A 71,681-nucleotide genomic window follows, 5' to 3' on the forward strand; every position below is an offset into this window, starting at 1 on the left:
CCCCACGCGATCAATGGCGCCTCCACAGGAGGCTCCGTGCAGGGTCCACGTTGCCTTCCCCGGGGGCTCTGTGACCCCACGCGCTCCCCCACGTGATCCATGGGGGCTCCGTGCAGGGCCTACGGTGGCTCCACCGGGGGCTCCAGGACCCCACGCGCTCCCCCACGTGATCCATGGGGGCTACGTGCAGGGCCTACGGTGCCTCCACCGGGGGCTCCAGGACCCCACGCGTTCCCCTACGCGATCCATGGGGGCGCCCCGTGCAGGGCCTACGGTGCCTCCACCGGGGGCTCCAGGACCCCACGCGCTCCCCCACGCGATCCATGGGGGCCCCGTGCAGGGCCTACGGTGCCTCCACTGGGGGCTCCAGGACCCCACGCGATCCATGGGGGCCCCGTGCAGGGCCTACGGTGCCTCCACCGGGGGCTCCAGGACCCCACGCGCTCCCCCACGCGATCCATGGGGGCCCCGTGCAGGGCCTACGGTGCCTCCACCGAGGGCTCCAGGACCCCACGCGCTCCCCCACGCGATCCATGGTGCCACCACTGGGGGCTCCGTGCAGGGCCTGCGGTGCCTCCACCGGGGGCTCCGTGACCCCACGCGCTCCCCCACGTGATCAATGGCGCCTCCACAGGGGGCTCCGTGCTGGGTCCACGGTGCCTCCACCGGGGGTTCCGTGACCCCACGCGCTCCCCCACGTGATCCATGGGGGCTCCGTGCAGGGCCTACGGTGCCTCCACCGGGGGCTCCTGGACCCCACGCGCTCCACCACGTGATCCATGGTGCCACCACTGGGCGCTCCGTGCAGGGTCCACGGTGCCACCCAATGGGGGCTCCGTGACCCCACGCTCTCACCCCACGTGATCAATGGCGCCTCCACAGAGGGCTCCGTGACCTCACGTTCTCACTAGATATGATGTGAACTGCTACTTGTGAATTACTCGTGATTCGATCACGTTCGTTCTCAATCACGGTCATTTTTCAGAGTGATTCGTGATTTCTCGTGATCGTTTCTGATTGGTGGAGAAACCTAACAGTTCTTTACACGCGACACATAATCTGTATATTTTATATTTTATATTAACGACATCGAAACAAAAATTCGAGTTATATTGTATAAAGTGAAAGAATAATTAGAAACAATGAAGAATAATGAATAAATTAATGATTATAAATTATAATCTACATGTTACCTAGCAAATCATTCTTTTAGAATTTCTTGTTTTTTCTACTGATTTTTACAAACACAGTAATGTAATTCATCGTAAAATCATATTGAATACGTTTTTCTGTTTAAAGATTAATGACTTACGATTGCAGTGAGCAAATTCACTCAAGATAAAAAAATCGCAATCACGGTCGTGAATGAAGTTAAATCACGACCGTGATCGTGATTCTGCGATCACTGTGATAAATCACCGTTAGTGATTTTGCACGCCATCTCTACACTTTATAAATGTAATTCTTTTTAGGGTGTTTTACTTGAAACAGTGGCGCAACTGGACTTAAACGCAAAAATCGCGGGACGAGTATCTGTTGGTTGATTGAAATTTACGTATCCGTTGGGAAAAGTGTGCTTTGACGAAAGTATGCAAGCCTTTTTAAAAACAGGCAAATTGGGACCGGGTGAACCAAAAAAGCCTTCAACTTCTCGCGCAAAAAGAGAACGCAATACTCCTGCGCCACCATGGGTTGAGAAATAGTGAGCAATATTTTAGTATAGCCTTTATTATCAGCATATTTTTAACTTGGCACCGAATCATAAGGTTTGTGTACTTTTACAGCCGACCAAGAACCGTGGAAGATGTAGTTGAGCAGGGTGAGGTGGTCGAAGTATTGAAGCAATGTCTAATGGGTAGTGATTTTCCAAATCTCTTATTTTATGGACCTCCTGGAACTGGTAAAACCAGTACCATATTGGCAGCAGCCAGGCAATTGTTTGGTAGCCTTTACAAAGAGAGAATATTAGAATTAAATGCTTCTGATGAAAGAGGTATCCAAGTTGTCAGGGATAAGATTAAATCTTTTGCTCAGCTTACTGCTGGTGGTATGAGGGATGAGTATGTTTATTTTTACGTAACTTTTACTCAACTGTGAAAGTAATGTCTCTTTATCAATTATGTTATTAATCATATGAACAACATCCCCAATTATAATGTCGTTCATAAAGAGACATTGAATGCTAATATTAGTTTGTAAAAAGCCAATGATGTTTAGTAAAAGGTTTGAGATTCACGGTAAAGCTAAGCAGAAAGGTTGTTTGTAGAATATAGTTGTTATCAGGAGTTGTAATGAAGTTCTTTAATGACTCTTATTGCCAACTAAAAAACAAAGTGCTTTGGGCAGATTGTTCCAAAAGTACAATAAAGTTTTAAACTTTTGGATTTGCTTCAGGAGCAGACAAATGAAGTACATGTTATTCTACATCAATCTTATGTTGTGCTCGTGTGATTTCTATGATAAAGGCACAATCTGAGGCAAATAAAACAGCAGTTGTGATTAAGGTTGAAAAAACATTTATTGAAATGATTATTTGTTTTTTTTTCAGTGGAAAAAGGTGTCCATCTTTTAAAATTATTATCCTTGATGAAGCAGATAGTATGACCAGGCCAGCACAAGCTGCACTTCGTCGTACCATGGAGAAGGAATCACACAGTACCCGTTTCTGTTTGATTTGTAACTATGTCTCAAGGATTATAGAGCCACTGACTTCTCGTTGTACAAAGTTTAGATTTAAACCACTTGGAGAAGAGAAAATTGTTGAAAGACTAGAGTACATATGCAAGGAAGAGGACTTGAAGGCTGAAAAGCCAGTTCTGTTGAAGATTGTGGAAGCTTCAGGAGGAGATTTACGACGTGCCATAACATGTCTACAATCTATTACAAGGTTAAAGGGTAAAGGCATTGAAATCACTGTTAATGATGTTCTTGAAATTATTGGGGTAATTTCTACTTCCGTGTTTCTAAATTATATCTAAGTTATAGTGTTTGTATTTTAATGTAATAAAATTTAAAAAATTATAGATTGTACCTGATAAATGGTTGGAAGAATTGATGGAAGTTTGCAAGACAAAAGACTATAGCAAGGCTGAAGCATTTATTGATAATTTTATGCTAGAAGCATATGCCACATCTCAAGTGAGTACTTCAAGCTTATGTAGGGATTTAAATATCACAACAGTGTTTTGAACTCTAATTACGATTGCAGGTGATTGAGCAACTCAGTGAAAGAATGATATATTCTAATGAATTGACAGATAAACAGAAAGCTATGATAGCAGATAGACTTGGAGTAAGGATTTCTAATTACTGTCATGGTAGAAATATATGCATTATTATTCTCGTATTATTCATTCTGTTTTCTGTTATAGGAATGCAACTATAGGCTGTTAGATGGTGGAAGTGAATATATACAACTCATAAATCTTTGTTGTGGTATTATGAAAGCTTATGAATCAGTTTAGGTGTAAAGTTAGTCAGTATTCTATTTTGTTATATTTATCACCCTTTTGTATATTAATAAATATCTATTATAGAAATCATCACATATTGTTTATTGTAGTTTTCCGAAGTGTAGATAGCAGTTGTTAATTATTAGGTAGATATAACAACTACAATATGCAAACGCTGAATTCGGCAATTACATTCAACCAAACAGCCACTCGTGTAGGCAATCTTCTACAATATTGCCGAGTCGAGAGTATGTAACATTCTCCAATTATAAAAACAAGACTATCCCAATGCTTTGGAACATTAAATACATATCGACTAAATAATGTAATTCTAAATGTGTATAAGTTGGGTTCCCCCCTAGATACTTCGTTTTCCCTAGCATTCGTGTTTTACGTAATCTAGGAAAATATATATTCTATCGAAGTAAATTTTATACATTTAAAATGTTGCTTCGCGATAAATTTATTCGTTCTCAATGCAGTGTGCGTAAGCAAATTAGAATCTTTGATGAAAGAACTTAAGTAATAAATAAAGAGTCGAAATAAGGCAATACGTCCCAGAGAAAAATTGATTCTCCAGATCTCTTCCCCGTAGGAACTGCTAGGGACACCCGTCTAGTGACAAAGCCACTCCATTGAGAGGCATTGCCCGACACGATGTGCCTACCGTTTGAGAGCCGCTGGGATCGGCGTGTAGGGGCGTCGTTGCTGCGTGCAATGTGTATCGTGTAGGCGTTGGCGAGGAGGAGATAAGTACGGGGATGTGTCCGTAAAAAAAGCTGCGGTTTCTGCGTACTCTGCCGCACGTGCACGCTCGAAATCGTGTTCCGCGAACGACGGATTCCCCACGGGATCGCGGACGGTCTGCGTTTACGTGCTCAGTCGGGGCTGTTCCGCGTATGGGCCTAACGATCACGGGGGCTAGGAATAAAAAGTGCGGTCGGTGTTCCTTCTTCGTTTCTCGCGGAGGCCACGTATTGTTCGTGCGTGCGTGCGTGCGTGCGTACGTACGTATCTCGGCCGGCCTTGTCACGGGGACGTTGCTCGAGCCAGTAAGGGGGGAACTCTGGCCTCGACGGGGAGAGACACGGTGCACGGAAACGACGCCCGTACCAGGATGCTAGGACGTCTCCATCGTAGGGCGATTGAGACGGTCAGTGCTGCTCGTGCGTGTTAATTCCGAGCTCTGTTGAACGGAACGGTGCCGTATCCACGCTCTCCCGTGAAACCTCGCTACACGGATACTCCGAACTCCGTGGACTGGGACAGGGAGGAGAGACCCGACGGCGCGCGCGTGTCCGTCTCTTCTGTGTTGCAGGAGATGTTCGGAATCTCGAGAAGAGATCCTGGTGCGGGAGGATTTGCTTATCAACGACTACGATCAAACGTATCGTTGCACGTCCGATTCTCGAGCGTATGAGACACTTGCTCGGCTCGTGCTCCGTGTTTGTCCTGAGTGAGAAGAGATCCCGTACAGTGTTTACTAGACACGCGGAAACTTTATTGTCGCCACGCCAGTCTTGTTGTACGCCGAGAGGATTTATCGAACGCGTCACCTACTCCGCGTGAGTCAGTTTCCTATCGTACGCGAGGAATTTGTCGACTGGCGAGAAAGGATACGGGGACCCGAGCTGAGATTCCCAGTGGCTCTCTTCCTTCCTATTGTTTGCGTCGGAGAGACGACCGCTTGCTCGATGATAGTGACGCGGCGGTTGACAGCGCGACTGTTCTATCAGCGTGTGTTTTTTAGGAGAGGATCACCACGTCGATTCTAGAGTCCGTGAACGGTGGGCAGGGTGAATGTTACCGCGAGAAGCATTCATCGTTCGGGACACATCTTATAAGAAATTCGAGGATCCATCGCCGGCTACTGCGTCGCGCGTCAACGCTTCTTGGAATGTGACGGGGGACTCCCGGCGTGAGAAATATCGTAGAAAAGGTAAGCGATTTGAATGTGGCGACGAGTCGACGCTATCGACTCCGCGATACGATACGAACTGTCACTGGCACCGTCCTCCGGATTAACAGTACTTGTTTTCTAACCTGTAAACATGGTTAATACGATATCTGTAGCGATGGTAGTAGTAGTAGTAGTAGTAGGAGCGATAGTATTGGGAAGCGTAAATACGAAAGCATCTACAAAGTCTACAATCTACCAAATTTCACGTCAAGACTAACAGTTATATTTTAGATATAAGAAAGAAGTACAACCATTTGCTCCATGGCAATTCGAAGAATCATCTGGTTAAATTCTTTTGGATTCCGTCCCACTCGGGAATCTGGCGCAATGAGGTGGTTGATGGCATGGTTGATGGCGTGGTTGATTGCAAATGCAATCTTAACAATGATACTCTTAACCATGTTTTGTGACAATACAATTTATATACTGTTCGAATCGAGGTAGAATTAACATCGACGTAGTATCGATTGATTCACGGAAACGAGTTGTCATTGATTGAGTAACTTCGAACTCTGACATGTGCAGAACCTACTGTTAATTACCAGTTGAAAAATAGTATTACCTTCGAGATGTATTATCTGTTACATCATCATGCAGTCATCGATAAATGACAGTGGTGTATTGGAGTTACAGAGGATCGAGAGGAACATCGATACAATCGATGGACAGGTGGCAGATAGGGAATACCAAGAATCTGCTGACCGGGAGCGTTGTTCACTATTGTTTTCTAGGTTTGACTGGCGCAGTTTCAGCTCGATGGTTCGTCATTCGAAATAAAATTTTGGGTGGCAACCGTCGGGTGTGCACTTGTTACCGTTATACAATGGCATTTGTTGCGCAGTCGGTGGCTTTGTTTTGATTTTGGAGCGTACACGATACTCGACGCGACCGCGCGCGTTCTTCGCACGCTTGCCAACTTGATTCAAAGCATTCATCATACGAGTTTTTGAAATAACTAACATTCTAAATAACATCGGTAACTCACAGATTCCATAAAAACGCACGGTTTAGCGCATCGGAAACAATACGAAACTCTCGTGTTGTATATTTTATCAAAGAATAGATCCGAAGCTCTTCGAATATCGAATGACTATCGATTGGACAAAAGGGCGCGTAAATATCACTGTTTCGAAGTCTGTTTCGATCGTCTCGAACGATGAACGATAAACATGTTTTTCAGGTATTCATTTTCGGCGTATGTAGATGCAAAACTCTACGACGGTACGAAAACTCATAACGAGAGCTTATAAAACGAGGTACACCGCGTGAGTTGCTCCTTCCTGTGCGAGGTTGCACTCAGGATGCATCTCGCCACGGCCCGACACTCCCGTCGCAGTTCGTATCCGGCGAGATAAGGAGCAACTTATGCCATTCTGGACTATACATGTATACATATATGTATGCATGCGTGCGCCTGTGTTTGTGTGCCAGACTCCGCGGGTACTTTTCGTTGGAGATAAAGTTAACAAATAACAGACGCGGTTAAGTCTACGCGACTGGGGGGAAAGAATAATGAGAAGTAAAAACGGCGGGAACAAGTACATGCTTTCGTAACAGAAAAGAGAAGAGTTACCATTATACCGTAGCAGAAATAAACGATAAATATTCCGAAAGAGATCTAATCGTTAGAAATAAAACGACACATTGACAATAATTTCGAAATACGATTGGCATGGCAATACTTATGGGAACACACGTAATCAGAGGTTGTCTTTGTCTATGGATCACGGATTCGTCGGTACCACAGTGGCAAACGAGGATAATCTATCAGCTACCGTGGACATTGAGAAACCACAAGCTTGCTTACGCGAGATCCGTCTCTATTTTCCTAAGCAATCACGCGACGAGAAATCAACTTCGAACGCTTCGGCTAGCATTCTTTTTTGCGCGCAACGCGATTACAACTGGTAACAAACAATTCCACCGGCACAGATGACCGAATTAATGGGACAGCAGCAGAACTAGTGAACAGTATGGATACTGCTGGAGCATTGCTTTCTTCTTACAGACACCTCTCGATTATCGTCCGGCTTGTTCTACACGATTATTGTCCAGGCGTTATCCCCACCACCTCGTGGGTGTACCTATGTAAATAATTCGCGGTTCTTGGCGCGCCAGCGGACACACCAGACGGGCAGGAAGAACAGAAAAAAATGGAGAAAAGTATCCGGCGATCGTTTTACGGGATAAAGTCCATTTAATTCGCAATCGAATGTGGTCGCGGTTCAACAATGCTTTGAATCGACATACATGTATACGCTCGGCGTGTTCCCTTTGGCTGTTGGCGGCGGGCGGCGGCTCTCAATAGATCCGACCAGCAGCCTGTTATATGCAGCGCTTAGAGCTGACCGAAACGGTGACGGCTCGTGATTGTTCACCGCGGAAATGACGTTGTCAGTGTCACGTGGTGTCCCCCGATACCCCAATTCTCCGTTGGTCGGTTATTAAATCGATGACTTATCGGCGTTCGACCCGCCGCGGCGAGATATCGTCTCTCTCATTTACGCTTTTCGAGCGGTGAAGAAAAATTGTTTGGTCACCCGATGGCCTGGAGCGTAATGGAGAGATGAACACCACAGTCTCCCCCTTCCCCCATCTAACTCGAAAAAGAGTCCGTGCAAAATGGGGGCGCACGTTCGAGGGGTTAATCGCGACGGGCTGCGCGGCTCTGGTCGATTTTGATCTCGACCTAAGTTCAATCGAGGCATTGTCGAGGCTCTCCTTCGGTCACGCTTGATTCATGGGATCGATACTGTCTATTGATACTCCAAGCTTCCGGGAGAGGGGTTGGGGGGTGAGGTGGGGTGTAGGTCTCCTTTTCGAGTGGCATTCGGACAATTCACCGTTGCTGCGGGCTTTATCGGCCGCTTTAATGACTCACACCGATGCTTAACCGCTTACATTCTGACCTATTGGCCGGTAGATGTTGCCTTTTAATCGATCGGTTCAATTAGAAAACCGGGAGCAACATACGCGGTGTTTCAGACGGATATGAGGGATCTATCCTACTTTACCGATAAACCATTATGCTGACTGATGTATGTTCGTTATACTTACGGCGTGTCTCTAAGTACTACGATAAAGTATCGTGAAACTGAACCGCGACTCAACTCGGATTCTTCTGTTGTCATTTGTAAAACGAATCGAGTTGTATTCGTAACGGAATAAACTGTTCGATTCGTCGAAGAGGATTTGGAAGAAGAAAGTCTTCGACGGGGAAGGGTAACGGAACATAAAATCTATGGTTCGATGGTCGAGCTTCGGATGACAATTTTCTGAAGGAATCGATAAGTCCCGTCACGAAGAATTTTATCTGTATCATCGTCGTTCCGAGGATTACTCAACGGAAAAAGAAAAGTCGGAGCTGGGTGTATTAGCCGATGAGTAAGAGGTTCCCAGCGTTCCGATTGATAAGTGAAAGATAATTGCCGCGGTGTGTATCGATCCAATAATATCGCTGGGATCACGAATACGGAGTAACCGAAAACACGTAGTAAAAATCGGATTGATTCGCCCGTGAAATAACGATCGTAACATGTTTGGCCATGGAAATTCTAATGACGCAGCGGTTCGTCGACACTGATCGTCATCGAATTCCTTTCCTATTACCATTCCCCGGTTTTATAAACGCGCCGCTGGAAAACCGTCCCTGATCCTCAATCCTGTAGAATAAAAAGTTGTGAAATTTGATTGTAGCTACAAAGATTCTTCTTTTGAAACTTTCCTTGCAACGGGGATTCGAGAAAAACGATACATTAATATTTCCATACGTATATCGTAAACATTCGTTCGTAAGATTAACAGTGGCCTTCCGAAAAATCGAGATCGTTATGGAAAGTTTCGGAGTTCCGTTCGAAATTCGGGTCGATCTATTTCGATTTTCGAGGCCTCTTGAACGCTCACGATAGTCGTTTCTTGTTTCTCCGCGAGCATGGAGAATTAATCGTTCGCCGATTAAATCTTGATCGAGCGCGCAGACGGACGGCGCGCGGTGTAGTAGCTATATACGCGCTCGCGCGCCTCCTGTTTGTCCGCTAGTAATGACCGAGTGTATAATTTACGAAAAGAACGACGGAAGAAGCTCGACCAGGCACGACGGCCATTCAGCTGAATAAAACCGTCAGTGGTCCCACGGGGACAGGGAGTCGGAAGCGAATTCCATAAATTCTTTAAGAGTCCCTCCTTCGGATAGAATGGGACACGATTATCGTCTGCTGTGTCCATCGGGGACAATGAGGCTCGTTATTGTTTAAAATCTTGACGGGGTCGTCTGTATCCGTATTTTATATACCGGCCGACGATGCGTCCCCCTAAACAACCAGTTCAGACGACACGGTTTATCGACGATACGATTTGGTATTTTTGTCGAATCAATAATACAGTAAATCATCGATGAATGTTCGATGGATCCTCGACACTGAACATATTTCATAAATTCATGGCTAAACAAATATTGACTTCAGAATTCAGCTGGAGATCTCTCCTTGTCAGTGGCCGAGAGGAGTCTTCGAACACTCATCGGATGATTTACCGTGAAGCAGCATTCATACGATTCCGTATTTTCACCGACAATCCAAGTCTCTTGCCTGTATGCTTAATTCCTTTGTTCGTGTGAATGCTGCTTTCGGCTCCAACGTTTCGCGTTTAATCACCTTCCAGTCGAGAACAATAGTATAATGATTTTACAAATACAGTATTTCCTCCTTACAAGCACATCTTGTCGATCTTCTTGTAACGAGCGCGAGTGAAGGCTATTCTCTGTAAGCTTGTAGTCGCTCGCTAAGCAACGTGATTGTAGAGAAAGAGAATATTTTATTTCTTGATTCTGCTGTGGGGTAATAGCAGCTATCAATCTCGATCCTCAACTTGGATTTAAACTCGATTCGCGGTTAAATCCAACCCGGTGTACTCTGTATAGTATTGGAAGATTTCCGTACAGCCGTAAATTGTGTGTCGGTAGGACGATTAATATCGAGGAGAACCGTTTCCATAAATCTACCATCAAGCATCCCGGTCTCTTTCGTCGCGGTTCCCTTGGAAAGCATCGCCCGTGAGAAAAGAGCTTCGTTTTACAGGTATTCTTTCGTCCTTTTTTTTTCTGTTTTTTTTTTCTTAACACCAACGGAGCCACGGTGTAATTCCTGCGCGCGCGCGTCGGTAATTAGATCAGAGCCGGCCGGTGTGCTTTTAATGAAACCACACAGCCGCGAATAGCTCACGGTTACTTTTCCCGTTGCCGTTTCCACGCTTCGGATCCCCCTTTTGCTTCTCGAAGTCGCGTCGGTGCTGCTTATTAACAGGATGAAAACGATTCCGTCGACAAAGGAAATGATCGTGCGCGCGGGAATCCCAAGCATCTCTGTTTCTGTCTCTATCTCTATATGTATAATATAAGCGCGCTGTTCGGCCCGCGCTTACGTAGGTTAAAATCGACACTATTTTTCTAAGAATAAAGATAACTTTACACTTTCTTATGTACTCTATCTCATAAAAATATGAGAAGTACTAGACTTTCGGTATTGGAGTTTTTAACTTATATTTTGGCTTGTGGGAACTAAGAGGGCGAAAGCATCACCGCAGCATTCAACGGACTGTACTGTCTGGTTTCCGAACGGGCTTCAACCCCCCGAAGGGCGTGAAAGAAGAACACTCGGAGGACGACGAACTTCTCAAACGTTTCGCAAGTTTATTCGCGACTTTGATCGTTCGAGCAACAGTCGTCGGGACTCTGGCGTCTCGGGAACCATGACAAGTCGCGCGTGTGTCCACCGTACGGCCAGTGATTCCGAATGCAACCAAAGACGAGGGGGAGGAGGAAGAGGAGTCCGGGACTCAGGGGCTGGAAACTTAAATTAGGCGTCTCGTGGGGAGCAACGTAACGCGCGACGCTAATTAGACGCCACGGATTTACCGCGACTGAGGCGCGGCGGCCACCGAGTGGTTGAACTACTTTCGGAGAGGCCGAAAAAATGGCCGAGTTCCGTTCGTTCGCCGCGCGGTTCGAGTTACCACACGGGATTCGTTTAACGCTGTGCCTCGATTAACACTAGAACTACCAAACCAGTCAAAATAACTGGTCAATACACTTACAACGACGAGTAAAATGTTGCGACAATACATTTTATGATATGAGAGTGAAGAGATTAGTCAATTTATAAATTTTCAAAAGTTTATCCAGCGATCGCAGCAAATATGCGTTTATTCTCGGTAGTTCTAGTGTTAAATTGTCACCGAATTCGATTGTCGTATTGCCCCTCGCGGATACGATTCACGAAGAAAATAACCCGTTGTCACCGTTGTTTTCGGTTTAATACAGATCGTTTAATTACCAGGAAGCCTGTAGAAGACATCGTCGGACTCCTTCCAGTGCCTTTCCGACCGAGTCGATCGTCTCGGTTATCTTCCGCGTGAAAATTTTCCGATGGACGACGTAGGCAAACTGTTCGAATGATTCCAATCGCTCTTATCGCGAGGTGGTTGTCTGAAATAATAACGGAATAGAGCGGAAATGTTCGGCAGAGATCGACAATGACACGAAACATTGGATCGGAGCCTAAAAGGATCGTGCCCCGGTGAAATTGCATCATTAGCCTCGATGACTTTACGACAAGGATTTTGACCGCGTCCTCCCCCCCTTGGGCCTCGATTAAATTGCTACCCAACGTGGATCGGCTCTAATTTCGCAAACAATACTACCTGCTTCGTGAAATTCCAGCCGGACTGATTCGGTAACCCAGCGGGGGCCGAGTGTGCCTGCTGCATCGCCTCCTTTCCCGTTAATTTATCGCAGTGCTAATTCACCATTAGCTCCGTGTACGCGCGCGATAAATCAGGTTCAATTAATTCGCGGGAATATGATCCGGAAGAACGGAACTCCGCTGCTTTCGACGCTTTCAATTAACGTCCAGCTCGCGCGCGCGCGGTTGTGCGCCTCGCCTCGTTGGTCCGCCGACGAAACGGGAGGTCCAGACACGCGGAAAACTAGGTGGAAGAGTGACTGAAAAAAAATAGAAACCATCGATCAAAAATCCGTATCTAAAAAAAAAGAAGAAAAATAACACGTATATCGACCATGGGGCTCGTAAGATCCCCCAAATCCTGCTGTCTAGTTGAAACGCGCGATCCCCCGTCCCCTTTTCGTATATCCGTCCTCTGAGACTGCTCTGTCTCACAACCAACGATAATACCGCGGGCAGAGGAACGAAAGAAAGGGAGGGCGGGGAGATAAAAAGAGGGAAAAAGGAACGAGACGTATCGCGCGCGATCGTCGGCAGAGGGCTCGAGGGAGGGGAGCAGCAGGAGAGCATTTGTACAGAAATTTCTGCGGCGTGCGCGCCGCCGAGAGCGGCACAGAGGGAAATGCGTTGTACGCCTCGTATTATCGTACACTCCGTTTGACGGGCGTGTGTATAATCTGTGTGTGTAGTAACGCTGTCCCCTTTCCCCCTCCCACCCTCCAGCAGTTCTCGTTCATTCATTCAAACATGCGTCGGCCTCGTATGCGTTCGCACGACGCCGAGCCATCGGGAGCAAACTGGGAGCAGGAGCGGTAGGGGAGGGGCCATGGGGTTTCTCGAGGGGCGGGTCAGGGGCAGGGGGGCGGTAGGTGCAGCGAGCGAGAAGGGAGACAGCTTTTCAACGCGTCAGCCGGAAAGGAGAATGAGGTTGCGGCAGAGTTCTCATTCTCTCGTGATATATCGCCCCCCTGCCCTTCACTCCTCTCCTCTTTTCTCTATACAGAATACTCTTCGCTGTCCCTCTGCCTCTCCTCATCATCCTACTCTCTTTTTCTCGTCGTCGTCGTCGTGATACAAGTCGATTCTGTTTTCCGGTTTCTCGATGACGGACGCTACTCCTGATTCCCTCCGCCCCACGGTGGATTCACCTGGGGAAGAGGTTCTTCCTCGATCATGCGTACTCCGGATTAGAATATGGAACTTTCGGGATTAGAATATTGATGGAATCGCTCCAGGGAGAGGGGGGATTATTAGGAACGCCTGGAGTCCTTTGAGAACGCCGGAACTGAAATTGTTGCTTACGAGTTTGGTGAATTCAGGATCGTAGGGGTGGGGGGTGTGATATCCCCGACGGAATCTCCATGGAAGGTTCATTGAGTTTTGTTCCGTGATAGCGATTAACAAACGGATCCCATTCGTTTAGAGATAGAATCGATCTTATTTTTCGTTTGTTCGTTGAACTGATACGAATCCTTTTTGGTGGGGGGGATCGCTGTTCCAACAGATGTACGCAAACGTAGATCGATATTTGAAATGAAAATTGATACTGTATCACCCGTCACTGGTCCACACGAGACAAGACAGGGATCCAAAATTGATTCGTTCAACAGGGTCATTTCTGGCAACGGTGCCCGCTGTGTGTGCGCTCTATTATCCAAGAATCCACCGTGTCTTTCGCCGCGAACAATTAGAGTCTCGATGTCTGTCTCGGCTGGCGCTACCTGTCGCCCGGCTGACGAGCCAATAAAGTGGGGCCTCCACCTCGCGTGGCCTCGGGGAGACAACTCCGCCGCCGCGACAGAAGGGGCGCGCAGAGAGACAGGAAGGGAAGAGAGAAAAAAAATTAAGTCACGCTACCAGTTCCTCCGCGGGGCACGAAAAGCGCGTCGTCGCGCACCGGGAAAGAGGAGAGTAGAAAGAGGACACGGTCGGCGAACACGCGACAACGGGACAACGAAAGTTTGCCGGGGAATAATAGCTCCGGGGACAGATCCGAATATAGTTTTTTTTTTCCTACCGTCGCCGCGAAGAAATAATCCCGAGCATCAGTTTTTTTGTTTCTCTCTTCTCTTTCCACCCCTTCTATTTCTTTCTTCCTTTTTGTTTTTAATTAAAATTTACGCTGGTCCCCAGAGTCGCGAGCAATTTCCGTGCTCGCGCGCGCGCGTGCACACATCCTCGTCGCTGCTGGGATCGACCGGAAACGGAATGCGCGAGGGAAAGACATGGAGCCCATGAGTGTCATCATCTGTTTCTAGGCCTATAATAATATTTCACGATTGGCCGTACTAAAGTGACGATACGATGATCTAATTTCAAGTGTCACGGCACACACGATCTACAAACTTAGTCGAGGTAGAATCCGTCGAGAAAATCACCGTTATATTGCAACCGGGCAATGATTGTCAGTTTCGGTGTCTCAGAGACACTAGTAATCGATTCTATTTCTACGAAAAGACATCGGATGAATCTACGTATCCTAACGAACAGAGCTATACAGCGAAAGGGGGAACAGGGTTCGGTAATAGGTTTGTTAAAGGGTCCACTAATGGATTCGTCGGGCTATTCCAACCGTCCTACTGCCTGAGACACTCGGTGTCGAGAGCGTGATCTATTTGAAGAGATCGACGACTAGACGCTGAGGTTCGAGAGACCTCGGGGCAAGCCTTCGCATAATGGAGGCCCTCTTTACTCTCTTGTCACAGGTTACCTCGATACAAGTTCCACGTTATCCCCCTCCACGTTGAGCAGATCTCACTTGAAAGGGGACTAATGAACGTGATCGATTTTCAAAATTGTATCGTCCCCGTCCAAATTCTATCAGAGGTCATCTTCAGACGATCCATATCTATAGCCTGTCCATCATATCCGAAGCCATCCTCCAATTAAGTTTAAAAGCTAACTGTTTATGTTAGTTACTCAATGTAGTTGTGTCTCACGTCTAAGACATCGTTCATATTACATTAAGTATCTTAAATTTACATAGTGCACATAAACGAAGCCAACAATCTTTCCCCGTATGTCATCGATAATTTTCATTGTACGAAGATTCCACGGGTCAAGGATGCGATAAGTAGTGTGTGAGCTCTCTCTCTCTCTTTCTCCCGTTCTCTGTAAACACACATTCGTTTACGCGTGAATGGAGAAATACGGGATTAACCTAGGCGCTCGCGAAACCTGGTGCAATCCAATTAAACGAATTTCACTTGAACCGATGAATGGTTCTGGCCTCGTATCGAGCCTGCACGAAGGTCGCCTAGTCACGGCACAGTTTCATACGTATTGTCCTCCCTCCTGCCTCGTGGTTCCGTTCGAAGTTCCCGCTTTTTTTATCGGGATGGGGAGAAGTTCGCGAACCTGTCGATTCAGTTTCGCCCGCGTCTATTTAAATGCCACACTGAGACCACGGACCATGCCGATGGATACCATGCCAGGCGTCACTATCTTTGGACCGCGAACCACTAGCGGGACGCCCCGGTAGGGTATCGAGAAATGCGTCCAACAATCTATCGGCTCCGCCGCGCGTGGTTCATCGATCAGGGAATAGTTTTGCGGTGGGGACAATGGATTGATCGATGATATCGCCTACTACGAGAGGAATTGTTCGCCTCGTCCATATTCGTTCCTCGATTCCAAACTATAGTCCATTCTGGTCATATGGGCTCTTGCCATGTATTCATTCTCTATCCTACGCCGCTATATTCGATCCACCGTTTATAAATATTCATATGTTTAAATATATCACAACAATTTCGATTCGTTACGATCAGGGCTTAAACTGGGACACGGAATTCGTTCCGTATTTTTTTCTTTTTCGGGGACAGACCCGGTATCGGAGAGGACAGGCAGTAATCGGCCAGAGGGACATCAACGTGTGTCCCTCCTGTCGATATTCCATCGAGACAGGCAATACGGTTTTGCCTCCTCCAAAACTCCCATTAGAACTGTGTAATTAATTCGCCGGGGATGGAAAAGTGGGCCATCCGCCGTCGCGCCGACGAGTGAAAAAGAGTATCTCTCCAGTTCGAACGCCGACAGGAGACATCGATCAAAATCGGCGAGGAACGCTCCTGTGAGTGCCACTTGGCGGGGCGAACGGAGAACGATGATACCGATTATACATCCGCGATTTCGGCCGCGAGCGCCAACGGATGGAAAATCGTTCCCGATAGAGGTAATCCATACCCAGAGTAGTGGAGAAGGATGAGGGGCGATCAGTCACGCCCGACTTCGGCTGGATCCTTATCGTATTCGTCTTTCTGGTCGACTAAAACTCAATACAATAAATCATCGATGAATGTTCGAAGGCTCCTTGGAACTGAGTGTTCAGATGTCATCCTCACCACTTGGCGCTTCATTGGGGTCCATACGGGACTTCCCTCTTCTCCCCCTCTCCAGTGCACAGTGGGTCAGAGGACCTGAAAAAGTGGCCAAAATTAATAAACTCGTCTAATCTTTTTCAAACACGATCCCTATAGGTTTTTGGGACGACTATGAATCTGTATATCGAGAACTGCAAATTCAAAATGGTGGATCCAATATAGTGACTGAACTTATAGGTTTTTTTTAAAACTTTTTATCGATTGCGTTCTTGAAATTTGATACTTAAATTGTATCGATATGCGCGTAACATGGAACTTTCTGTACGTACGTATTCCAGTGGCCATTACAAGCCGTGAACCGTTGGTTAAAAACGAACCAATTAAAACGAGATCCGAAGAGGATCATCCGCATTACGTGTCGTTGTAACGTACGCGACGAGTGATTCATCGATTGTCCCCCGTGGAAATTGATCGTTAAAATTCGGATTTCGTTTCGTAATCGGGGGAAACGGTATTGCAGCGGGGTCGAGCGTTAAAAAAAAATGTTTTCTTTGGCCTACGACGCCCCACTTCTGTCGTAGTGTGAACACAATTCAGCGTTACATTCAACAAGCAAACAATCGACTGCCACTCGAGCTACGAACCGGAATCACGGAGGCGGTGGGGGTTGATTCTGCGACGACAAACATTCGTGTGTTAATTTTATTTGAACGAAGAATTGGACGAGTTTTGTAGGTGTTGATAGCAGAAGCGGAGTAGGGGGGCAGCAGACGGGAAGATGGAAAGATAAACACAACAGAGCGTGCAGCCGGTGCGCGCGCGGTTCTCACGCGGCGGCCATTCCGCGTTGCGTGTAATGTATGCACTTGCGTAAGTGCACACAGCCGTTGCACCCGACTCCGGCGGCCGTGCAAATCTCGTTGTCACGCGGTAATCCGCAGGTAAACGGCTTCCTCGCGAGACTTACCGCGATTGACGAGAAATAAGGTAAAGAATAAACAAAAAAAAACTCGTGGAATTTTCATTCTGTACGGTTACCATTGACGGCGATAAAGGTGAGTTATACACACACGAAGGTGAAACCGCTACATTCCCTTTCTCCGAAACGGAAACACACAATACGGTAAATCATCGATGAGTGTTCGAAGGCTCCTCGGCACTGGCAAGGAGAGGTGTCTATGTGTAACGCTGACTTTTTACTAGGGTTTAGCAGAGTGATAGAGCTTGAAATTCTGAAGCCACTGGTATACTTGTTTCAACCGCGTATGGCCATTCGTTTTATGAAATATTTAATGCTCAGTGAGCCTTCGAACACTCATCGCTGATTTACTGTATGTACTCAAATCGAATTTTACGCGGTCCAAATTGTCCTCGATATCTTACAAATTTTTCACGCCAAACACACGATAAATCGATTCTCGAGGATCTCATGCTTGGCCGTTAATCTCCGCGATAAACATTCTTATCAGCGACGCGCGTGTATGTGTCACTGACACGTGGCACTGACTCTCGGGCGGGATTAAAAAACAGCCGCGGAAAATCCGGCCGATCATTGTGCGGCGGATGAGACCGGCGACTCGCCCCTGGGACATAATATTCGTTCCAAATGAAAAAAGAAAAAAAAAGAAAAAGAAAGGCGTTCCCGGCCGGCTCGCGAATTCGTTCCGACGTGTCAAAAATCTAATACGCCAGACGGTATTACCGGGGACAAAGCTTCGGGGCGAGACGTTGTCCTATATTTTTCGGGCTGCTACTATGGGGCTGCGAGTGCATTTGCGATGCTGGAAATATTTCCTTCACTCGCCTCCGGCTGGTCTTGCAAAATTAAAAATTGCTTAACGAATATTCCTATAGTCTCCGTCACTTAACAATTTGATTGTGAACAATTCGATTGTGGTACATAATATAATGGGCTAGTATTCTCCAGTAAATTTTTTCTCTTGGACAAACGTCCGAGACCATCGGTCTTTCAGACTTGGTCAAGCTTCGAGATCGAACAGACAGAATTGAATATTCCCAGGGACTAAATATTGAATTGAATCGTACCAGTTCACGTCTCTCTGCGAATTCCAAGCTTCCGGTACCACTTAAGCCCAAGTCTATGCCAGAGAGCAGCAGCTATTTTCAGGGGCGCTTTCACCGACCGTTGGAGTTTCCGCGTGTGTTCGGTCACGAGTTACGACACAACTTCAACCGGCAGTTTCGGGAACTCGGGCGCCGATTTCGCGCGTATTTTCGGGACATCTCGGGACCGCGCGCGCGTAAGTACGGTCCTCCGTTGCCTCTGGAATATCAACGAAGGTACCGGAAGCTCAACAAGCCTCGCGACCACGACGACAGTTCACCCAAATTAACTTTTTTATAAACATAAAACTACAATAGTATCTACGCATGTTCAGAAATATAAAAAAAATCACAAATTTGTGTCGTGCTTTTTTTTCGGAATTCGTGACTCGTCGCGCACGGAATGTCTTTTGTCGAGGGGATGGTGGGCACACACGGTTTGTCGGAGGTCACGCGTAGATCCACGCACGCCGCGCATTCTGGTTACCGCAGGACGGTCCTCGTCAGCTTCCTTCACCCTCTGGGAAAATTATGCATTCAAAGCGGGTATGTTAAACGCGTGGCCCAGAATGCAACGATCTCCCCTCCTCCACTCCCTACTTTTTCTGCTGCCTCCCGCGAACATGGAAATTTCATTGACGATTAATGTTTTGGAAGCCTTCGAACACTCATCGAGAATTTCCTGTATTATATTAGTGAAAATTAAGCTATAGGTAATCAATTCTGAATTACTCTCACGAAGTAATCTCACGAATTACAGTTTTGGCTACCGAAACGGGAGTACCATTTACAATTTAATGGTCTCACAAGAACAGAATATCGTGCCCGTCGACTTTACGTGGTTCGAGAATTCGAGGGATGATATACACTCGACAAGATTGTCGAGTTTTCGTGATTTCATTGATTTCATAAGTAGGTATTCTGTACCTTCGGGTAACGTGCTTCGGAAGGAACGAGCTTTCTCATTTTCTCTCTCTTTTTTCCGATTCTTCGTTGAAATTATTAAGTGAATTCGACGAGCCGCGGGCGGTGGAATTCAAGGAACGGACAGGCAAAAAGATCGCCGACAATGGCAAACACCCCGTGGTAGCGCAAAGTTCCACTCGACGGAGACCGGGGCGGGGGCAGAGATGGGAAAAGGGACGACGGGGCACCGGGGGTATTTGTTTAAGTTCTGGTATTCTTATTGGCACTTTCGACCTGGATTTCTGGGCCGCGGGGGGAGGAGAAGAAATCGATGTCAGTGGTGCAGGGCCGCTGCTAATCGACGTTAACGGAATTTGTTAGTACGAAAAGGAAGCACCGTGTGCTGAGCCAGCTTCTTGGCCCTAACCGCTGTAAGAAACCGTGTAAATCATTCGACAAACGTAACTCGAACGGGAATAGTTTAATCCCAAGGAATTACCAAACCGACAGACAGCAGATTTTTTTTTTACGATTATTGAAATTATCGTAGTGCTTTCGACGGAATTTATATTTGTGTTTAATTTACTATATTACTACGTATCGTACAATTTATTCTAGTATACATTCAACGCTGGTAGTTCTAGCGTTAAGAAAGAAACCGAGCGAAAAATTTTAAAACAGTTCAAATAACCGAACCAAAGGGAAATTCAATAATACCAGTCCGTAGGAATAATTACAAATAAACTCACCGAAACGAGAGAGTAAACCTGCGGAACCCCCTCCGGAGACGAAAACGTTTAATATTCATTTTATATCCCTGCATAACGATCAATTCCTGGCGCTTCTATTCAAATGTTTCGCTCTTAGATTAGTTTTAGGTTCTCCCGTTAAAACAAAGTTGAGAGTAGGTATATCGAGCGGTAATTCCATACAGCAAGCAAGACAATTCTACCGTACGGCGAGAAGAGTAGTATGGTGGAGTGGGTAGAGGGGAGAGACGAGGGAAATCCCCGCGATAAGTGGAAACGGACAGTGTTAGCCAGACAGAGGGTCGAATCCCTTTAGGAGGCTGCGAAATTCCGAGCTCGTTGCGTCACGCGAATTCGTTAGCGAACTTCTCCCTCCGTCTTGTAGATGTGTGTGTACGCGTATCAAGCTTCCTCTCTGTACACCTACGCGTGTGTAAGGGGGGTGGTAATCGAAACGCGCAATAAAAGAGCGACGAAACGACAAATTAATTAAACTCTTCTGCTCGTTTTAGATTTTAATGCCGCGACTACAGAGGCGTTGCGTGCGATAACTGGGCAACACGACGCGCTTTTGCCACGCGTTCGTACGTTTGTTCGTTGCGCGAGCTACAGCGGAAACTGATGAAATTAATTAACGCCCGAAGGAAAAAGGAAGGACGGCCGAGAGAACGAGCGTTAATCAGAACCCCAACCACCCTTCCCTTCCCCCCCGCGAGACGCCATTTTCTCGACCGAGAAATGGAATTAGAAGGGATACGGACGCTTAACGTCTCTGCCGGTTGGCCGATCAAAAAGATATATTACGGGTTCGGTACCGTTGGAATACTGAAATAAGTCGATTTCTGGTTTTATTTTGGACAACTTTCGGACTAAGTGGTTTACCTTTAGAATTCGTGGTTAAGGGAAGAGTGGGTTATCAAGGACACTTAAGTGAAACAGATAAACAATACAATGTCCCGATTATTGTCCATGTCCCTAATACTGAATAAGAAATGTTTAATAATATTATTTTTGAGACTGAGACTATTTTTAGGTTAAACAACACGTGAAACGATTGAATGAAGTTATGCTACAACAAGTAATTGGGACATCTACCCAATAATCAATGAAACGTAATCAAATTTTCAGACAGGTTATAATATTTCTCAATTAATTTTCGACATGGTTTGTTAACGAATACACCGAAATGCTCGGAACTACCCCACGTATATCATCCCCGAATTCGTGCAGACGACACACACGTTTCGTCTAATATCTTCCTTTTGCTCGATCTGTTCCAGGGGACGCACATCGACTGCTGAGCGGCAAGAGACGATAAATCAGCTGGTATGTCAAATAATCAGCTGGTTGACTCCTGTCTGTAAGTGTCTTTCTCTCCTCGAGCTCTCGCGAGACTCGTAACCGATTAACTACTCTATAAACATACCTTTTCTCTTCCCTCTCGAGCAAACGAATTAACAAACGCGTGGTTAATACTTTTTCAACGTGTACTAAACACCTTTCTCTCTTTCTGCGATTAACAAACACGAAAGCTTAGCACTCGTCCGATTGGCAATACAGAAAATCACTTCCGATTCTATTCTATTCGTTGTCGCTTGGATCCGTTCGTAACCTGAGCCCAGTCGAACCTCCTCACTGGGGGACAGGCTCTTGACGACACGGTGTTCGACCGCGTGAAAAAGACAGTTACAACGATTCGTTGTTTCGCGGCCAGCCCCGGTCGTATGTATAATATTTAGATCAGCGCCAACTAATAACGCCCGCCCTGAAATTGTTGAATGTCAGGCTGGTGAACCGCCGGATCGAGAAGAGACAGGAGCACAACATTACGCGCACCGAGATCACGCAGAGGTGACTAACATGTCCTAACTAACGAGGTTAGTCATTCTGAATGCGAGTGTACAAATGATAGTCGTTCACAGATCATCTCTTTGAGCAGCCCCCCCCCCCCCCCCCCACCTCAACCTGTTTCATCACACTGATCATCTTCAGCGAGATTCATTCAGCTGTGTTGCCGATCCCCTAACTGGTGAATCCTCGATTCGGACGAAATATGTTCATCACTTCCGATACCGATGGATGTGTCAGCTAATTTAATGATAGAGTAAACGCGCACCAATGAATGAACACTTAAGAGCTTTTATATTTATTAAAGTCGAATTTTAAATGACATTAATATTAATAAATATATATTGGGCGCATGAAAATTAGATTTTTTAATATCTATATCTGTTCATAACGTATAGATTTCAATTTGAATAATTGGAAGGATAGTCCCCTATAGATAGATCCCGCGAAATACATCACCCATCGATATATCATTATCACTCAAGTCTCATTAGTCAAAGGAACGTACACGTGACTCAGAATGAGTAACTTCAGCCGCACTAACAACGTGTGTGTATGTGTGTATTTGTTTGTGTCGCATGTTTGATGAGAGTAGTGTCCACGTGTGTAACATGGACACAAGTAGTTTAGCGCAATTAGAAGTATTTCTGGACGCTTTTGTAGGCCATGCGCCTCCGTAACGTTTCGTTGTGTGTGTGTGTGTGTGTGTGTTTGTTTTTTTTTGTTTTCTTCTCTTAGGACTCGCCCTGATCATTGCCACATCGTATTCCTTTTTTCTAAGTAATAATCGATCGTTTAAAAGCAGCAGGTGGTTCATCCTCGTTCTGTTTTTGTCGTTTCAGACGCGTTCTCCAGGAAAAAGGTCCCGACATGCCGCAATACACGTAAGTCATCATCCCCGGGCCGAAATCGAACAGAAATTCGCCGATTTACGTATTAACTCGGAGATACCACCGTGGAACGCCGCCGGTAATTGTTCACATTATTGCGGTCGTTTTCCAGCGGACAGAGTGATGCAGATTACCACGGAAGTAACGGCCAGGCGGACACCCATTCGTTGCATTCGTCTCACTTGTCTGTCCAGGAGGATCCGTTGCTCATCCGGAGCCATAAGCAACAGACTAATCAACAAGTGAGCCCAGTTTACCCAGAAAATCGAATTATCCACCCCTTCAAAAATTTTCTCTGTCGCGATCTTTCGCGTCGTTACACGGAGGGGAATGGTGAAATCTCAATCGAACGATCGGCTCTTCCACTTTAACCGAGACCACGTCACCACGGACCGAGACACTCCGCTCGTTAAATACGAGAATGTTAATTATTTAATCGATACCCATTCATTGTCAGTATAAACGGTTTAAACGAGTTCCAACTTAATCCGCTAACTGCATTTCCCTACTACAGTAGACGCTCTACTTTATCGCTTTAACGACAATATCTGGAACATCTACGAAACTTCTCTAAATGATATTCAAACATTAGAAAAACGGTGACCATCAACTTTTCCCAAGAGAATACACCGATTTTCAACCCGCAAAGAGGGGTCGTCCTCTTTCATCAGTCGTGATGGATTCGTGTGGTTTCAGGTGACAAGCGTGTCGAAGGTGGTGCGCGAGGTGTCACACATGGAGCCAGACCCGGGGGCGGTCAGCTACATGTCGGTGCCGTTGATGTCGCAGGACTACCAGCACGCGGATCCACGGTATCCGACCGACGCGTACATGGTCGGGTTCGAGCATTACGAGCCGTATCTCGGTTATCCACCGCAGCCAGGTTATCCGGGTCCCCATGGCATCTACATGCCGCGCTCGCATTCACCCCACAGCCCTCACAGTCCTTCGGAGCACAGTCGGGCCTCACCTCCGCATGGTAAGTTGTCATGATTACAGATTCCGACGATGTACAGTAAATCCTCGATGAGTATTCGAAGGCTCCCCCGGCACTGAACATTAAATATTTCACAAACTAGTGGCCATTGTATCTATTCTTGAGAAAACGAACTCGATGTACTCCTACTATGTTGTCCGATCACATCGAGTTTCGTGCGTGTAACACTAATCTTTTTCTTTCGACTTTCTTCTTTCAAGAATACCTGCGTAAAGCGGCGCCGTACGTGGAGGGTGGTTACAACGACATCGATCCAGGTCTGAATCCAGCTCTGCAGGATCACTATCGTATCACACCTAGTCCAGGCGGTCCCGGAGATCAATATGGTACGTTTCGATATATACCCGGAGTGCGATATTACCAAATGCAAAAATAAATTTGACAAAGAAAAACAAACAAAACAAAACAAACAATCACTTTTGATGTTACGTCGTTCGATTTTTCCGTGGCCAAGAGGGGTGGTCACAGAGCAACGTTGACATTCCCCGGCCCAGAGAGCTCCCCTATAATGAGACATTCAGCCTATCCATGGTCCAAGCGCGACGACGGCACCGACCGGCTATTTGTCTGCTCGTGGTCACGGGTCCGGAGCATAATTCACTTTAATTATCTCCTATGCCTGACGTTCGTTGTTATTTTGTGTTCTCTCTAGATCAAATCAGCAACTCTTGGAATATGGATGACTCTGGCGAACCCTCTCAGCATCCTCATGGTAGGGTCACATCAATAATTTATTTAACAAATTTTATTTTCTCTCACTTTCTCTCTTTCTCTCTCACGCTCGCACTTCTTTCGTTTCCCTGTCTTGTTTCTCACTACACTGCTCTCTCGTTAAGGCTTCGTATCGTTGACCCTCGTTCAGCGGACGTTTCGTCTCATTCCCGTCCATATTCGATGGGTGATATACGAGTGATTTATGCGTTTCACGCGATATCATAGGCAAGAGCCAGGTATCAACACAGAACCCTGTTTCAGTTCAGATCTAGTCTTCAGCGATGATGGTTTCCATTGGTCCTCGCAACAATAACAAGCTTGGAGCAATCTTCCGTGGCGAAGTATATTAAAAACACAAGCATTTGCAGCTAGTAGGAAGAATAGTCTCGGCATACTCAGTCCAATTAATAAAGATCCTCGAATCTTCTGTACTATCTTCCGCTTAACACCCAGCGTGTGCATATTCTTTTCCCGTATATTCTTCTGGTACCACTAACAACACGAATTTAACACAGCACATAGGTAACACACGGTTTTTCCCCACATTTTGGGGCTTACGGTTCCTGGATTTTCCGGATTCTGGTGGTCATCTAGCTCCAAATAGATTGTTGTAAACGTGCCCCCGTGTGACCTGGATTGTCTTAATCTGATCGCAGATGAGAGCAAAGTGCCCTACGGCTACGTGTCACCGTCCCCATACGGACCAGTCGGTTATGGGCCAGGCGTTGGGGTGGGCCCAGTCGCAGTTCCTAGCGATGTGCCCGGCTACGACGAGGGCCATCCGGTGGTCCCGTTGTCGTCGGGCGTACCGCCAGGGATGTTCGAGGACGAGGTTCACCTGCAACGGTTGCAATCGCGACACCCGGTGGTCCCTGGTATGGCCAGCCCGTTGGACGACGATCAGAAGTCGATGAGATGGCGTGATCCGAATCTGTCCGAGGTGATCGGTTTTCTGAGCAATCCGAACAACATCATCAAGGCGAACGCGGCCGCGTATCTGCAGCATCTTTGCTACATGGACGACCCGAACAAGCAGAAGACGCGAAGCCTGGGCGGTATACCGCCGTTGGTGCAGCTACTCGATCACGATAATCCCGATGTCTACAGGAACGCGTGCGGCGCGTTGAGAAATCTGTCGTACGGGAGACAGAACGACGAGAATAAAAGGGCCATCAAAAATGCTGGAGGAGTGCCGGCTTTGATCAACTTGCTACGCAGGACATCCGATGCCGACGTGAAAGAACTGGTCACTGGGGTGCTGTGGAACCTGTCGTCTTGCGAGGTTAGGGAACACGTTTGTTCGAATTATAAGGATACAGTGATTCACAAATTCGTTCGCGGAACATTGTTGCGTTTATTTCAACCGGGTTACGTACGAAATTAGGAATCGTATTTCAAAATTTATGATGAAATTCTTCACGACAGCTTGGACAAAAGTAATCACGAGGATACGTAAGGTCAATGTCCCTACTCCTACTTGTGTAAAAAATTTATTAGATATAAAATTTAAACCTCCTTTTATAACTAAATTTAAAGCAAAGTATTTTTAAAAACATTTCAACTTAATAATAGTTCATTTAATATGAAGTATAAAATATCCCTATTTCTGCTCAGCGAAAATGGAAGTGTCAAAACCAAGCTTTGGCAAGCAATATTAAAGATTCTGTAAGTTCTCGGTGTTCAAATCGGGACGTGATTAGAAACAGGGACATTGACTTTAAATGGAAACTGCATAAAGATTTGTACACATAATTGTAATGTGGATGGTTATACGAACGAATTACGTGAACCACTGTATTCTTCATCGTCCGTTGCGCTCTTTGGCCATCGCATGTGTCAATTCAACCGTTCCGTGTGTCGTGTGCTTTTAGGATCTAAAGAAGTCGATCATCGACGACGGCGTGACGATGGTGGTGAACAACATAATCATACCGCACAGTGGCTGGGACCCGAGCTCGTCCAGCGGCGAGACATGCTGGTCGACCGTGTTCAGAAACGCTTCCGGGGTGCTACGAAACGTCTCGAGCGCCGGCGAATACGCGCGGAAAAAGCTCCGCGAATGCGACGGTCTGGTGGACGCGTTGCTCTACGTGGTACGGTCGGCCATCGAGAAGTCGAATATCGGCAACAAAATCGTCGAGAACTGCGTTTGCATACTCCGTAATCTGAGCTACCGTTGCCAGGAGGTGGAGGATCCGAATTACGACAAGCATCCGATCCAGTCGACGGTACAGAACAGGGTGGCAGCACCCGCGAAAGGTGAGAGCCCTTAATTCACTCTTTCTCTTTGCTTTCCCTGTGCATTCTGGGAATGATAAAAACATACGTAATACACCCTTTTTGCCGTGGTGAGACACACAACACGGGTTTCCTCAGTGGGCATGCGGTGACACGCATGCAGCCGAATTGTGTGTGTACGTGTGTGTGTATGTGTGTGAGTCTGTGGATGATAAGCAGTTTATACCTTCGCCCTTGGGGGAGGGGGGCGATAAGATAAGACAGGAAACGTGTACCGCCATTAAGTCTCCAAGCAACGGGTACAATTTCGAGATAGTTATGGTTGAGAAAAGAATATGTTAAATGTTCAACCGTACAACGTTCCCCCGTTTACTTGATGTAGACCGAATTTTTTTCAGTTCACTGTCATTTATCCCTCTTAAATTTAAGTAGGCTCGGTAGTTAGCCTCATAGAGGTAGGTTTTACAGTTCAGAGTGTATAACTGGATTGTGATCAGCAACGAGGGGATGATACTTGCATATATGTAATTAATTGAATATATGTAATAACAACGCTTGGGCAGTGTAACGTTGTTTTGAACGATAAACATTCGTATTATTGACAATGGTGTTTTTCCATACGTTTTTTTTGGTTGTGAAATGTGCAAAGTAGTAGTTAGTACTTGTAGATAGCTCCGCCCCCGTACACCGAATCTATCGAAATGTATCTACACACCTGTGTGTCCACTTAATAAGTTCTCGTTTGTATATGCTTACGTTTGTCTGAACTTGTGTCGTTTTGAGATCGCTTGAACGTTCGATGGACAGTAACTAGGTTTGGTTTTTATGGTTGAATTGAAAAACATCTCTTTCACAGATACAACAAGATGTCTTTTTGAAACAATGATCCTCCCAAGCACGTGACGGTTAGAGCAAAGATCCGCCCCCCCCCCCACATGGACTTTTGTGTTACCCTTAATTTGTTTTTTTCGAGGTATCGAGCGTCGTTATTGTTTCAAAATTTGTTCCTCCTGCGACTCTGTCCTGATTTGTTCGTTCAAGTTGATATCGATGATTTTGTCCGGTACATTTCAAGTTCTTTTTTTTTTTCGAAACAAAAAATAAAAAAATAAAAGGTATACAACAGTTTTGGAAAAGAAACAGAAAAGTTATGTCCTTTCTAGTTTCGCATGGATTAAAGTGTGTTTCAATCTTTTTAGCGTACAGTTTATGTCAAGGTAAGACATTCTTGTAATTCCATCGCTAATTTATTTAGTTCCTTTTCTTTTTTATACGAATTTAATTAGTCGATGCATGCTACGCTTTTCGACGGTTATTCGTCGGTTTTTACCGGGAACACGCCGATAATCCGACGCTGATAGAAATCGTTACTTTTACCCGAACTCAGAGGAACACGTTACATATCAGTTCTTTATCACCGCAAAACAAGTCACGTCATCGGTCCCCTTATCATTGTTCTAATATTGGTTCTCTTGTAAACACGTCAATTTTTATCTGCAACAAAAAAAAAAAATGAAACTTGTTACATTACACGTACAATCTAGTCACTGCATTTCTATATGTTACTTGAACAAATAGATAGTTGTAGATATCCTGGAGGATTCTAATGTAGCAAAGCTTTAGCATCGATTCAATTGGTTCGTACTCGAATAGTGCATCCTTAGTGCGTTTAATATATGCCTGCCATGATCCTTCTTCAATGTAATAATACTCTGCTAACAGTTCGCCGACACCGAACGTAGTCTGAATAGTTCAGAAATGAACCATCTACGAGAGCATATAGTGATCTATCCAATTCAAAATTAGACCAGTTCTTGAAACTTCGTACAATTATAAGAAAAATTTTCAGACTTTCCCGACTCGTGTCCCAGCTGATAGCTTTAGTTTCTTTTGACTGCATGCTGTATGTAATTGTTCATGGCCAGATGTGTATTTTGATTCATTACTTGTTTGAAATCGATTCACCGAATCGAGCTCGCGTTAAAGGAAACACACACGCAGTATACAAACGATGTGCGCTCCGCGCAATTTTCACTAGCACTGTTCAGAGTGGACCAGCTTCGGAAATTAACGCGTGGCCACGAATCACTCTGTCCTAGGTGAGAACTTGGGTTGCTTTGGGGGTAGCAAGAAGAAGAAGGATGGTCAGCCAGTACAGAAGGAGACCACAGCCTCGCGTACAACCAGTCCCAGAACGGAACCGGTCAGGGGCATGGAGCTGCTCTGGCAACCGGAAGTGGTTCAGTCCTATCTGAAGCTTTTGCAGACTTGCTCCAATCCGGAAACATTGGAAGCGGCTGCTGGAGCCCTTCAGAACCTGGCGGCTTGCTACTGGCAGCCAAGCATCGAGATTCGTGCAGCCGTGAGGAAGGACAAAGGACTTCCAGTTTTGGTCGAGCTTCTACGAATGGAGGTACGTGATATTGTTTCTTTCATTTTGTGGGTCTTCGATGATTTTCGTAAGGACCAGGAAACGGATAAACTGGGGTTGTCCCCATTTTGGTTTATTCAGGTGGACCGTGTGGTCTGCGCAGTGGCCACAGCTCTCAGAAACTTAGCAATAGACCAACGCAACAAAGAATTGATCGGGAAGTACGCTATGCGTGATCTCATCCAGAAGCTACCATCTGGAAACAACCAGCACGACCAGGGAACGAGCGACGACACGATCGCCGCGGTTCTAGCCACTCTGAACGAAGTGATCAAAAAGAACGCAGAATTCTCACGGTCGCTGTTGGACGCGGGCGGTGTCGATAGACTAATGAACATCACCAGGCATCGCCAAAAGTACACGCCTCGTGTTCTTAAATTTGCAGGTAATGTTGACAGGATATATAACTTAGAGGAGCCTTTTGATGGTTCAGAATCTTTTGGCGGAAGTATTCATCGTGGATTTACTTCCGTTTGCAGGACAAGTCCTATTCACAATGTGGCAGCACCAAGAACTGAGAGACGTCTACAAGAAACACGGATGGAAGGAGCAAGATTTCGTGACGAAAACAGTGGCAGCGCGGAATTCAGGGCCTAATTCACCCAATAATGCAAATAGGTAATTGATCATCATCCGATAATAGAGCACCTTTTTCTTTTACTTTATATACGATTAAACCTTTCATTCATTTGAAGTATCGAATGTTTTCAGTTCTTTCTTTGCTTTCTCGGACTCTGCGATTTATTCTTGAGTATATGCTTTCTGTATTCACTTATAACTGTGTTTCATTGGTTTTGAGTTGCGCAGAGTCCGGTTTTAGTTACGAACATCGTGGCACTACGTTGAAATGTAGCTATGATTGTAGCACTCTGAACCGGCCAATGGCGAGCCAAGGGAGTACCAGATACGAGGACCGAACGATTCAACGAGCGAATATGAATTCTAATAACGTTGGTCGACCGAATATATATCAGTCTGTAAGTAACAACAACTAATGGCACCGTTGATCGACACGTTCTCTGGAATACGTTCCGTTGGTAGGATTAGGTACTGTGTTTCTCAGTGAAAGTAATTGAAAAAAAAAAATGAAAAAGGGGAACTTAAAAACACACGGATAGTGTTTGGAGCAATCTTTTGACAACTGTTTATTATTCGATTAGTATGTTTGTTTAATTCGCAGTTACCACGATTTTATTCAGAAGTGACTAATAAATGATTAAATAAAAAAAAAAGAATATCAACAAACGTCCAGGAAAGATGTTACAAGAGTTAACGAAAGCGGGGTATTCAACGACAGTGTGATTAAACCCTAGAACAGGTTTTTCTTTTGCAAATTGTGTCTTCCTCTTGTCAGTATAAGTGCAGATTATCTATATCTACAGATGAGATTCTATATATACACAATTTTTTTGTTTAAAATTGTATTAGATTTGTACACAGAGATTGATTTTGTTGTTTTCTCTTTTTTGTTAATTTTTATATCATATATATATACATACACACGAACTCATACATACACAGAGAGACACCTGCATTTTCGTATACGAAATGCTTTTGCGAATAATTACGAGAGATATATCGTATATATGTATGTATGGACGATACGATCATAATAATCATTATGACGCCTATAATAACCATGACACTTTATTTATAATATTTATCCGCTTGTACGAGGAATAGACAGAACCCGCGGTATCATTAGAACAGAAGAGTATGTAAACGAGCGTGGAAAAACAGATTAGTTGTGATAACAGAGAATGCAGTTACTTAACGAACATTTATAAGTGTATAAACTAAGTCAATTAACGAGTACCAATTATTACCGTGTTTTATGCTATGGAACAGCATTCGCTAGTGCAGTATTACTGTAGATTGCGCGCGGTACGCATAAAACAGTCCATTGAATTATCTAACAATTTTTACACCAGTAATCTACACTTATATAACAATACGAGGTAGGGAAAAAATGCAACCGTGCACGGCGCATGAAATATATCGTCTTCTGTAAGTTTTCAAGAATGCCCTTTTTCAATCGCACAATCTTTGTTCCACCGAGGTGTTTGATATAAATATTTCACGTTATCCGATGCAAATTACTCTCATCGCGGCACTCGCGATATTTTTGATTTCCGAAAAGAAAATCTTCAAAAACTGAAAAGACTTTGGTATACACGCAGACTTTTATATAATAAGATACGATGGGACAAGTCACGCTGTAATAAATGAAGACTTGCGCGCGCGCGCGCAAAAGCGAGAACCTGTCTGGTTCAAGTTCACACAGAGTGTAGAGCAACAATCTCTTTTTTTCACAATTGAATTTATTCGCTATAGTCGTATTTAAGGTAGAATTATACCTGTGAAAGTCCAGTTAGTAATGTTTGATACCCAAATGGATCGCAATGATCCAACGTCTGTCTTCAAAGGCATTTTATTATGTATGCCGTAGGCTAGCAAGAACGAGTACGAGTCTATGCACTCTAATTATTACATATACAAAAAAAAAAAAAAGAGTTAAAACGTCAGATTGTTAATATAGCGTTGAAGTATGTCTTGCATAATTCTATGATTGTATAAGGAAGTAGGTATTACAGGACCAAATATTTGACATTTTTCATGACCAGGGAGCACATCCAGCCAGACTACTCTCATAACGATCGTGAGAATTTTCTCTTCACTCGAAACAATCAGTTGAAAAATTGACAAATATAACTCACAACGCATCCGGGATAAAGTTAGAAGCTCTGTTTTTTCAATTTTCATCCGGGTAACGCTTATGACGAACAGTTGCAAATTCTACCTAGACTAATTTGAAAGAAGTGCATTACGTTTCGAGGAGAAGGCTGATGTTTGCTACCCCCAATTAACAATAATTAATAAACAGTTAACATAGAAGTAGCAAGAGTGTATTTACTTGTTTGACAAGATTCCATAAAATCTCTGTTTTGAAAATGGTATATAGAGAATTAGAACACCTCGTTTCGACTCGTTACCTAAGTGATCATAGTCTATATCCCGAGTACAGTAAGGAGTAACATTGAAGTGCAAAATAAAGCGGAATCTATAACCCAGTCGATTGATATATATATATATATATATGATTCGATGAGTTCACGTAATCAGGGTAATGTACAAGCACAAAACCGAGAATCTCTTTGAATTGACACTGTGTGACAGGTTCTTTCTCAGAGAATAAATTAAAAATTCATACACGTCGTGTTTTAAAAACAACAGTCTCGTAGAATCACAAAGCAACAAGGATAATTACACCAGGACGAGCTGCTAATTTGTCGAGGCAGAGTTGTTACGATATAAGTTTCTTTATACACACACACACATACACACACAAACGCAAACATACCCATTGAAGAACCTTTATTGTACGAGAGAAAGGCTAGACGCACCACAAAAGCATGGTTTATACTGACACGTTGACTATTGCACGTACTTATTTATAATCTATTTATATCAAAAATTAATCGAGCATAATAAAAAGAGTATCTGACAGTATGTACCGACCAGATTCTATACGTAATTTTCTGCAACAGCCAACAGACGATTTAACGAAATCCATGTGTATCGTGGGTCCAATTGCTTCCAAACCGGTTGTGTGTGTGACTTCCGACACCTTAACCTCGCCTCCCTCATCCACATGATATTCTAAATCCACCACCATAACCATCCCATGCACAAGCATCAGTTACTCTGCGACTAAAGATGACAACATGAACAAGTTCCATGTACATAGAAGAATCGGTTATGCAAGCAAGCAAGCACGTGTGTTTCTATCCCTCTGAATCCGCGAACGATGATCGGAAGGTGTGCCCCGCCGGGCCCTATCCCCTGCACCCCCTGGTACAGCCCACCCCCGAACAAAGACACACGCGTCGTGCCCACCCCCCGGCCAGATGATGATGAATCAGATTTGAGTCGCTGGCGCGAAACTAACCGTTGGCTTGTGTGTGTTGCAGCAACCGAAACCCGGTGAGCCGCTCTACGCGCAAGTTAACTTGGAGAAGAAAAAGAAGCGGCAGTATGAGCTGGGGGTTGGCCAGGGACAGGGTCAGGGCCCGGTAGGTTCTGGTGTGGTGGGCGCGCTGTCGGCCGGCGCGCCGAACGCCGCCGGCCAATGGGTGGCCGACGGCGGTGTGGTCGGTGTCCCGCCGGACGGCGGTTCGGCCGCTACGTCGACGGTGAACGTACCGCCGAACTCGACCGTGGCTTCCGCCGGGGACTCGTGGGTATAACAGGGTCTAGGAGAAGATATGCCTGCTGGAGAACCCACCAGAGGGTGCTCGAGTGTTAGCCTTCCCCCGAGCCTGTACGCCGAGGTCGTCATCGGAGGAGGATCGCCATGGATAACCAATGATGTATGGGATGAAGAGGGATAGGGGGTGGAGGATGGAGCAAGATATTTTGTTCTACGCGCCTGTTCTGATCTCTCCTCGATAGATATCGCGTCTGAAGACTGGAAAGAGAGAAAGGGGCATTACAATGGACCTGGAAGAGAGAGGGGGAGGGTGGGAGGACCGGGTTTTCTTGTTTTGATTCTTTCGTTGCACACGCCCCTGGCGAATGGTCCACGTTGTTAGAAGAGTATATATTGTGACAGAGAGTAGCCACGTGTTCGGATGTACAGAGCTGGAACAGCTTCTCAGAGGGAATAGGAAGACTGAGAATATATAGAAGGGTACATAGAGATATATGTATGTTAGAGAGACTTAAACGGGGCGCGATCTCGGACGCTTCGCGTCGACTTTCTAGAGTCAACGATCTGTCCAGAGATATTCTTTCGTCTGGGGGATTCCGTCGACTGTCTTTATGATGTCACTAGAGGACACACGGTCGTCGTGAATAATAGTTGCACCACAGCAACTCCCAACCCCCCCAACGCCACGTTTTTTTCGTGTGTATAGTAAGTGGAAGCGACTTGTCCGACCACATCCGCAGCAGTAGTCGCACTAATGGCTCTAAACCTTCATTGCACAATTCTAAATTAATATATATATATATATATATACATATTATAAATACTATACATATATGTGTATGTATATTTCAAGAGGGTACTCGAGATGGTGTGAGTACCAGCATAAAAGTACTATTAAGATTAAGTAGACGGTATTATTAATATTACTATTATAAATACAAGGAGGGTATAAATGAATTATATATATTATACAGATATATTATACACCACGTACACACGATACACTCATACATACATACACACACACTCACGTAGACATATATCTCGACTATGTACTACTATTGTATTGTATTATGGAAACTTCTGAGGCTGTGGGTGTGGCATATATACACATACGAGGATGCCGAATATATTTGCGAGCTGCACTTTAATTTTCTTTTTCCGGTTTCGAGAGTGAAAGAGAAAGAGAGAGAGAGAGAGAGAGAGAGAGAGAGAGAGAGAGAGAGAGAGAGAGACAGGGCGAATGAAAGAGATCGAGCGTGTGCAATCTGTGTGTGAGTCTACTATTACTATTCGTCTGATACTGTCCAATAAGCGACAGAGGAGGGAGGGGGTTAGAAATAACCACCTCCCCCTCCTCTCCGTCGAAAGAGCCACGTTGTCAATAGGCGGGAAAAACGCCGTTAAAGTCTGTTGAATGAGAAGAGAGAGAACAAGATTAAGAAGAAGACAAGAAGGAGAAGTAAGGAGGATAAAAGCTAGAGAGATGCTCGAGATCGTTTTTGAACTGTCGTGAACACGCAACGAGGATGACCGGTAACCTAACCGTGAGCGTGAGCGACACAGGATCGATGAAAGGGACGACAGAAGGAGAGTATGTGATGTTCAATGTTATCGAATGTTTGACAGAGATGACATTATTGATAGCCGATATACATATTATATATATATATATACATATATATTATATATATACAAATAAATATATCCCTGTTCTATTTCTTAAATAATATTATTACGACAGTTGAATCGAGTGTGTTCGCGGATGATTTAATGGAGAAAGTATAAACACCAATCAATGGAGGGAAAACGAATCCCATACGAGATACCATAAAGTTTCTTGTAAAATTCAGAATTCTATATATATATATACATGTATTAATTAACAGACACGTATTATGTACGCACGTCGCGATCCAAGGACGATCGATCCTGTCGATCGTGTCTCACCCGGTCCAAGTTCTTCATCGATCCATGGTTCTCGATCACCGTAGCTGTCCAGCGTTCTGTATATATATACATATATTCATCTTCGAGACGCGATCCATCCCTTTCATTTTGTCGGAACGATCGACGGGATCGATGTGCACACCGTAACCGCGTGAAACTGGAAAAATCGAATACAGCGAGACACACGATCGTCGACGTGCTCCGCATCGAGGAAAACTATTATCGTTGCCAGATTAATATTTGATCGATTCCGGATCTAGAGGAGTCGGCCGAGACTCGTACGATGGTTTCTGTTCTAATTACGAATTACCGTTAACACCGTAACGCTGCACAGAAGAGCCACGATATCGCGAGATAACATCGCGTGTGGATAATCGATAAAATCCACTTTGATCGAGAAGAAAAAAAAAATATTTATTCATTCATATCATATCACACTGCCATGCGGGCCACTTCTAATTGTAACGGAAGATCGTGGTCCGGGAAACGCCGATACAGACGCGTTTACCGCCCCGAGAGAGAAACGGTTTCGTCCTCGATATACATATTGAAAATGTTACGAATCAACGAAGATGAATGATGGTATTGCGATATCGTGTCTAGCGTGAGAGGTTGCTGTGTGTCCAGTGTTGATTGTAATGGGGTTATAATGGGGTTACGAGAAGAACGGATTGATCGTCAACAGAAGCGATCGTACGCCACCAAACTTGCGGTTCCGCGTGCACAGACAACGGGCCACCATTCACACGCCTCTCCGCAAATACGAGAGGCACACTTCGAGCTTATCGTTTGAACTGCTAGCAGAGAGATCCCTTTTTGCGCTCGTGATACAGCGTGATGATATGATAAATAGAGAGTGCCATGCGGCGACGTGAATAAATAGCGCGAAACCTCTTAGAGGAACCCTAGACCATTCCGCTCAAAGTGACACACCGTGGCTCCGGGATATATGTATCTTCGTGATCCTATGGATCGGTGCTTCGGGATTGTTTTTCATTTAATGGAATCGACTACTGGTGGTTCAATCTTAAACTTAAGGATAGAAACTTCGGAGAAATGATTTTTGATCCTGAAATTCAAATGGATTCTAGGGGTGTACGGTCGTTGTCGAGCACTATCTGGACTCTTCTCTTCTGTGAGATCGTCAAGGAATTGATTTTATATCAAATCGAAGTAATAAATAACATAGGTACGCACTCCTTAGACTTTACACATTTTTCAAGTGAGAAACGCTGAGATGTAAGAGCCAAGAAATTACTGTAAACATGATTTTCAATGCTTGCGATCCAAAGATGCAAAACAGAGAAAAATCCAAAGAGGAAAGATACAGAATTACACTGAAAACCCGAAGAACGATTCCCGGGAGCGACCGAAGAGACGATTTTGTTCGACGATCGAGAAGATCCCTCAGAGGAGATACGATACACGAGATTTTCCGAAAGAGTTCCGTGTTTTATCGTCGGATCATTCGTAGCGCCTGGATATCCTCGCACCTGGAGGACCGAAGGATCCAATGTAGCCGTCAGGATCTATAATGAACGAACCGAAGATTTTGATATCCGCTTTTTATCGTTTATGCGTAACCGGCGTTTCTAATTTTTTACGAAGATTCACGAGAAACTGAAGAAAAAAAAAACTACCAGAGAACGCGAGAGAGTGGGATTTTGTAAAAAAAAAAAGAAGAAAATAGTTTGTCGAACGAAGCGTTCTAGAAAAATCAAATAATGAAAAAAAAAAAAGAGTCGAGAAGAGCGTGGAACGACCGTAAGCTGATCAAGGAACGAAATTCGAAAATTGTTATATAGAGGAATTCAATTTTTCACGTACCTTTATACAATTTTCTAGTTTTTGACATTCTGTACTCACAGAATGTTTTGTAATATTTTTAACTCTTGTTCATTCTATAATCGATGATCTATCAATCGACACAGCCATTGCGGCGAACGAATCTTCGATGTTTTGTGTTTCTCGTGACCAGTTTCTTTTAAAACGAAACAACGTTCTCCCTTCCTTTGACAAACGAAGCGATTTCTTTCTTTTTTTGTCGAGACGCGACTCAGCCTACGGTTCTCACGGGGGATGAAAGCTACGCGCATCCGTCAGAAGTTTTAAAGACGGTGTTGCGTTTTACTAGGGCGATTTTTACGCTGTCTTTTACACACGTTTTTCTCGCCGGCCTAAGGGAACCAGAATGGCGAACAACGATCGATGGCGATCGCGATCATATTCGCAACACTTTTTGCTTTCTCGCAAGCAAGGGATGAAAATCAAACTCGATTCTGTATGATCGCGACACGATTCAGTTGAAAATATCCGTAGTAATTATACAGTTAACGATATAATCCTCGATACATTTGTAACCACTTTCGTCCTTTTAATATTTTTATTTTCTGTTACACTTCGCGATCTATCGTGAATTCGTGACTGAACTTTCGCTGCAAAAGCAGTTCCATAGCGATCAGGTTTGATTCCCACCCCCGACAAACAGGAAGTCTTCACCCCTCACACCATCAAACGATCATCGTCACCGGACAAACCCGAGAAGACTGATAGCGTTAAAATCCGAGTGACTCCGTCAGGCCACTCGCATCATTCGAACTTGAAGAGGAAAACGAGCACAAGAATACCAGGGAATATAGCAGAGAAGAGGAGGAAGACATAGAAGAAGAACAACTGGCGAAAGTATCCCATAATAGTGAACGTTGTCGTCGAGGCAAAACTTGCCCACTACGAGGGAGACAAAGAGACGACGTAGATGAAATGAAAAAAACTCTCACGTATTTCACAAATTACATACGTACACGTATACATACATACATACACGTACACATGCCCCACATAAGACACGTGCATAACGAATAGAAAAAACAAAACGATAGGCTACAGTGCTGCATACGTATTTAAATTAAAGGAGCATTAAATAAGCATGGATGTGCATTTTAGATGTATTAGAGGAGTTTCACCCACACAATTTAGTATTAACTGTAAATCGTTGTAGTCCTACGCGAGGGAGGGGTGGAGGGGTTGATTTCCAAAAGCCACTTTTGCTTGAATAACACGAATATGGTTTCTGTAATCATTCTGTTCCTTCTAAATATAGTCAAAGAATCGATAGACTCTTTTCTGGTGTATTTTGTATTGAATCTCGGGAGATTTAGCTGTCTTTTATTTTTTGAAATTTTTTCTTTAGCAAGAAATGCGCGACGTGATTTTTATGAATTGTCTTCGTATCTTAGAATTTCGAGAGTGTTTTTCTTATTGTATTTACTGCATTCTTACGGTTTCATTGGAATACACCCCTCTGACCGGCTCCCTGGAGACAACCGCGGCGGGTATTTGTCATCGTCACGATCATTTATATCATCGTCATCGTCGTTTGATTTTATTTCAAACTCGTACCGAGTGTTTTACCCAATCTACCGACAAAGCAAGTACTAAAAAAAATGAAGTAGGGTAATTATAATGTATTGTAATTCCGTTAAGACGGGGGACGAAGAACAAACATACTGTCATTATTTTATCGACGTCGTATTATTTATATCGGAGGAGTACCACGTATATACAATAATTATTAACGATAAAGAAACGAACAAAAAAAAAGGAAACCAGACAAGATCGACTAGTGTATTTCGAAACCCGACTGACAACAATTAAAGAATTTAATTGCGCTGAACATAGGGCGGCCGTCGTTTATTACTTCTTCCTCCTCTTATCCTTCAAAATCATTTCTCCATGGTTTATCGATCTTTCACTAAAGAAAAAATAACACAAATCACCGTGCTTTCGTTACTTTTCCGATATTCCCCACTTCTTCCATTTCGTTGATTCATGTACACTCACGGAAATGGAATCGAAGGTCGTTCGTTCTCCTGCAGAGACCCTTTTTTTTCATACGGATAAACACCAAAGAAGAAACACGAAAGTACGTGTGGTATGTGTTCGCCGACCGGAAAACCACGTTGGCTGTGTAACCGTCGTCGATTCCACCGTGGATAATTGTTAATTAAGAAACGGATTGCCGGGCGAATTGTCAATTTGCAATCGTGAAAGGCGGGTCCCTTCTGGCGTTGTCGAATGAAACAAACCTACTTCCCCACTTGGCCGTATTCATAGATAGGAATTGTCGCGCCGCGAGTTCGTTTTTCCGCGTGCACGCGTAGTCGCCATTTTGAATGTTCTTCCTCAACGTACTCCGTCATCGGAACACATTTGATATTTTTTTCTCTTTAAATCATTCACTCTAGAAATCTGCATTTCTTTTACTTCAGAAGCGCACACCATAGGATTCGTTTTAATATATATCTTCGACGAAATGTACAAAGGAACGGGCCCCGTTGGAAATTGATAGAGGAGATCGATTCGATTCGACGAGGGGCGATGGAAGGAAACGCGTTAAAGAAATGGGAACGCGCGATAAGGGCTGGACTCGATGATTGTATTTTAACAAGAAAATCCTTACGGTTCGATGAACACCAGCACCTGCACACCGCGTGATAAGAAATCCAGACAGCACACGCACGCGCGCGCACACACATTTCGCACAGAGTGGGTTCCACTGGAGCGACGGTCTCTCTCGGTGTGTGTCGTTGCTTCTTTTAAATCGACGATTCTCGCGAAACGGGAATTCACAGATATGTAACAATCACGAAATATCATTGCTATTTTACGAGCGAAAAATCACTAGTCGAATATAAACGACGTCTCCATCGAACCATTATGCATTCCGTTGCCTGGATCATGTTAATTTGCTTCGAGATTTAATTCAGTTACCGAAAGCTATTTACCGGGCGATCTATGTATCGTGGAAGTAAAGGGAGTGGTTTCCACGTGTAAAAATTAAATAAAAATCAAGAATGACGAAATCCGTTTGGAGGCTTTGTCGAGTTATTAACACTTATTAACAAATCCGTAAGGAAGACCACTGCACTTATGCACACACAATAAATACTAAATGAAATTAGCTTAAACCAAAACTCGCGGATACATAAATCGTTACTATTAAAGAAAAATGTAGATGCTCTTTATTCCGCGAACGACTAGATGTGTCCGCGATGACGACTGCCATCGAACTAAGGACACGGTTATTCGAATCGCATTCAAAGGACAGAAAGGTAATAAAATGGTGTACCTATATACCGGCCAAGAACAACATCTGATGGACAAACCAAGACGAGGTGGTCGGGCGTTCGAGAACAGTGGGGGGTGGTGCGGTTTCTAACCCCCGACTTCTTTTTTTTTTGGTTACCAACTTGAAAACAAAGCCTTCGATACAAAATTTTGTCCTTCTTGGATATTCCGCTTTCTTTTTCGTTTCTCTTAAAGTTTTTGACACGAAATTTCGTAAACCTAAAATAAACGTATCGGGCCGAAGTGAATCTGTCAAGAGACCAAGCTTACTCTTGCTTAATTTTTACGTTTCACAGCCGGTGTTCCCTGTCGGAAACAAGTTAAAAAGATGTAATGCGTTCGGTGCTCGAACAGATTTCATTTGAATCAATCCGTAGCCCAGTTTCCTGTTCATTTCACACCCCCATTGAACGGGTCACGGCGTCCCCATGCGCAACGGGAGAGTCTTCTCGCTTTGTGGAACAACCCCGTGGAAAGGATGCTGCCGCAGTTCGACGTCGACCAGCTGAAACATTGGAGGTCCTGAGGGACTTTCGCAGGACCACGTTCTCGGGAATTAATATTCCTGTTACACACTGTCTTTCGAATTCTCTAAAACAATTAAAATATTTAACTGCCGGTCGATAACATAAAACAGCCGAAGCTAGTACCAAAAGGATATCTTCGTTTTGGTTCAAATTGAAATTCAAAGTGTACCCCGTGTTACGATTCTCGTTTGCTGATTCTCGGTGAAATAACGCTTATAATATCCGTAAGAAAAACGTCGCGCGATCTTTTTCCCGAATAAATTCCCCGCGGTTATAAATCACAATTAGTTTTATATAATATAATAATTCAAACGTGTGCGCGATGACGGACGCGGTGAACAGCGACAAAGTGTCCACCGGGTCGTCTAGAAAATCATTCGATTCGGCGAGGAAGGAAATGCGCTCGATCGTGGCCAGAATCGAGGCGACAGGGTTGACGAGCAGGAGTCTGAAGCTGCTTTACGCGCGGTCCTTACTGAGGCCAGGAGGATCGAAGATCCGCAGGAGACACCTGTGGATCCTGTTGATCCTCGCGTGGTGCCTCGGACAATATTTCTGGAATTACGTACGAGCCGCTCGTCACGACAGAGTGAGTAACATTAGAAATTAAGCTGGTGATAGGAAGTAATTGTCCATTGAATTCGTCGACTTTCAAGATGTTTTCTATACGTGTCCAGTGATTCCATTTTAGCGATGTCGCGTTAAAAATGTTGCTTTTTTCTTTCAAGTGTCTGGCGGAGCTACCCCCCGTCACGCAGAAAATTTTCCGGCCAGCGGAAGATTGCTCGATTTGCCGGGACGTTCAACAGGTTGACAGGATATCGAACGTCGCTCCAGGGACTTTCGAGGAACGGTATACCCGGCTCTCGTCCAATTTGCCCGATCGATTTTTCCTCGTTCGAGGGATCTTTATACGGTCATTCCTTTCCTATTCCGATCACATTAAATTTTGCGTACTATATAATTCGAATAGCCACCCCAAAATTCGATTCTTCGACGAAAGACTTTGGGGATTTTTGGTTCGTCTTGATTTTTGAACCGATCAGGCTAATTTCTGCCAAGCTTATTGAATCTATTTTCGACACTAGTTACGCATATTCTGGGAGACCTGTCGTGATCACCGACGCGATGACGAATTGGACAGCGCCGACGGTGTTCTCGTTTTCGTTCTTCAAGTCTTTGTACGACGGGGAGGGCGGTAATTGCCAGTTCTTCCCGTATAAAACTGGATTCAAGAGTCTTCAGGACGTTTTCGATATGAGCGCCAGTAGATCGTTGCTCGAGAAGGGAACGGAACCGTGGTACGTCGGTTGGTAAGTGGATCGTATCCCCAACCCGTAACTGATCGGTTTTCACCGTTCGTAATCGCTCAATCTTTTCGTGACGGCAGGAAGATGTTCCGAGTATCGAATGATAAAGACAAAATACGACTGATATTTTACAGGAGCAACTGCGACGAGAAAATCGGAAGTACACTCAGACAATACTACCAGCGACCTTACTTCCTTCCCTCGACCGCGGAGAGCGAGAAGACCGATTGGATTTTCATGGGAAGCCACGGCTACGGAGCTCCGATGCACGTGAGTATCCATCGTTTCAATTTCATAATCGTAACGGTGTACAATCATTCCCTTCTTGTGAACGCTCTGTTTCTTCGTTTGTATTCTCCAGGTGGACGACGTGGAGCATCCGTCGTGGCAGGCACAGATAAAGGGGAAGAAACTATGGATACTGGAGCCGCCGCGGGAGTGTCATTACACCTGCAACAGGCTGGAGATCGCGGTGCAACCCGGCGAAATAAGTAGGTCCATCAGAGTCAGAGTGGAATGTTATACAGAGTGTCCCTAACAGATGGATAAAGGATTTTTCGATTTGTATTTGTATGAGGAATATGCATGCTGCAGATTCTCCCATTTTTTTGGGACACTCTGTATATTACTTCAAGTTCCGTGAACAGAGAGCTGCCGTGGCTTCACAGAAAAGTTTCTTTCAACTTGCTTTCTCTCTCTTATGGCGTAATTAACCTCGACGTTGGAAATCATTGCCAAAACATTAATCAGACGATTCTTTGTTTCGTTCGTTAGTTGTGCTGGACACGAATCGCTGGTACCACCAAACCAGAATCATTTCGGAAGAGATGAGCATCACTATCGGAGCCGAGTACGATTAAATGAAGAAACACCGACTCGACACGGAAACTCTGTTATTATATAATATTCTCGGTACACACTATATTTTCGGATCGCTGATATTTCCCCTGTGTCATGCAGAAGGACCATTAAAACTAATTTGTAATCGATGTAAATTGTAAAAAAACCGAGGAATCCATAAAGCTTTAGTTTCAAACCGACTTCGTATCGTATCGACTATCGCTTTCCCCCACTGTCGATCCTCGTACCGAAGAAGACGTTAAAAAGCGCTACCCGACAATGACTCGGCCGACCCGGATTTTACGTTCGAGCAGTTGATCGGTTTCCTCTCTTCGAGCAGGCCTCCAACGGCTGAGCACGCGCCACCGCCGTCATCGTCAGGTATAACATATGATCGGGGGCACACGCGCGTGGATTCCCGTCCGTGGCCCGTGAAGGGGAACCCCCGCGGCAGGGACCACCTGCCGCCAGGTGCGAATCCACGAGACATCTGCATGAAGGGGGCCCGTGCCCGTTTCCTTTTCACTATATTCCTCCACAATTCCCGGCGATTAACCTTACTGCACTACGCTCTGCTCCGTTGCCCCGGCGTATTTAGGTGTGCCTGTCTCTCTGCTGGTCTCTCTGTGAGCCTGGGTCCCATTAACGAAGGAGATAATTGGTCGAAAACCGATTGGGTTTGCGATTCGTTGTCCCCGTGAACATGGACATTCGGTGAACAGAGGTAGGGCCACATGGGTCCATTTATTATTATTATTTTTTTCCATTGAATGGACACTACTTTGAAACTTACTACATTCTCTAAATAGAAAGGGGGTGGGGGATTCATTTGTGGTTTTTTGAAAACTTAAACTTTAAGGAGCACGAATATATTTACTATCTGACCGGTGTAATAATATAGGCGCCGGGAGAGCCACGAAATAATTATAGATATCGATTGTCACGCGGGGTAGTGTGCCCGGTGAACACAGAGTGTGTGTGTGTGTGTGTGTGTGTGTGTGTGTGTGTGTGCGCGTGTGCGTGCAAGTGGCGTTCTATATTTAATGGATAGGTGAGTATACATATAGGTGGTCGCAGAGGCGTGCTTACGAGCCAATTATCCACGTTACGTAAAGTTCTTTTTGTTTTGGTTTCTTTAGCAGACACTATTCGAACACACCGATCCTTTTGTAACGTCTGCATATCTATACTTAACTCGTTGTTATACGTTTGTGGTATGGGGTTCGAGATGAAAAACAAAACACGCGAGTGAATTTAATCAAACGATTTTTTTAAATCTCTAATTAATTCTAAATGCCTTGAAATACGAGAAACATTCATCGAGATCGTACCGAGATCGATAATGCGTTCCCGTGGACGAACAGTCAGTCATTGATGGCGATACCGTAAAAACTACAGGAAACACATGTTCTCCAAGGGGTAGCCGAACCGAAGGAGTCCCTCTTGCCCCCTGCTCCTGGGGGGCTATTTCCATTTTCCATCCTAATTACATTCCACGCAACGGTATGTCGGGTAAAAAGTGGGATGGACGCAACAAAATCTCGTTAATTCATAAAAATTCTTCGTTCGTCTCGCGGCGGTCTTTTTGCCCAGCGAAATTAAAACCAGCCCTGCGGTCGAACGTGATCGATAGTACGACGGGAATTGTTGCTGTGCGCCGGGTGATCCGAAATATCGAATGAAATTAACCCTGAAACAGTAACACGATGTGCCCGATGGTGACACCGTCAATATTTTCAATTCGACCTTACAAATATAATCGAGCGTGCAGAGATGCGGAATTTACTATATACCTTCCGGGTTAATGTAGTAAATCACCCTTATGCTGCTGTATCTAGTATAAAAGATGCACTTTCTTTGAGGATCGACAATTGTCGATTCGAAAGAAAGACAATTGTACGCCACGTATACCACCGTTTAAAAAATGAACTCGACAGATGAAATGAAATTCCTTCAATTGGATAAGATATCTAGATCTCGAAATCGAGATTTCGTGGGGGTTTGTTCACTCCCCCTGTATGATGCCTAGCGACACAGTTTCGGGTGAAAATGTTCAATGGCGGTCAATGCGATAGAGAACGCACCGATGACCGCTGACCGATGCCTATAATGGTCCGTGTACAACGTGTGTACCTAAACGTACACGCGTTTCAACCCCCTACCCCCTACCCGTTGTCTCACCCCGTTTGCGGCTATGTACAAATTTCACGTACTTAGGTACATATGGTTTCCCTGTTCCTGTCTCGCTTTCTCCTGTCCAGCAACACCTACACGCGAGCCTGTTCTTCGCGCTCCTGTCTATCCCTTCAAACCCCTTCCGCCGCCAACCCCCTAACCCGCGGTTCATATACTTGCGGTTACACATAGGTACTCCGTATGTGTGATGGTCCCTCCGTTTCACTTTGCAGGAATATACATGTATACATATGTATATAGGAGGTGCTTCCAACACAGGCGAGCCTTTGTACACAATATTTTTGTCTTCCACCCCCCACAACCCCCTTCAACCCATTCTCTTTTTCGGTTTCGTACATAGTTAGATCGCATTCGATCGTCTCAATTGAAAATTATTTCCATACACGTTCTCGCGATTTTTTCTTTCGGATTATAGTTTGGTCGTTCCACCCCTTCCCACCTCTTCTATCTTCATCCCTTTCTGTCGTTTTATATCTCAACACGATGTAGCTTCGAATGCTTCCGGAAGTTTTATCGATAATATATTTCCATACGGTTAATTTCCTTAGGGTTTTTGCGGGGTGCAATTTTTTCGACTCTCGCCTTCTCCTTCGTTTTCTTCGTGCCACCCTCTGCCCGTTCCACGATTCGATACGCGTGGTCACGTCATGCGAGATTGTCTCTCCCCCGATCGGGCTATATATATATATAAATGTTATTTTCATACGTTTCGACACCCTATTCCCTGGCCCCCTCCCCTTTGACTTCTGCGTTTTCTCTGCTCACGCCTACGCGTCATGTCACTTTCGTGCGTGCGATACGTAGATACGAAGGTGCGCGGTTCATTCTTATTCCCTTTCTTCTCTCACTTTCACCGGTTCCTTCCCCTTCCTTCTTCGACCCCGGTCTCTTCTTTCATATTTACGTAGAAAATCTTTGCGAGCTGTTTATTATTAGCAACCAACCCCCTCCTGTTCTGTATGTACAGATCTTCCATCCACGTTTTCCCAACTCCCCCACTTGTGACTACATTTTTCTTTCAGACATACAAACAATCTAATCTATTGTTATTTGCGCGGGTGTATTAACGAGTCTTATCCAGTTCCCTTCGGTAGGTGCCGTATATGCAAATTTTATGTGGCCCCGCTCGGATTTTATCTCTTCCCCCAGCCCCTACCCGCTTCCCTGTTTATAAATAGAATTTCCACAACCCTGTTAATAAGTAGAGTGGTTCCTACCAACGAGCTGTTCTATACAGGCTTCAATTTTACACAAATTTGTTCTCTCAAACCACATATACGTACGCGTATCTCTTTCGGCCATGCTGAAAATGTCCTCGAATCAACCTAATCTTTCTTCCGTCTGCCCCCCACCTGTATCTTTTCGCAAACTTTACCCATTCTCGAATCGAGTGTCCATTTCACAACTGAACTTTCTAACAATCTATCTACCTATTGTACACAAATACACTACACTCGAATTAAGTCTTCTACCCCCTTCCCCGTCTTACTTCCTCAGATCCATTTTTTAAATATATACACGATCAATTCAACCCCAGCGCGTACTCCTTCACCACGTTCAATCCCCCCTCCCATTTGTTCGAAACCACGCGCGAACTTCAAAACCAATCGAACACCCCCACGTTCTTTCTCAAAATTGACTCGAAGTGGCATTTTCTTTACCACTGTTGTTCAAACCCCCTCGTACAAGTGCCCTTCCTTTCACCCCCTACGCTGCTATGTGTGCCTCTCGCTTCCGTGTTTACGGCAGCACACACACAGTTTCTGTGTACAAAGACTGACCACGCCACCACCACGTCTCTCGTCCACCCTCCCTCCCGCCCTTCCTCAAGCAACCCTCTCATAGTCATATCCCCGTTCGCTCACGTGTAACCACACACGCGGTTCGTACATAGCGTCTATGTACGCGCACGCTCTCTCTCTCTCACTCCATCCCCCTTTCCCTCCCTCTTTGGTACATACATATCGGTCGCGGTATCGATTATTTTACCCATGTGGAACTTTCCCCTATCCCCTGGTCGTCCCCACTCGGCGTCGCGACGCCCGGTATAGAGCGCCGATATCGACGTTACATCGCTTCGCGCAACTCTCCTCCGTTGGCCATCCCCCTCCACCAGGCGACCGTCCGCCTCCGACTTGAACGCCAGGACCGTAGAAAACCGGTCGTTCTGGGCACCTCGTTTTCTCCGCAGCAGGTCGGGAGAGAGAGATACGAAAAATTAATTACAAAGAACTATACGATCAAAATGAAAAAAGAATCGCGATCGTAGTTTTCCAACTATTTGGTGTCGATATACGTACCCAGTGTATCGATACAGTTGTATATTCTCAGGTAACAGTGTGGAAAAGAAATGGAAAAGAACGGAAGATCGGTCCATTTTCCTTACGATCTGTTACACGTTATGACAAATAGAGCGATTGTATAAAAAATTTCGATACATCTGAATTAAGTATCGATACTGGATATACATATATCGTCGCATTAAATATCCTTACGAAATATCGATATTTGAATTGAAAAGTATCGATGTATTCAAAATATCGATACTGTATCGCCCCATCACTAGTCTCGTCTTTGTCGGCTCGCTGGGGCGCGACGCGTTTTTTTATTTCTTCTTGCTCGACTTCACCGGCCTCGATGTATGGTATATACGTACACCCCCGATATCGATTTTATTTCCTCGCCGATGGATTTCGTCTGGGGAACGTTCTCCCGATGTTCTACTGAAAGAAAAACCCTTACACACACACACACTACGTGGTTCCACGCCGTGGAGAAACCATCGAAGAACGAGATCGCATGATCGATGGGGATTCCTCAGCGGTCGGTAAGTACCGTGCGCGTGATCAACGTCGCCACCGGAAGTCATCCGGCTGACTGGGGCTTTTTCACGCGCGGGAAAATGATTCTGGCCGTTCTCGTCGATTCGTGCTTGACGGACGAAAACATTTTCTAACCCTTTCGTTTCCACTGTTGTCATATCGTTACGTATTCTAAATTACAAAATGAAATATAAGTATCATGTATATTTCATATCTGTGAGTGTATAAGGTTTCCTTCTAGTATTGTATAGATGGTACAGCACACAGCTTTGAATGTCGATTTAAAAGTTTGTCGACAAAATAGGGCATTATATGTCCTCTATTTCCTTCGATTTGTTGGAACTCACGTGTTTAGCGTTGTTGCGAATATAACAGAAACTTACAAAACTCTAATTTTCATTCGTTTTGCTATTGATCCTACAAGCACGCGGGTTTGCACGACCAGAATCCCGAACTATGGTTCGAATTTCGATGTTACGATAGTTGTTGGTCCACAAATGGGAAACGCGTCGGGAAATGAAATGTCTGGCATAATGTGAATTAATTCCTCCCCTCCCCCCCTTCTCAAGAAGATAATCCGTGGTCGCTTCGAAACTTGTACATCCCCCGCGGTTCAATTGAGCGGGAATTCCCATGCTTTTCCGAAGATGTAGTACATACTTGGTATTAATTTCTGCGTCGGAATCGAATGACGCCCAAGATAAACCGAAGGACCTGCGCTTCTCGGAAATAGCCATTAATACTGTCACTCTACGAAATTGCGTATCGGGCTGACCTGCTGCCTACCCGATTGCCGAACAAACAATACACGCTCCTCCCTGTTACATCTGCGTCGTCGATCTTGTTTCTCGGCCCAAACTGACACGATTTTACCTAGAAACCACGATCCAATAAGTACAGGAGAGGAAAATTAACAGATGCAATCTTACGGAAATCACATACTATTGCGGGATGGAGAACTAAAACGATTCAGTACACGCATCGAAAGTAGGGATGTTCCGATTTCGATTCGATTCTTCAGAAGATCGATTCCCTAGGGTAACACGTCAAGGGAATCGATCTTCCGAAGCCGTCTTCCGAATTCTTACCAGCTTGATGTCCTAACATGTATAAACGACTACTTTTCCAATCCTAATTACATTCCATACGATCTTCAAATATTCAAACGATTATTATTTCTGGTCAAGAGTGTACGATCCGAGCGCTATTGCGCCCAATAACGCAAACGATCTCAGACACCCCATCGGAACTGGGCAGTAGAAAAATCAGCCGTGGCGGAAAGACCGGTTTGCTCGAACGCTTAGGTCCCCTTAAGGCCAGGGGTACTAAGAACCGTCAGCCAGTCCCTGAGCCACCCCTCCGTACTGTTCCACAAGCCAGCGTGTTCCAACCCCTCGCGGTGGCGGTCTTTTCCTCTCCTCGCGACCCCTGCGCGCTGCCCGTCCGTTCGTCCGTATCGAGTTCGTTACAGATCCCCGTGTGGCAAGATCTCCAACCCCTCACTGTTTTCCCCCACTACCCGTCGATTGTTCCATTCCCCGCTGCTGCCCCGCAGAAAGCAGTCAGATAGAGAGAGAGAGAGAGAGAGAGAGAGAGAGAGAGAGAGAGAGAGAGAGAGAGAGAGAGATCGAGCAGGGCAAACACGAAGGACGAAGCTGCTGCTCTCTCGTCGGCATCGTAGGTTGCGCGTTTCGCGATTTCTGCGCAACTCCGTGGTGGTTCTCTCGCATCTCTCCTCTTCGTCGTGCGAACGAGTGTATGTGTGTGTGTGTTCCCCTTTCGCGGCCATCCACCCCTTCCCAACCTACTACCCCTTTCGTGGAACGAAGCGAGTCGAGAGCGCGCGCGGTTCGTAAAATGCGGAAACCACGAGGCCTTACTGGGTAGAAACAAAGACATATTATTTTCCATTTGTTCTTAGCTAAGCAAATGACAGGAATCGATATCGATAGAGAACTGGCGTGTATACGCTATAGTAAACCCGAGGGACATTCGACTGTTTCTATATTTTCTGTATATACAGAGAGGGAAGGAGACAGACGAGGGTGAGGGTGGTAACTCATAGGCTAGTAACCAAGGGGTGACACACAGACATGTACACACACAAGATCCTCCGAAGGGTGCGCGCACGCGTGTGCGCGTGAACGCGCACGAGCAGCAGCGTGCGTGCTGCACACGTAACCACGGGGGTGGATCGCGAGTCGAAGAGGATCGTTCGTCGTCTCGTTGTCCATCGGTGACGCGCGCTTCGTTCAACGATTCAGCCAACGATTAATTCCGGTCAGAGTGTGAACCGGGGGTAGTAAAGTATCGATTCGAACCACGGGAGGGGTGGTTAGACTTTGAGAGAGATCGATTAGATTCGTCGATGTCCCCTATGTTTTCCATCGATTGATTTCTGTATCGGTTTCTCGGTCGTCCGTGATTCGGTGAAAACCGTTGCGCGTTCGACCTACGTTCTCGACTCTCGATCGTTCCGCGTAAGGGGTAGACCCAGGGGAGGACATCTTGAAACTCTACCCTCCCCTTCTACCCTCCACCGTTCCCCTTTCGAACGACGACGACGACGACTGCGAGACGACCGACGAGGGATGCGCGTTTCGATCGTGGAATTGCGTCGTCGAAGCGGTGGCTCGAACGCGCGTCTCGTTTCGCAAACGTTACGGGACACGTGGTGTACGAACGCTGATCGATTCTCTCTCTATCTCACGGTCGGGGTGGCCCGGAACAAGTCGCTTTGCGACGATATTCGATTGCGTGTATTGATCGACGGGATTCGCGCGCGGTGCGACGACGACGACGAGCGTATGCGCGCGCGCACGCGGCCCCACGGAAGGAACTCTTCTCGAACCAACACGGCCCCAGAGCACGAGGTGCTGGTGGACTATCTCTGGTGAAGTCGAAACGAAGATACTACGTACATACATATACATATACATATACGTTTGGAGATGAGACGAGAAATTTTGCAAGACGCGCTGTCTCCCATGGGAGGAGACGAAAAAAGCTTGGGAAAAGATTTTCGACGGTATGATCAGTGGTAGACCGGTTTGAGGAGTCGACGGAGAGGAGATTTTGGACAGTTGGGTGGGCTCCATAGACACGTTGTTCATCGAGATCCCTTGTATATACCGAAAGAAGGAAGACATTCGAACGATATATGTTATATACAATCGAGGAGACTCGGGCGCAATTTCAGGTCTACCACGGACACGTGAGTACGCGATCATTTGCAGAGGATCGAGAGGAATATATCCGCCTGATAAACACACACCTCTGGGATAACTCGAGAAGACACCTCTGGAGAAAGCCTGGACGTTTGGTTCCCGGGAAAAGCAATCTGAAAAATATTTTCGTATACTTTCTCGCACAGAGTTATTGTAATCGAACGAAGGCGTGGATAGAACTTTGGGTAACCTCGAAAAACGAAAAAACAAGAAAAACAGACGAATCAGCCCTGGTGAAATCGTCGCGAGGATAGAGAAAATAGACGATCGAAGGGGCGGACACTCGATAATCGGATCGAAGAGGCGACCTCGGGTTCCAGAAACGTCCGAAAGTGGTGTGTTATATATACGCGGATGGCTCTCCGGCGTCGGCAACCGGGGATAGCAGTCGATGTTTATGCTCGAAGTATCGGCGCATCGAGCAACGTTGGTCACGAGGTATCGGAAAATCGATAGAAGGCTCTGAGTAGTGACGCCAGAGTGGTGGCGGCACCGACGGTGGTGGTGGTTCTGGTGGTGGTGGTGGTTCTGGTGGTGGTGGTGGCAGTGGTGATGATGTGGTGGTAGTGACGGTGTCGTTGGCGCGCACGTAGTGGACTCTCGCGGCACACGACGGGAGATATGCCGTCGTCGTTTGCGATTTAGACCGCGACGGGGGTTGGCTCATCTGGCGACTTTTGAAAAAGATATTTCAACACGAGTACTCGCCGCGAAGTCATTCGCGAGTCGCGTCAGAAAACATCACGCGTGCGCGTGCGCGCGTGCAAAAAACGGACGAAAAAATAAAATACAAAAATAAAGGACGATCAGACACACGACGACCGGCCGGCTGACGGCTCCGCTCTCGAGAGCGTGTATCGCGCGCGGACAATTAAATATCGAGTGTGTTTCACACACACACACACACAAACGACTACCTTCCGATTGATTGAAAAACATATCTCGAATTCGGTGTGTGGTGCGCGTTAATCCTGCTGCTGGGTCTCACTGTCCATCTCACGAAAGAGGGTTAGCTTTTCACGTGGTATCGGCGGCCACCGGGAAGGATCGCGCGCGCGCGCGCGCGTAGCGCGCGTAGAGACACACCGTGTGTGTGTGTGTGTGTGTGTGTGTGTAATGTTGTTGTTGGTGATATGGTGGCAACGGTGGTGTGTGGTCGTTGTGTAGCGCTGGTACAGCAGGCAGTGGTAGTCGGGGGGTGTACCTCCGTGTAAACGGAAGAGAGACAGAGAGCAGAAGAAAGAAAGAGGCAGGCGCTCGACGCGAGAGTGTGAAGTGAGAAGAAAGGAGGATAGTATATACTCGGCGAGTCGTGCACCTGGACCCGTAGAGGAACCGTAGTTAGAGCGTAGCACGCGTCAGAGGGTGTCGCTTACCTGGGGTGGTGGTGCACACGTAAAAGAGGGAACACACAGTAGAGGAGCCAGGAACGCAACGAGGCACGGCGCGACGTTAGAGAGGTATATAGTAGGGTGGACCAGGTGGTTACGACGCGACAACGGTGCTACTGGTGGTGGTGGGGTAGTGGTTGTAGTAGTAGTGGTGGTGATTCTCTTTCGGTGGTGTATAGTGGGCTCGTATGCCGACGGGGAAAGGGGGCGGAGTGAAACCGGGGAACGGAAAGGGTCCTCTCGATAGCTCTCGGGGGTACCGGCGGGCACACCGTGCAACGGAAAGAGAGGACGATAGTGAAAGAAAGAAAGAAAGAAAGAGAGACCAACCGACCGACTCGCGAGATAGATAGAAAGGGCGAGCGAGCTCACCCCCCTCCCCTTTGCTCCTCGTGTGCTCGCTCCACACGTACACAAACATACACTCTCTGTGTTGCTTGCTTGCTCTTGTTCCCCCTTGGCTCTCACTCTCTTTCTCTCTATCTCTGTCCCTGTCGCGCTTGACACGAACGCAACGTATTCACTCGAGCGCAGTGTGGTGCGTTCTCACTCGCTCCGTGTATGTCATGGGCGCACGGTGGTTGCCGTTGCTGTGGTACCGGATCTCTATGCCGATCCGACGACGTGCTGGAGCAATAGAGGCAGCAGCGATAACACGGTCGTTCGTCGTACGATCAGTAACAACAGCAGCAATCAGAGAACAGGCGACGGTGGCGGTCGCGACGGCGGCGACGGCGGTGGTGGTGTCGTCCTCGTCGTCCACGAGCGACGTACTACTCGGTCGGGATCATCATCACGGTTGCACCGGGATTCTGATACGTTCGTCGGGGTTCTCGGACACGAGGCGGTGGTGTTGTTGTCGGTGGTGCCGGTGGTGGTTGTTGTCCAGGGTGTCGTCGTCTTCCATGTTGTTCCCTGTCGCGTCGAGAGCGTGTTCTCGGTGCTGTCGTTTCTCTGTTCAGTGACGAAGTCGATACACGCGGCGACAGTGATCGAGAATTAAGAGAAAACGCGCGAAACTCGTGGATATTTTATAAGATTCGGGGAAGCTTGAAATTCTAGAAGTTTCGCGATACTGTGCGGTTCAGTGTACGACGACGGATTAAAACTGAACGGGGACTACTGGCTACTAGTTCTTGGTGTGCCCGTTCTCCGATTACGGATAATTAACAAAAAAACAAAAAGAAACGAAGCAACGTGCGGTGATCGTGGTGTCGAACCGCGCGAGGAGTAGTAGCAGAAGAAACGGAGTGTGTCTCTCGTGTACCCCCGGGGGTGGTGTGTTGCACACGCGGTGTGTCCGAGCACGGGAGAGCGAGTGCGCGGCCACCCGAACTAGATGTGCGTAAATGGAAGGTATAGGGGACATAGCCGATCATCAATCGCATAGCGAGCAATTACTGGACTCGGTCGATTCCCCGGCGGCGGTCTCTACGCATGGCCGGGGAACCGGTGGGGGTGGCTCGAATGGGAACTGTGCCGGTGGTGGAGGAAACGGAGGTGGAGGTGGAAGTAGCACCGGTGGTAGAGGAACGGTGGTTGGTGGGGGTAGGCATCACCATCATCACCCCCACAATCACCACCATCACCATAATCAACAACAACAACAACAACAACATCATCACCAACAGACCCATCATCATCAGCAACAGCAGCAGCATCATCATCATCATCATCATCATCATCATCCCCAACACCATCATCATCATCATCATCATCAACAGCAACACGAAGGTGACGGAACGGGAGGAATCGGTGGTGGAGGTAGAGGACACGGTGGAAGTGGAAACGGTGGAGGTGGTAACCCAGAGGGTATGTCGTCTTCCGCCTCACAAAGTCCCGACATCGCGTGCGCGAGCTTGCCGCTGGAACTACTGGCGGCTGGCGCGCTCGGCGTCAAGGAGGAGCGAGAGCTCACCGCCGCGGAGGATCTGTCGTCGTCCCAAGAACCACCGAGTAACAGTAACAGTGCTGGTAGTGGAGGTGGCGGCAGCGGCGGCGGTGGCGGCGGCGGCGGCGGCGGCGGTAGTGGTGGTGGTGGTAGTGGAGGTGGAGGTGGTGGCGGTGGCGGTGGCGGCGGCAGTGTTAGCGGTAGCACGAGCAGCAGCAGTAGCACCAGCAGCAGTGGCGGCAGCGGCGGAGGTGCCGTCGGTGGCGCCGGTAGTCCCTGTCGGTGATCGTGCCACCTCAGGACGTGGACGTGGACTCGCGTGACGCCGACTCGGAGCTCCTCAGTCCGGGCAAGCTAACGCCGACGTCCGGGATAAGCGTATCGGTCGCGAGTATGATCGACGCGACGGACTTCAGGGCGATGCAGCCGGAGCCGACCTATCAGACACTGACCTCGGTCGCGGAGAGGATGTCGCCGCCCGGCTTCAGTCCCGGCTCGTCTTACGCGACCCTCACGCCGTTACAGCCGTTGCCGCCGATCTCGACGATGAGCGATAAATTTGTGTACAGTGCACACGCGGCCGGCGGCGTGACCGGCAGTTTCGCGGTGATGCAGAACAACGGCCTCGGTAACATCGGCCTCGGTATGGGCAGCTCGCCGTACGCGTACGACAAACTGCCTTCGATGGGCATGTCGCCGCCGCACAATTATCCATCTCCGGGGGCCGGTCTTCAACCGAGCCCATTATCGCCCCAGAGCGCGTACAGTCAGAGCGGTTTGAATTCCCCGCACAAGTCCGCGAGTCCGCATTACGATCCGGCATTTTTGCCGAGGTTACAACAAAGCCCAGCGGCTTTGAGCCCCTCGTCGCCGCCTGCTGTCTCGGCGACGGCCAGTTTCGCGCCTTCGCATCATTCCCCGCCCACGCACTCGGTACCGGCTGCCTCGCCGCCTCCTATGCAGACGCAGCTACAGCAGCAGCAACAGCAGCAGCAGCAACAACAACAACAACAACAACAACAGCAGCAGCAACAGCAACAATCGATGCCACAGCAGACGATATCGCACACGCAGCACGTGCAGCACACATCGGTGGTGATGAAGACCGTGTCGTCGGCTGGGAACGGTGCCGGTGGCGAGGTCGAGGAGATCAACACCAAGGAACTAGCCCAGAGGATCAGCGCGGAGCTGAAGAGGTACAGCATACCCCAGGCGATATTCGCCCAGAGGGTCCTGTGCCGTAGCCAGGGCACTCTGAGCGATCTGTTACGGAACCCGAAACCCTGGTCGAAGCTGAAGAGCGGACGCGAAACCTTCCGACGGATGTGGAAGTGGCTACAGGAGCCCGAGTTTCAGAGAATGTCGGCCTTGCGGCTAGCAGGTTAGTCCTCCCGAATACGTATTCACTATAAAACAAAAAATATGAATACATGGTTCCTCTTTAACACCTTTTATCTTCACTAACATTTACGGTATCGCGCGTCTAATCTACCTTCGTTTTCGTCGCCAGACATATATGTATATATTATACATACATATTGTGTACCATGTGTGTATCGTTATCGTTACGATACGTTCCAGCCGTGTGTCGCTCGATCGCAAACGTATTCTGTCGTCGAGATATTCCACTCTCTCGCTAGATATTCCATTTCAGACCGCGAACGCGCGCGATCGTATTCACCCTTTAACCCTTTCATATCGAATTCGATCGCCTCCGCCGCCTATGTCTTTTTCTCCATTCGTTTTCTATCCAAGACTTGTCTGTCTGTTAACGATTCAACCACAGTGGTAACAGGTCTGTTTATAATTCCATCGACGATATAATCTCTCCGTACGACATCCATCTTTCGATTCCCAGTGAAACGATGTGTGTTTTACAAAAAAAAAAATTTCCAACGCCTCTGTGAAATGAATCACTACGAAACAGATTACTCGATTTCTCCGATCTCTTCGTCAACGTGTAAAATACCCTCTCGACAGACACAGAGCTTCTCGGAGTCGACTAGGAAACGAACAACCCCCCGACCAATGCTGTGGTTTATCACCACAACACACGCTAGAAGAACGAAAGTTTCCCCCGTGTTTCGAAGACGGCGCGAAAACAGGACGACGGGGGCTTACACCCGGTTTATTCCCTGTTTTTCGATTGGACCTGACGACGATGACGAGACGACTACGACGAAAATCGGACGAGCGCGTGCACGCGCGTAAGAGACGCGGGCGGAAGCGCACACGTGGCACCCACGTGGAGAGGCGTTCCCTTCCATATCATTCAGAGATAGACGCGCGGAATAACACTTTTCGAATTCAACATCCTTTGCGCCCCCCTCTTTCTACCCCTCACCCCTCCCCTCCGACACAACAGAACGCCGCGCGCGTACCCGTTTTATTGATCGCGTGGTCACGCGGCGCTCGAGGGAGCGCGCAGTCGCGACCTCGACGGACGCCATGTTCGCGCCCATGCCGCCGCCACGCTGTCGTCATCCCCTCCCGTGTGTGTCTGTGTGTGTCCCACGACTTTACCCTGTCCATCCGAGAACATGTTATCATCCCTCTGGCCCCTGCCGCGAATTCGCGCCCCCGAATGCCATGGACGTCCATCGTGCGTGTCATCTTGCCTCCCGTCCCCCTCCCCTTTGAACCAGTCGATTAGGAATCCAAATATGATCCAAGTAGAACGACCTTTTCACTGGAGGGTGTAATAGTGGATAATCATATTTGTCAGTTTCATCGTGTTGTTATCTCCAGAGAGAGAGAGAGAGAGAGAGAGAGAGAGACACATAGACCGTTTTTCTCCGTTGTCTTTCTAGATGCAACTTTGGAAAGTTTCCTAATCCCTGTTAATCCTGATCAATGAGTACTCGAAACTCGCGCGGTTGTATCAGGTGGGGTCCATTTTTCTAATTCGCCCGTTTGCTTAATCTTAAGGAAATGGTTTATAATCGACAAGCTTGGTAAGTTGCTTCCTGTGTTCTTACGGGTACCGGGTTTTTGCTTTTAAATTCAGCCCCCGGTGGAGAACATTCTGCAGATCCTACCCCGTTGCTCGTGAGAGGTGTACACAACGTTTCGGATATTAAACGATCCTCCGGGTGTCCGCAGCAGGGGAGTTTAGATCATCCGCGAGTCGGGTTTGACAGCAATCATTCGCGAACTAGGGCAGCCTATTACCACCGACCAGTATTCTCCAGAGGAGTGTACCCTTAACCATTTGCGATCGACACCTTTTTTCTGGTGGCATTGCCAACGAAAAGATCATTCTGTTGTATTGGTGATACCGATCGTGCAAGGTGTTAATCTTCTTCAGCTAAATTCTTTGGACCCTACACGTTCAATTCAGGCCACCTTCGATTCCACGTTACCATTTTATTCACTATAGTAATACACAGTGTCACATTACTATACTGGTAGTTTGAGCGCAAAGGGTTAAACGTTGCGGGTCGATGATGGAATAGGTTAACCGAACCATCATCACCTTCCCGGGAGCTACAGCCCAGTGACTTCCATTTCGACGTGTCCTCGTCTCGAATTCTAACCCGCGGTAAGAAGGTCAAGACAGATCTCCCATGCAAAATGGCGCGCTGGACAGGTGAGAGGGGGTTGGGTTTCGAAATAAGAAAAGCAAACCCCTTATTCGGGGAGGACAAACATTTCTCTCAGAGTCTTTTCCTTGAACCCGCAGCCGGGGTTTGTGTCGTTCCCTTTTGTACACGCCGGAAAAGGTGTAAAGATAATGTCGAGGAGGGCCTGTAACTATTCTGTAGCCTAGGTCTCTCTTTCTGTCTCTTTCTCTGTTCCTCCTACCGTGGCGGGTTTGCGCGAGGGTAACCCGCGGAAAGGGGTGAAACGCGAAGAAGAAAAGACGGCAGCGACGGGAAGGGTCGTCCAGGGACGGACAATGCTGGGAAAAGAAGAAGGGTTCGATCCAGTGCCCTTCAGATTAGACCCCACTCCCTTCGGCTATTGTTTCTCACCTTTCTTTCTCGCTCGATCTCGAAAGAGTCGTCTCATTAAAACACGTTCTAGAAGCACAGGTGTGTTCCCCCTCCATCTGGGGAACGTTTAACTTAATATGGAGCGTTATTTGAAACGATGACTCCGTAGAAACGGTTTTAGCTGGTTGTTTCTCTGATCTAGTAAAGGGATCTTCTACACAGATGAGATCCGTCTGCCCAGACGATAAATTTCGATCGCTATTGGACCAACACTGACTTTCCCCTGGTTTATAACTGTAGATCAAAAGTTTCGCGAGTCGCTTATTGTGTGTTGCCTTGTGTATTATTATTATTATTATTCCCACTTGTAGGAGGAAATAAAAAATGTTGTAAACACCCGAATTTGTCGATCGATGACCATCGTGTTGATATGGTGTGTGTAATTAAGGACATTACCAAATTCTCCAAGACGGTCCCGTGGAGTCTCACGAAAACCAAGATGGCCGGGGGGCGGTCGTGAGTTACGGTGTCGACAAAGAAGAAATTGAAATTTTGTCGAACCGTCGTCCCGATGGAGCGCGATACCACCACTACGTGTATGGAGGTTTTAAGAATGCGCTCTCAGTCGTCGTAGCATACACTCACACACACACACGGTCCGTGACTCGTAAATGATTCAGAGGGCAGGATCGATGGGAAAGCGGTGCTAATTCCACTCGGCTGTAACTTGTGGCTCGTATACTGTTCGACGATGATAATGGACACGCGCGGGTGTATATGTAGTAACAGTCGGCATCGATCGGGCACCCCGACGTGCACACGCTGACCGAAGGAAACACGCTGCTCGCGTGTTGCATTTTTTACGAAAGGGAAAAACAGTGGAGAAAATCCTGTTCGCAAAACGTAAGGGAGGGGGTCAGGGATTCGGATTAATGATGCAGTTTCAATCTTCCTGGCGTACTCTGGGGTGGGGGGGTCGAACTTTGATCGGACATCGATTAACACGTTTTAACCCGTGATCAGTGGAAACTTTCCCTTGATCGCGATCTCAGTGTTTTTTTTGCTTTCGTGGCGTGTCTGGAACAACGCATATTATTCCATGAATACAGCGAACGTCGATCGATGCCCATGGTATTGGTCCCTTTTTAAGTGGGGAAGCGAATCAAAATGGAAAATTAACTTATATATAGCAAACGAACTAACAGAGCTAGGGTGAATTGTCCCAGTTACTACTAGTGTCCCTAATACTGAACCATTTTGATTATTTCATTTAATAAAACCGTAAGGTATGAAGAAATGTGTATGAAACATTTTCTTAGTATATGGGAACTGTGAGTTACAAATAAAAATAAAGAAGTATATGTCCTTGTGTGACACCTGGTAGTTAAAAATTAATGTTGAAAAATGAAAGTGCAATTTCAGCGTCGAAACCGCGAGTAGGAAGTGATGGCGAAATCATACTAACGAAAGAGCCGTAATTTTATTATTCGATCTGTATCTATTGTACAATATGAATTGTTAAAGTACTATGAGAATTACTTTAATTTTTTAGGTGAGGTGTTACAGGGACACTGGTATTGCTCGCAGATTGTAATTGATTATTGATTAATTCTTCGTATTTAATATATAATACTATTTCTTTTAATGAAAGAGGATCTGTTAAATAATATTCTGCTCGAAACTGAGAGACGATGTTTAGGTTAAACACAACACGTAAAATGATTGTAATGAAGTTATTTTACGATCTTAAGGTGGCAGTAATCGGGACATCTACCCTAACTCTTGCACGGTTCATCCTAGAATCACCTTAACGAATTTCATCCCTTAATGACGACCCCCCTCCCCTCTGGTCCGTTTCTAACTGTCATTCGCGCTTAATCGTGTCCACCGGTCTGTTATCGATCGTTAAAATGGGTCAGGTACACATTAGTTACAGTGTGCCAGCCGGTCTCTAGTGTCCACTCGTTTAATTCCGACCACGAATTCTACCCTAATTGGTCTTTCGAGGTTTCCTTGCTGTACACACTTCGATCCTGAATATTTCTGTTTTTCTTCGACACTCCATGGATTTTCCGCTCTCGGCAAGTTCTTGTTTAACAATTTTAGGTGTTTCATTTGTTTAGAAAACAGGCACTGGTGTGTTTAATTATATTTTAACCTATGACGAGTATACTCGACGAAAGCAGAGGAAATGCATTTGCTGCAAAAGTAACACAAATTCTAATTAAATGACAAATCCACTCTTGCAACTTGAGCACCATTTATGGTCAAACAAAAACTCACTGCCATATCAAATAGCCCTCGTACATATATACTTCTATATATTTCTTTCTTTAAACGTGATCTATTTTTCATCGTACGTTTTCTTTTGTCCTAAAATATTCTAAAATGTGTTAGAATTACCAATATGTTTTTTGTTTTACTCAAATTTTACTTTAAATAACAAATGCAATTTGTTTCAACTATAAATATATTATCCTTATATAATTTTTATTTATTTTTTTCTACTTCCTGAGTGTACTCGTCAGTAAACAAAAAATGCCATCACTTCGTGACAAGTATGCTCGACATAAACATTGGAACGTTTAATTTGGGGACTTTAATTTCGATTCGAGGTTTTTAATCCCCCCTCCTCGGCCAAGCGCCACATGCGGTGGCCCGTACACTTCGCGTCCAGTTTGCGCGCGTCAAACAGATTACACAGATGCGAGTGACAGCTGCGAAAGGTGTCTCGTCTGCAGCCCCCGAAACGCGAAAGAATAGGTAGAGGGAGAGAGAGAGAGAGATAGACAGGAGGGGAGGCAGGACACAAGAAAAAGTCGTGTAAACGGTGGGGGGACACGGTGTCTCGGATGACGTCGCCGCGTGCATCCCTTCCTCGTGGTACCCACATCATCTGTCGTGTGTCGTTACGGACGGAGGTGCTTCGTGAAAAGAGAAACAAAGAGAATCCAAGAGGTGTTTCGCTCGTTACGAGTATATTACGATAAGGTCGACTTGTCCACGAAGAGAGTCCCTGGTGGCTTCGCCCGAGACTTCCCCTTCTTCCGTTCTTCCTACCTCTCCCCTTTTCGTTAACAGTGCGCGTTGCTCGGTTGGAAAAAAATGGCCACACGTTGATCGAGTTATAAAAATGAAATGGAAAACCGTTATGTAAGTTCATCCAGCCTACTCGTCGAAGCAGCTGTGTTCGTATTAATATATTCCCCTGGAATCGAAGTCTCTTTCTTTCTTCTCTTTTTTATTTAACAACGGATAAATCGTTCGTTTATATGGTCGTGTTATATGGAAAGTTGGACGGCTGTCGCAAGGTCCTTCGTTCGGTTGTATATAAAATATGTAACGAAAAAAGATGGGGACACCGTGTGCTTCTCAAGGCTCTATAACGCGGGGTGGAGACACACATTCGTCTTGCGTTGCTCGGATCGTACGTAGGAGTCGCCATGAAACGCGGCGATCTCCACTTTAATATTTCACGCGGCTCGTCGAGGTATCTTCTATCTGGGAGATCGAAAAAAAAACTCGACCAGTCGCGGATTATTAATATGTATATTACGAAATAGCTTTTTTCCATCGTAGAACGTCAATTATTCCCGATTTTGTCTATATTGTATTCAGAGACTCAGGTGTCCTTTCCTAAAAGGAAACTAACTTTAGAATTTCGACTGCATGAATTACCATATCGACTTCCATATCATTTGTTCGTGAGTGGCGCTAATGTCTGCATTGACATGTCGCCGGTATATTTGTCGTTACGTTTTTCCATCTATTAACCTCGAAGGGGTGAAACTCGTGTGTCGTTGGAGTTAAGAACACAACAAAATTATTGAATCTCGTAGGTATTGAAGTATCGAAGAGCACAATGTTATATTGAATTAATCAAATTGAATATCTCGAAGCAGAATTTCGATGGTGTGTAAATATTTGTCGACGTTTAAGCTGTTTGAGACTAACGAGAACGTTTCAGTTTCTTTCTTGGGGGGGCATCGATCGAAATATCTGTGGCACGTTTAACAGGTTAAAGATCCTGTGTTCCAGGGGATCCATATCGGTTCCGTGATCGTTGTTCCCACCCCCAATCAGCTGAAGTTTTCCCTTTGAGGTGTTGTGTGTGGAAAAGTTTTCCTTCGAGCCCGTGTGTGTCGTTCCTCGAGGCGCGCGCGTGTTTCCTCGGATCCTCTTGCCGCGGGCGGTACGATAAAGAGCAATCGATATGCGGGCTTTTATGCTGAGATAGAACGACCAGCAGAGGACGTGTACACCGTGGTGACCGCCGTGGTTTCCGGGCCGTAGTCACAGGACAATTATTTTCAACGTTGTTGGGCTCCCCTGTGTTCGAGGCGGCATTCCGTATTTTTTTTTTATTCTTGTTCCAAGTATAGAACGTCCCCTCTGCGCATAACGACCACGCCACCGTCCCCGTTATTAATAACAATCGAAGACGTCGAAATCCCTTACCTGTCCCCGGCTTTCAGACCGATGGAAAACTCTAGCTAACAACAATGCCATCGATGATATTCCCTCGACACGTCTATGATTCATCATCGGACGTTCAATTATCGTGAGTCGGAGGAAAATATCGTGTTAATTCTTTGAACATTTTCGATAATAATTGAATTATGAAACCCACATAACTTTAGCAATTTTCAGCGCTATATCGTGTAATCTCGATTACGTCTACCTTAGATACAGTGGAGATTCCATTCGAGGGGATCTAACCTTCCCGAATAATTACTAATTAGTTCGTTGATTCCAAGGCTGTCGTTATTATATTGCTGACACACACACACACACATATATATTCTCTTGCATACTACGTACACACATACAAAGACGAACCTAAAAAACTGACTCTTCTGGTATACTGACCCCACAACGATTCAACCACTGATGGTTATTTCGTCATGTGTAGATACTCCGAGGTAGATCAAACAGGAGTGGTCTCTTCCAGATGACAGTTGTGTTGTTGTTGTCCATCGAGTTAACCGTTTCTGGACGAGACGTGCTTCTGCTGTCCCAAAACTCGTCCTTGTTGAAAGAAACCTGATTTTTTCCTGGACAAGCGCCTGAACAACGGACGTGAGAACGGTTTTGTTGCGTTCGGAGAGAGGGTGTTGGTTTCCATGCGGTTGTCACAGCACGCGCCGAAACGCGACACCGCCACAGCGCGCGCGCGAGAGAGAGGCGGAGGAGGCCTTACATGCGCGTCGCGTGTAGTATGGCGAAATGGTGCGTGTACACCACCCGGTGACGCACTGCCGGCGAATTCCGCGCGTCTTGTATTGCCAATCGGTGGTGACCGTTTCCACGGGACATCCTGCAGGCTTCGTTGGTTCCGTTTCGAGCCGCTTCTCACCCCTCCGACCCTTCTCCGGATATTAGCTCCGGTCCCCTTCCTCAACGTTCGCAGAATGGGCCGAATGACTTGCGCAAAAAATTGGGGAATTTACCACGTTCTTGTACTAACAGCGAAACTGAAACTGATTTTAGAGGAGGTCTCGTTCGCGTTTATCAAAATTCAGTCAAGAAACATGTATAATTTCTTTAATTTTTTGAATTTCTTCGGATCGTCATACCTTGACCTTAGATTCTTTACCCGTGAATCCACATTCTTCAGTCGATAATTTAACTGTTTGTGATCGATTTACGTGGTTTGCTACGGTGGGGCATATTTAAAGATGAGGAAGTGGAGTGAAATATATCTACCCACAGGCTCGATTTACGGTTTAAAACGGGGCTGCTCGCGTACCTCGGAATCGAGATGGATCCAACTGGCACCGTTACGATCCTTAATCGATTCGTCCCCCTTGGGAAAATCAATTTTTTCTGGCGGGAGCACGCGCCGTTTTAGGGGGAAGTTTGTTTTCGGCTGCAACGCCGCCGTAGAGAAAAGAATACTATTCGGTAAATAGTCTCCCGACAGGCGGCAGAGGGGGGAAGCGGGATCAAGGTGCAGATGTCACGTGAACGACCACACCTTTACCCGTGGAACAGCTGTTACGCCATCGGTCGGATCTCGGAAAATCGTACGGGCCCTAACCTTTCACGATTCCCTGCGAATCACAAAAGTGTCGAAGAATTCGTCTTTCCGTGGTCTTCTGCAACCCCGTCTCGGGGTTCCTCGAAATTCTCTGTGTTCCGAGCAGTTTCGCGAAAATTGTTCCTCTCACGATCCACCCCAAGATCTATCCGTATGATTTTTCAATTCAACGGAGTAAGTAGGTGGGAGAAGGAAGATGGGAACGGTTGAAAATTCGAGTTTCTTCGTTTTCGGCATAGAACGACCAGCCGAAGAATCACGAATAAAGTTTCCGTTTTCTCGAAAGAACATTTTTCCGGTACGATTGCTTGCACTAGTATGATTCGTTCGAGGTGACAGTATACATAAGATCACGAAGAATGGTCACAATCATCGTAACTGCGAATATTTCTGTGAGTTGTTATTGGAATATTTCTGTGTATTCCGGACATTCGGGATTATTTCCACGAACTGATCGAGGTGAATAATCGTTCACCGGAATGATCGTAATTTTTGTTAGTCCCCTCGCGCAACCGATGATCGAAGAAGAATTATCGATTGTTCGCTCGACGGCGTGGCATTGTCACGGCCGCGCTAAAAGACCGACGACGAACTCGTTCGGCTCGAATTAAACTTCAGTGCAGGTCGTTGATAAACGAAAGGTGACACTGGTATGTTTTACGATAAGCCCTGTGCGTTTGCCTCTCCTCGAACGACGGTACGCGCGTAGCCACGATATAAACGTTAACGAGAAACGCATAAGCGGACCGATGGAAAGGAATCCCTCGACGAACGCGTGCGGGTTTCTTCTTCATTTGTTTCTTCTCGTTTGTTACATCGTCGTGCACACATAGAAACGTATCATTCCGTCAGAAATGCAAAAAAAAAAAAACAAAAGAAAAGCAAATATACAACGTTCAGGTGTTCGAAAAATATTTAGAAGCTACAACTTAAGGCCCTATCCCCTTTAGTGGCCTGAAAAAAAGGGTGATATTTAATTTTTATTCAACTTTCTTTACTACTCTAGTTCTTAACTTTCGAAAGACGTACTACTACGTCATTCGACATCAAAGTGTTAATAAAAGAAAGAAAAAAAAATTACGCAAAGTACTACCATCGTATGCACAGAAACGTTTCCGCTGTCGATTGCCTCCCCGTTACTCATGCTTCCATAGTCGAACAGCTGTGAAATTTTACATCTTCACCCCCTAGTTCTCCAAAATCACGTTACCGGATAAACGAACTTCTCACACACCCGCGGTTATGATCGAAGGTGTCCACTGTTCGACAAAAATAGGCTAATACAAACCTTTTGAAAACAAACTATTGTCGCAACACAGCGTAATAACCACCCCCTCTCTCCACTACAGTCGAAGCAGAGAAACTAGAAAGGAAAAGTAACCGAAGACCACCGCGCGCCTTTTTCCGCGGTGGAAGTTCCAACTATGTCCGAAGTATTCTACGAGGGAGATGGGGGGGGGGAGTGTGGGGGGAAAAAAAGAAGGACAAATATTTCCGGAAAGTTTCGTGATGAGTTCTCCCTGAAACTGCTTTCCACGGGAGCGTGACTCATCCTCCACGTCATGCATGCGGTATACGTCTATGCACACCGCTACGGAAACACGTATTACTACTACACGGCATACAAAGTCTCTCTGTCTCTCTTCTTCTCTCTGTCTCACTCGGTTTCACCTTGTTCGCCTCGCGCGTTCTATCTCGCTTTCTACCCTCTTTTCCGGCGCTGTTAGACGTAGGTGAACAGGGTTCTCCTCAGTGGGAACCGGCTTACTGTTACGAGGGCATACACATCAGTCGCTCCGTTTACTGGTTACGTACGTGACTCGCGTGTGTACAGGCTGGTACCGTCTGCGCGGGGGAGGGGAGTAGGGGAAAAAATGGAAAGAAAGAGAGAAAAACAGGAACCTCGAACCCTCAATCCTTCTGAGGCCGCTGGGCTGTTCGCTTGTTTTTCCCCCGTGTTTTTTTTCCGTTAACGCGCGCGCTTGATTATACGAACATTTCATGATGGGCTTATTAGAACTTTGAACTCGACTGGAGAGACTTTCGTGTTCAACCCCCTTCCCCCTTCGGAGGTAACGTTTCTTCCCTTCTTCTTTTTCACCCTGATACGTTTTTCGTTCCATTTAATGTACCATATATGTACACACACACGCCCTCGCAGTTGGATAATTTGTGAACACCGAACAGAGGATTACGCGTGTTGTCTTTTTCGGTCGTTTGTAGAGTGTTATATAGATTTTTCTTGGGGATGTTATTATGACACCCTTCAACGTCTCGTTCTCCTTGCCCCTTTTCTTATAAACATGTGGTGATACGAATAATTTAATACACGAAGTATTCCACGGGGGTTCTTTTATGAATTGCTAGGTAATTCTGGTGACACTTTCGAACCTCGACATTATTCACCCGTTCTCGGATACTTTATGGATTTTCCGATCGATCTTCGGTTTGATAAATCGAACAAGAGAGCGTGTTCTCTCCGTTTGATGTCTGGAGGGGTTTTGTGCAGAATATTTACAGACATTCTTAGCGAGAAATATGAACGGGCCATCTCGAACGTAGATCCCACCTCCCCCCTTTAAGCGTTCTCTCTCTCCTTAGGTGTGAGTGGAGGTTCCTTCGACCTTCCCTTACCCCCTCCGGGTTGGTGGCTGGAGCTCGGAATAATTTACAACTTTACCATAATCGTTTTAAACCGAATATCCGAACGATTATTCAAAAACCGGCCCCTGAAATTATTCGGGACGTTCATTCGTGACGCAGAGGGGGATGACAGGGTACCTTTCAATTCACTCGATATCGAGGGAAGGAGGGGGGGGGGGAGCGCGAGACATAATTTACAATCTGCTCGTCCGATAGAATGGAGATTTAAAAACTTCTCTGGCCGATTGTTCCGAGATAGGAAGAGCGACAAAATAGATCCGTTCGAACGATCAATCTTAAATCCTTCCGATTAAGATTTCCTCGACGACAACATAACGTGTAAAACAAATACATGATTCCTACGTTTTCAGTTACAAACACCCAAGAAAAAGACAAGAAATGAGACCGAACAGAATTTCCAGTGGTTTATAATATTGCCTTTGGGATGACCTTCGAGAGATAACATTTCTTCCGATACATTTACCGTTCCATCGCCCCCCCCCACAAAAAAACATTCTATTTGCGGTTAAAAAACTCTGGTCTTCGAGATGCGTCTATGCATTCCCCTACTCCTTTCGTTCTCAACCCCTCGGAATAAGGGTTTAACGTACGGTGTCAGTCGACCCGTCATCGCTCGAAGACTATCGTCAACCGGAAATCTACACGGAAGATCGCAGAGAAGCGGACCGTTACCGAGGACCGACCATTCCACCCCCCCTCGGTGGTGGTTTTGAGGCATCGTGAACCAGGGGAAATCGATATCGTCTCCTCGGGGGTTCGTGTTGTTGCAAAACAACTCGGAAACCACGGTTCTTTTTGGAAACTGCTGTCCAGAGTTCTCGACCAGCCAAACGGATAGACAAAAGACACGCACCATCGACTTCGTTCGCGAGAAAATTCCTCGGGGGGGACAACAACTCGGGTTTCGCGGCCGGAAATGGTTTCGTTCCGCGTTTCTTTCATTCCCCCTTTCCGAATCCCTTTTACTTCCATCCCCTCCTACACAACCAGTATATGTATTTTTTTCTTCTTTTCTGTTGTTTCTTTAATCTCCACTGTCCTGTATGGTTACGTTTGCTTCCCTGTTTGGTTACACCTTTTCTTTAGCGTATGTAGTATTTTGTTGACCGTTTTCCAGCGGACAGCGACTTCGGCTGACGTGAGAGATTCGTTTTGAATTTCCCGGACGCGGCGTCGATCGAGCGTATCGTTTGCGATGTGTTGCTCGTGTACCGAAAACGACTGCGAATGAAACGTTTGTTTTTCTTTTCTCTCTTTTAACTTATCACGATAGATATCCCGTGGACCACGTGGAACTTGGTTCCGTACGTTTCGTTTCAAGATAGATTCAGTCGAATGTTTCTGATTTAGAGATTTTTACGGTTCATTTTTTCGCTGGAGTCGAGAGAATAAAAAGGGCGGTCTTTTTAAAAAATGATAGACGCACATTCGCAGGCCCGAAGACGCTGTCTGTCCCACGGTCGGTTTATAGTTTCTATCGTATAAGTTATGAATTTACCTTTTAAGTGGACACGTGTGACATACCCCTGCTTTGTGTTTTATGATTTCTTTCACGGCACGTTTCTCCTCTTTTCGCCGGTTTTGTTCAGTTTGTTCGTAACCGCGAACGAAGAAACGGAGAACGAAGTCGTCACGTAAACAAAAAAGAAAAAAAAAGAAAAAAAAAACGCGCGCGCCTCGGTTCGACTCCAAATGACGGAGTAGGGGAGAACAGAGAGAAATAAAACGGCCACGTTTGCCTCTCGATGATTTTCACGGTAGGCCATCTCCTTTCCCCCGGACTACTTCGGAACAAATTATAGGATCCTAGGGATTAATTTCGCGTTGTCCCGTTATGTTCAGATTGCCGTTTTACTTCGATTTGCTTGGTGGTTACTCGGAAGGGGGACTTTCGGTGCTTCCACACACGAGTAGATCCTCGTTTTGCATTCTAACCGCTTTTGAGATAATCGACACTGTTCTAGAAGTGCAAAAAAAAAAAAGATATTTCAGTATACTATATTTTGTGAATTCGAAATTCTTCGAAATATGTTCGGTGTGTATTTTGAAACCTTTAAAAGTTGAAAATTTGAATATTTTCGCGAAAAGCTTGGATAGTTCGAGATTGTTTACGAGCAGATCACGTGAATCGTGTTTAGAATTACACAGTACAAGTTGATCGTTTAGACGCGAAAAGCAATCGAAAGGAGCGATAACCAACAAAAAAAAAATGGGAAAGGAGAGAGGAGGCCGTGTCGAGAAATCCAGAGGACGGGCCGGATAGACGCGAAAGAAATTATAAGCGAGGGTATTCCGCGGAATTAACACACGGATCGCCGTCATTTGAAAACTGATTTGAAGTTTAAACGCAAGGTGTGTGTCTATCGGTTTGGTTTTAGCCCTGAGCAACTGCTCTGAGAGCGGAGGCGAGCCGGATGCCATGCTGGATATCCACCACCCAGGAACCGGTCTCGAGACTCATCACCAACCGTTTCACAACTCATATGGTAATATCAAAATTACATCACTTTTTAATATCTTAATTAAATTCACCGTTCTTATACCTCCGTGCCGTGTAGACGATGAACCAAATGAGAATTGTATGTTAACGCAATCATTTGCTGTGTTTCCCCTGCCAAAAAAAAAAAGAAATATTGAAAACAGAATCAGGTCGCCTATTACTGTCAAACACGCTTACTAATCGGTACCCCATTTTATAATATCCAGTTGTCTGTCTCTCTAGAGAAGATAGAAGCGCAACCCTCTTACTTAGCGATACACCCTTAGAAACGCGCGAGAATTCCCCTAGTGACTTTTAACGACCGCTAGAATTATAATGCAATTAAAAACAATCGATTAGCCCCCTCCCCCATCTTTCGTTAGATGTTACATCGGTTACACCCTCTGTAGCTGCCCTTAATGAGGCCCTCCCTCCATCCGCCAAAAAACAAAGCGGAACAAGCGATTGCGCCCTTAATACGGCCATTCTGAACCCTTCCAGACGATCGTTCAACCGTTACGGAAGTAAATTCTTGTAAATGTTTGATCGAGCATTTCCTCGAGGGTAGACGCCCCCTATCCCCATCCCTTTCCGCTGAAACTGCGTGCGAGTTAAGGATAGGGTGTGCATTTTTCGGGGGAACCAAGGCATGTATAGTTCTCACACGATTCTCGTTAATTCTTTATGTGTACCTACGTGGATATACTTCGGGTTTGCTTTCTATTCTTTCGCCGGTTGATACATCTCACTTTTGTCAGCAAGGATACGTAGTTTCACCGAAGCAGATCTCCGCGTGTTTGGTTGAGAAATTCAAGTATTCCCTCCAAAGCAAAATTATTCGCGGTTTTCAAAGTCTGTGCTCGGAATTTTCGTAGGTTCCTGCCAGAAAAATTTTAATTCGAGACTTCACCGGTTTTGGATTCAGGGCTACGGCTAGAACGTACCTACGATCCCCGTAGTCTACCTGGCACAATTGAATTAATTAATAGCACCCCCCCCCACCCCCCGTTTTATATCTACTTACCCGTCACATATGGGAGAATGCTCTGAATTAATGCGAAGCCGTATCGGGGACCAGGAGAGCGCGGTGTTTTCCAATCGTGGAATTCCATTATTCACCGTAAAGATCCAACAAATAATCCTCTCCTCCCTACCCATCGACGTAAGGCCAGAGCCTCTTATAAATTCGCACCCCCCCCCCCGACTTCCAGCCGCGAACTTCCGAAATTCGAATAACTCTTGACGAACGATTTCCCAAAGAGTCCCCCGAAAAAGGGGAACTTCCTGCGTCCCGTGGCTGGGGGGATCGGGAGTGTGGGACGAGGGCCCGACGAAATCACGAACTTTCATTTTTCCCTGGCCGTCTCCTAATAGAAAACGACGCAGAAGAGTCGTTGAATGGGGGGTTGGAACGCCTAGAGGATGAAGGGGGTTGGTGGGGGTGGAGGATAGGGAATAAAATCAGTCGGCCGGATACAGGGCTCAAAAATCCACCCTCCCCGGCGCAATTCGCGGAAGAAGCCCGGAAGCTCGTTCGATTCGACGTTGGACGGGGGCGGGAAAAAGGGGGGTGGTGGTTGGACGCAAGAAAAGCCACCGACCGAATGAAAGTCTAACGTGCTCTCCCTGCCGCCGCGCGTTCGGCGAAGTTTAATTAGGTGCGCCTCGACGCTGTGCACCGCGACGTTGTGCTGTGTCCCGGCTCCGTGTATACGCGAGCCGATACATCAAGGATTGCCAGGGTCTGTATCGAGGGAAATGGAC

General features: G+C 46.1%; 5 protein-coding genes across 6 annotated transcripts in view; all 5 read left to right on the forward strand.

Moving 5' to 3' along the window:
* Window positions 1-1,432: 1,432 nt before the first annotated feature.
* On the forward strand, window positions 1,433-3,534 carry LOC107192335 (replication factor C subunit 4). The gene is made up of 6 exons (XM_015581555.1): window positions 1,433-1,702; window positions 1,785-2,060; window positions 2,549-2,942; window positions 3,025-3,138; window positions 3,209-3,292; window positions 3,372-3,534. The coding sequence occupies exons 1-6, from the start codon at window positions 1,590-1,592 to the stop codon at window positions 3,462-3,464; spliced, it is 1,074 nt and encodes a 357-aa protein (XP_015437041.1). The 5' UTR covers window positions 1,433-1,589; the 3' UTR covers window positions 3,465-3,534.
* Window positions 3,535-5,144: 1,610 nt separating this feature from the next.
* On the forward strand, window positions 5,145-33,555 carry LOC107192322 (catenin delta-2). Of its 2 annotated transcripts, none has more exons than XM_015581538.1 (13): window positions 5,145-5,391; window positions 21,471-21,550; window positions 22,881-22,922; window positions 23,041-23,170; window positions 23,625-23,907; window positions 24,126-24,251; window positions 25,296-25,921; window positions 26,511-26,898; window positions 28,977-29,290; window positions 29,390-29,693; window positions 29,788-29,926; window positions 30,174-30,285; window positions 33,280-33,555. In XM_015581538.1, exons 2-13 carry the CDS (start codon window positions 21,519-21,521, stop codon window positions 33,553-33,555), a joined length of 2,772 nt encoding a protein of 923 aa, XP_015437024.1. In that variant the 5' UTR covers window positions 5,145-5,391; window positions 21,471-21,518. The 2 variants fall into 2 exon arrangements, with proteins under 2 accessions (XP_015437024.1, XP_015437025.1); XM_015581539.1 differs by having other exon boundaries at window positions 21,471-21,516.
* A 7,889-nt stretch (window positions 33,556-41,444) lies between these two features.
* LOC107192338 lies at window positions 41,445-43,292 on the forward strand. Its single transcript, XM_015581558.1, has 6 exons — window positions 41,445-41,711; window positions 41,851-41,975; window positions 42,211-42,435; window positions 42,567-42,702; window positions 42,794-42,923; window positions 43,207-43,292. The coding sequence occupies exons 1-6, from the start codon at window positions 41,445-41,447 to the stop codon at window positions 43,290-43,292; spliced, it is 969 nt and encodes a 322-aa protein (XP_015437044.1).
* A 10,965-nt stretch (window positions 43,293-54,257) lies between these two features.
* On the forward strand, window positions 54,258-54,646 carry LOC107192318 (DEAD-box ATP-dependent RNA helicase 12-like). The gene is made up of 2 exons (XM_015581533.1): window positions 54,258-54,565; window positions 54,643-54,646. The coding sequence occupies exons 1-2, from the start codon at window positions 54,258-54,260 to the stop codon at window positions 54,644-54,646; spliced, it is 312 nt and encodes a 103-aa protein (XP_015437019.1).
* The window catches only part of LOC107192329 (hepatocyte nuclear factor 6), a 68,243-nt gene continuing 51,205 nt past the window's right edge, over window positions 54,644-71,681 (forward strand). The window contains exons 1-3 of the mRNA XM_015581547.1: window positions 54,644-54,882; window positions 55,071-56,180; window positions 69,817-69,924. Coding sequence (XP_015437033.1) covers window positions 54,723-54,882; window positions 55,071-56,180; window positions 69,817-69,924 — 1,378 coding nt within the window. The 5' untranslated portion in view covers window positions 54,644-54,722. The remainder of the gene's footprint in view (window positions 54,883-55,070; window positions 56,181-69,816; window positions 69,925-71,681) is intronic.

The sequence above is a fragment of the Dufourea novaeangliae genome, unplaced genomic scaffold (genome assembly GCF_001272555.1).
Source record: "Dufourea novaeangliae isolate 0120121106 unplaced genomic scaffold, ASM127255v1 scaffold335, whole genome shotgun sequence".
NCBI lineage: Eukaryota > Metazoa > Arthropoda > Insecta > Hymenoptera > Halictidae > Dufourea > Dufourea novaeangliae.

Excerpts from the sequence above, each read along its gene's own strand:
- LOC107192335 (XM_015581555.1), top strand. The coding sequence starts at position 1,590 with ATGCAAGCCTTTTTAAAAACAGGCAAATTGGGACCGGGTGAACCAAAA. Across the intron at positions 1,703-1,784 it reads CCACCATGGGTTGAGAAATA|CCGACCAAGAACCGTGGAAG; the intron begins GTGAGCAATATT and ends GTACTTTTACAG. Across the intron at positions 3,293-3,371 it reads TGATAGCAGATAGACTTGGA|GAATGCAACTATAGGCTGTT; the intron begins GTAAGGATTTCT and ends TTTCTGTTATAG.
- LOC107192322 (XM_015581538.1), top strand. The coding sequence starts at position 21,519 with ATGTCAAATAATCAGCTGGTTGACTCCTGTCT. Across the intron at positions 23,171-23,624 it reads AGCAACAGACTAATCAACAA|GTGACAAGCGTGTCGAAGGT; the intron begins GTGAGCCCAGTT and ends GTGTGGTTTCAG. Across the intron at positions 25,922-26,510 it reads GGAACCTGTCGTCTTGCGAG|GATCTAAAGAAGTCGATCAT; the intron begins GTTAGGGAACAC and ends GTGTGCTTTTAG.
- LOC107192338 (XM_015581558.1), top strand. The coding sequence starts at position 41,445 with ATGACGGACGCGGTGAACAGCGACAAAGTGTCCACCGGGTCGTCTAGA. Across the intron at positions 41,976-42,210 it reads CCAGGGACTTTCGAGGAACG|TTACGCATATTCTGGGAGAC; the intron begins GTATACCCGGCT and ends TTTCGACACTAG. Across the intron at positions 42,436-42,566 it reads GAACCGTGGTACGTCGGTTG|GAGCAACTGCGACGAGAAAA; the intron begins GTAAGTGGATCG and ends GATATTTTACAG.
- LOC107192318 (XM_015581533.1), top strand. The coding sequence starts at position 54,258 with ATGGAAGGTATAGGGGACATAGCCGATCATCAATCGCATAGCGAGCAA.